The sequence below is a fragment of the Micropterus salmoides genome, unplaced genomic scaffold (genome assembly GCF_014851395.1).
Source record: "Micropterus salmoides isolate LMB-PRFRI ecotype aquatic unplaced genomic scaffold, ASM1485139v1 Ms_hic_scaffold_9, whole genome shotgun sequence".
Taxonomy (NCBI): Eukaryota; Metazoa; Chordata; class Actinopteri; order Centrarchiformes; family Centrarchidae; genus Micropterus; species Micropterus salmoides.
In genome coordinates this window covers 25282908-25354996 of record NW_024044681.1, presented here as the reverse complement: position 1 = coordinate 25354996, position 72089 = coordinate 25282908, and the positions used below count along the sequence as shown (strand labels likewise).

General features: G+C 39.1%; 3 protein-coding genes across 4 annotated transcripts; 2 read left to right on the top strand and 1 right to left on the bottom strand.

Moving 5' to 3' along the window:
- Positions 1-4270: 4270 nt before the first annotated feature.
- zbtb20 (zinc finger and BTB domain containing 20) lies at positions 4271-37109 on the top strand. 2 transcript variants are annotated; one of them, XM_038707987.1, is made up of 4 exons: positions 4271-4485; positions 19709-19848; positions 21215-22741; positions 25008-37109. In XM_038707987.1, exons 3-4 carry the CDS (start codon positions 21235-21237, stop codon positions 25541-25543), a joined length of 2043 nt encoding a protein of 680 aa, XP_038563915.1. In that variant the 5' UTR covers positions 4271-4485; positions 19709-19848; positions 21215-21234; the 3' UTR covers positions 25544-37109. The 2 variants fall into 2 exon arrangements, with proteins under 2 accessions (XP_038563915.1, XP_038563914.1); XM_038707986.1 differs by having other exon boundaries at positions 19704-19848.
- A 2012-nt stretch (positions 37110-39121) lies between these two features.
- On the bottom strand, positions 39122-41982 carry si:dkey-251i10.1 (uncharacterized protein LOC100038774 homolog). Its single transcript, XM_038707989.1, has 4 exons — positions 41775-41982; positions 40407-40893; positions 40177-40317; positions 39122-40008 (listed from the first exon to the last, which is right to left on the bottom strand). Exons 1-4 carry the CDS (start codon positions 41883-41885, stop codon positions 39851-39853), a joined length of 897 nt encoding a protein of 298 aa, XP_038563917.1. The 5' UTR covers positions 41886-41982; the 3' UTR covers positions 39122-39850.
- Positions 41983-45632: 3650 nt separating this feature from the next.
- On the top strand, positions 45633-69878 carry LOC119895119 (GDNF family receptor alpha-4-like). The gene is made up of 8 exons (XM_038707988.1): positions 45633-46445; positions 57614-57880; positions 57981-58073; positions 58182-58551; positions 61468-61577; positions 62099-62233; positions 64869-65005; positions 67200-69878. Exons 1-8 carry the CDS (start codon positions 46391-46393, stop codon positions 67401-67403), a joined length of 1371 nt encoding a protein of 456 aa, XP_038563916.1. The 5' UTR covers positions 45633-46390; the 3' UTR covers positions 67404-69878.
- The last annotated feature ends 2211 nt before the right edge of the window (positions 69879-72089 follow it).

The window sequence follows — 72089 nt, the reverse complement described above, 5'->3', positions numbered from 1 at the left end:
TGTCTCGTTTTTAGCCCCAAATTGTAGCTTGCAAACTTCCAATTCAGTGACTTTAGAACAGGCCTATTCTTCTCTCGGCCCGCAGGCCAACTCTGCCCCACCAATCTGGTCACACCAGCCGCAGATCAGTTCTATTTACAAATACATACAATTTAAAACCTGAAGAAAAAAACTGCATGAAAAACAGACATTTTTTCCACAATAAATCCTTCAAACCAGTAGAGCACTCCTGTGCTGTCAGTAATCGCCAATCACAAACATGCATTATTGATGATGAAATCTCTCCTTTGCAGGCTGCTGTTGTGGCGTGCGACTCCAGCTTCTCTCACATGAACGTCATAAAAACGAATGACTTGTGCCTCTTTGACAAATGAGCATTTGCATCACTGTATGCAGATTGCCACACTTCATATGAAGCGGCCTTCCCTGTCATTGCCCAGTCAATGTGGTGTGATGTGGTGCAGGCCAACTGATGTAGAAGTAGAGGGGAAGCAAGAAAGGAAATGCTGAGATAGCTTTGAGTAGCTTTGTTAGAGATTACATGCCCAACATGACATCTAACCCTGATATCATTTACTTTTGGGATATATCACAGCAAACAAAATAAAATTAAGCACTTGACCTAATTAGCTAAGATTTCCTATTTTATATTATTATTTGGCTACTTTTGCAATGGAGCAAAGTTTTGAGAAAGAATAATATCTCAGGGAAATGTCTGGCCCCCCGGCCCTAGTTTTCTGAAAATGCCCCCCCAAACAAGATAGTAGAACAGCCGGGCTTTAGAGTAAAACCTGTTTGTTTGTGTGTTGATAAATTTGGCTTAGGAACCAATGTTTACAATTACATTAGCATCTAACTACATTTTATTATGAAATACTAGACACCTCCGTACCACCAGAGGTCATTGATGAATGAGGAAAAGTCTAAAGCTGTATTTAGAAAGGGGAGCACTGCACAGAAGCAGAATAAATGAATGAATGAATAGATAAGCAAATAAATAAATAAACGTACATAAAGAGAAGTCCTATTGCTGCCCTCTGTTGGTTACATTTAAAGCTGAGTGAAACATGACTGGACCTGCCAATGTGAAATTACATTATGTTCCTGTTTTACAACAGAAAAATAAACTGTCTTTTACATGCAATGTCAAGGGTTTGCAAAAGGTAAAGTTGAGGTTTAGTCAAATCAAAACTGAATTTGTATTGTATTTGTATTACTTCCTTTATGCAGCTTTTTACTGTATAAATTATTACTATTGTATTTATTAGTGGGGGAAATTAATGATGAATTCAATTGTAATGAAGACACAAAATAAAAGCTGTATGTGTGTGTATATATATGTATATATACACGTGTGTATATATATATGTGTGTGTGTGTATACATATATATATACATATGTATGTATATACACGTTTATATAAATATGTGTGTGTGTGTGTGTGTGTGTGTATATACATACATGTACATATATGTATATATATGTGTGTATATATGTGTATATATGTATATGTGTATATGTATGTATGTATGTATATATATGTATGTATAAATATACATACATGTATATATGTATATGTATATATGTATGTATATATATGTATGTATATATGTATATGTATGTGTGTATATATATGTTTGTATATGTATGTATATATATATACTTCACAGATCCAGCAGCAGGTTTTCTTTAAGCTGACATTTTGTGCTCGACTTAACTGATGAAGAGAAAAAAAATGTAAGGATTTCAAATACAAATACGTTACAGTTTTTTGTTACAGGATGACTGCTGTCCAGGTTTATAATTGAGAATTTGATTATCTGTTGGTCCTTTACCTTTATGAGCCTCTGATTCATACTTGACTAAGACCTTCACTGTTGTGCTGTTGAGACCTTTTTTTTTTCATTTAAAAACATCTTTTTATTTTTATTAAATCAGTTTTATCATCTTGAAAATGAGAAATTGCGGCACAATTCCAAGCTGGTGATAATCCTCAGGGAGGCCTTCCCAACGAAAGCCCCCCCCCTTCCAATTATTATTATATATTATTATTGTTAATTTATTATCTGTCATAGAGGTTCTAAGATATGGAAGCTACCTGAGGAGCTTAAAGGTTTAAATTGATTAATATGAAGCACATCAGGTATATTTTCAGTCACTTTTTTAATAACCTTTTTTTTTTGTTGCTACATTTTTTCATATTATTTCATTTGTTATTAATATGGTACAGTTAGGGGAAATTGGTGTATAATTTTATTGCCATTTGTATTTTATGTTTATTTTTATTGCACTACATTTTTAAATAAAAAAACATGTAGTAACATAAGCAAAATAATTGGTGTACCATTACTCTATCCAGTGAATATCTCATATTTTTGTAGGCCTATCTGTTCTGCAAAAATAAAATTAAACATATTTTAGATTACATTTTTTTTCTCATGGTGGCAACAATAAAGGGCAAGTCCAGTTAAACATGCAGGGCACTTAGTGCCTCCGCTAAAACAAAATGTTCTCTACGTTGAATCCTCCCTGCACGTGCTACCGGTTGAGCCATGTTAATCAAGCCAGATATCTAAAACACTGTTCCGGGAAGGCGTGCGCCACACGGATCTGCTCGTTCAGCATATGATCCTAAAGTGACATAATTCTGACTTTTAATGAATATTAAAAGCATTTCTGAGGCGTGCTTCATTGTCGGATTGCAAAGCAACGCATTAAGGCCGGTGGCGGTGTCCCTACGGTGTTCCTGGTTAATGTAGGTCAAAGCAGTGACGGAAGGGTGTCCTCCGTTGAACCCTCGGTATTAATCCACATCCCAGTCCTGCAGATGGCGCGCACAGTCAACTGAGTGCCCTGGGTGCTCACCACGGTGCTCACACAACAATATCCGTATGGAGCCTACCCAGCTTGAGAGATGGCGATTGTCTGAAGTGACACCTCTGTCTCCCATGTACAGCTGGAGGGCTGTGAAAGCAAAGTTCAAGAGTGCAGCTTTTCAAAAAAAAAAAAAAAAACAGAAGTTTTTTCTTCGCACCCTTGAGGCGCAGCAGCTCAGGAGGCAGGACAGTTTATGAGACGGGCTGATCGAGCATAACCTTAGTTGACCTCTTTGTCAGTAAAAGCTTGTCTTTCAAGATGCAGAGAAGCTTACACTGAACACCCTCCTCCCTGTATACTACACATGAATCACACACATAAATAATATATTGAAAGTATCTATTAGACAGTAGCCTCAGCATGGTTCATTATTCTGATCTGAACTACAGACAAGCGTGTACGCACACACGCACACCTGTCACTGTCTAGACAGGGAGGGGGCATGAAGGCGGTGGGTGCGGGGGGATCCCACATGACCCATTACTGCTTTATTCTATGCCAGCTAGAATACATCTCAAGGCGTTGGATAATGACACAAAAAAATCAACAACAACAAGAGAAAAAAGCAATCACTCTACTAAATCTGATTGGCCAGCTGAACCGACACGATTTTTTCCCCCTGCTCGCTAACTCGAGGTCAGCTCGGGACGTTAAAAAATAAATAAATGAGAAAATAGAAATGCGTAGAAAGTAGAAGACACGGCAGACAATCTAGCTTGTTGGTACCGGAGATGATCGACGGCGACGCTGTCCAATGAGAGGCGGCGGCGCAGCTGGCTCACTGTACTGGCAGAGGCGGCGTCCAATGCAAAGTTCAGACGCATGATGGACACATAACTGACAATTCCCCAGTCCTTTTGATCCAGACTGGGGATAGATTTGAGTTCATTCACAATTGTGAACGCTGGAATTTTGAACAACAGACATTGGAGCCCGCACAATAAGAGCAAAGTATAAATTAAATAAAAAAACAAAAAGGTGGGATTTATGGGTAAAGTGGACGCTCTTGCTGGGGTGCAGCACCACAGCGAACCTGTTTTAAACCTCAACCTTTTACAGGTTTCGTTACGCACCATGGCTTCCATTTATAAAACTGCCGTGATGCTGCTCAGGCAGGGGCAAACTTAAACACCTCGAGTAGGAGGAACACTACTACTACAACTACTATTACTATAACTCCCACCACTTCCAGAGAGCCATAATGGAGCCTGTTTCACCGTCCCACTGTGCTCCCTGCGATTGGGGCACAACAATGTTGACAGATTTCTGATCCAACCCAAGACAGTGCACCGTTCTTCCAATAGCAGCTTTAAGTGAAAAGGCGTGCCTGCCTGCCTGCTTGCCCCCCTCCCCCCACCCCCCTCCACCACCCTTCAAAGTGCTCGATGTATAGTTAAAAAATGGGAGGGCACACTTGAACCGAGCTGCTCTATGAAGGTAGGCTGCAGCGTGTGTTTATTGATGAGATGAAAAGAAGATGGAAGTGAGAAATGAAACAAAGTAAAGGAACATATTAAAAAAAGCAAACTATACGCGCTTCATCGGGGGAAAACAGGGGGAGCCGTGGAAACGCTATCGCCACTTTTTGAACGAGCTTCGAAGTGCAGGTAAGAAATTGAGAAAAGTAGGAAAAGGGATGGGTCTTTACAATATGTATACCACTATTATTACAGGGGAGAAATAAGAGGAATTTCCTATACAAGAGATTAAAACATGCTCGTTGTCTGTAGGGTGATATGCATGAAATAGCCTACCACTGACTTCCACGTAGTTGTGGCTGGCTTTACCAACCAAATATTACGCTCTACATAATCGGAAACTTCATTCTTTAGAGGATCACAGACATCTAATAAATGTGACGGCAGCGTACAAGATGAAGTGCAACGAGCCCCTCATGTTAGGGAGCTCAGTTTTGGCAGCCAGGGGGGTTTTGTTGTCCGTTTATATTCGACTAGAAAAACGCGCTGCCCTGGCATGACGCAAGTTTCCCATCTGTCATTATTCTCAGCATGCCCCCTTTACCTTTAGCCCTTCTCTTTCGGATTTGCCCCTGAGCCGGGAAGGGGACACTTAAGTACAATACTTTGGCTCAAACTGTGTTCACAGGTCTGTTTCTCACAGTCAGCCAAAGCCTCCGCGATCCTCGCAGGCTGCTTGTTCACATTTTACACACTGTGAGCCCGGAACAACTGTGGCAGCCGACGTGCGCATTTGGCTTTTAGGTCAGTCATTTGAATCAGAGGAAACGCGTTTCCTTATTAACCACTAAAATATAGCCTCACTAGAAATGTATGCCTTAAATACGTTTCAATTTGTTTAACTTGCCGGGAAAATGGTTCCGATGTCTGAATAACACCATTATAGCAGCGGCTCATATGGCGCTTATACTCAGACAGATGTCTAGCCTACATTTTTTATGAATTAATATCAATACGGCGTGGCGTTTATGAGATGGGGTTACATTAAAATATGTTAAGCGGGCGGAGGGAGGCTGGCTAATATTGTGTGAAAGTAAAACAATAGTGCAGGTTCAGTTTCTGACATAAATCAGAACTAGATCCAGTGGGACTCTGGATCTGGATTTTGTGTTTCTCTAAAAAATGAATGGTCACTTTAATTGTCGCAATCCGCTTTACTCGCAGCCTACAGTGTCTGAAAATGTTTGCGATGTGAGGATGTTTTTTGGCAAAGGCTGGCCTAGATCTGGGGCCATGCTCTGGTGTAATTAAAGTTGCAAGAGACGCTTCCTGCGTGCCGTTTGAGACATTTTGTTGCAAAATATTCATGGACAACTCGTGATTCCTTTGCTCTTGCTTATCGGATGGCAGCACAGAGGCACTTCACCTCTTGGAGAAAGTTAAAAATCTGTGTATATGCTCAGTATTGGCGTAATGTAAAAATACATGGAGCGACAACTCTCCCAAATTCAGTGAAAGGGCCATGGGGAGTTGAGCCGGAGCAACATGTCAGTCTTATTCGTCGGAGCTCCATCTATTTGTGCGCGATCATGTGCGCGCGCGCGCGCGTGTTGTCCCAAAGCGCTGGGCTGTCAGATAAAGAGAGTAATACATTACGTTCTTGTGTCTGTCAGAAGCGCCACTGTTAGTTTCTACAGTACAACACGTTCTGTGTCGGATGAATAGGCACAGGCTCGCCTATAGCACAGAAGTTGTGCGCAGGTATACAGCTTTGCGTCAGCACATTAGTCATGTCAGAGGTGGGTTCTGGTGTGGTCACTAAGGCTGTTTGCCGTGTGAAGATGCGAGTAGACACAAACAAGAGGGCCAGTCCCGGGTTTGACACAGAGGAGGCTCCACAAGAGCGCTGCTGCGTCCAGCTTCCTCCAGCGCAGACACGGTCTGTGGATGTGTGCACCTGGCTGTGTGTGTGGTTTTTTTTTTAACCACATAACTGTGCATCCCTTTGCACTTCTGTTGTGATCACTTCCTCTCCCCCGCTTTCATTCAGAATATGTTTCCACACAACGTAAAATGGGCTGCAATCCTATAGGCTTGGTTATGTAATTGATGGCTGCACTGGATGATTTGTTTTCTGAATGGACACATTTGGAGACCAGAGAGCTGAGCGTGCAGCCCGGTGTAGCAGAAATGCAACATTTCACTCTGATGTAAGATTTCAGCTGGGCATAATTATATATCTGTCCAATGAACTGGAATATATTGATTGACAGGCTGCTTGTGGGTGAGTAAAGTGAAATTTATATTGTCACTAGGAGTACAGTGGATGGAATGCTCTCCATCTGACCAGAAACTCTACATAAACTTAATACCGTGGATTTTTGGACATTTTATTGTTTGATGAACTGGAGGGTACTTGTCTTGTGTGTAAGTGAGCTCTCACCACGGCTTGATGTCAGAAACTCTCATTTTATCAGCACAGAGGTGTACAGTAGCTGCTGAAAGAGAGACAGCCATTATGTGCCTTGAGAGTGTTTGTAGTCCAGAGTATCAGGTGCCCAGTTTCATCTCAGTTAAGTCACTAATGACTATTTATATGTATATATTCCACATGTACATTAATATTCACAGTGTTTGAGCCATTGCCATTTGCCCGCTTTCTGTGTCACGGCTAAAACCCACCCATGACTAATGAATATTTAAGAGCATGTCTGCAGACCAAGGAAACTCATTATTATATGAAGGAGACCCAGCAGATTAACTGTAGACCTTCTCAGAAGAAGGCAAAGCGGCGAGAGAGGTGTTCAGCTTATCCACACTTAGCAATCAATCCCAATTTTCTTTTGGCTTCACCATCCTTCACTCGTCCTCTGCAGCTTGTCACCCTCTCTTCACATTCAGCTAGTTATTATTGACCAACAAACTGATTGCTGATATCTTTCGCACATTTTCTCCCACCTGATTATTTGGGTTTACTCAAGTGAAAACGTGTAAGGATACCATGCTGTACTAATGTAATGAGTGATTCTTTTGGAAGAGACATATAACAAGAAAAACAATCATCTTGTACTGTACATGCACACAGATGGCAGGTCAGTATTCCAAATAATTTTTAAGCACAGCAAAGGCACTGCTGGCCAAACAGACAAGATAGAGATATCTCTCTGAAGCCTCCGCAATGCCACATTTCTGGTTGTTATTCCCACACCATCCAGCCATCTTCTCCAGGCTTTTACCAGGTAATCCTGGTGGCCCATAACCTACATAACTAAATGTATAAATATATGTTCAATATTCTGTATAAATATATTTTGTTGAAAAGATTTTTAGTCTTTGGTGGTTTGTTGGCCAATATGTAGTGGAAAGGACGGGAGAGGTGGGGAGAGGATGTAATATTGGTGATGGGTGGAATTCACCTCAGTCCACTGAATCATGCTGTTTATTTTCCAATGTATGTTGCTTAGTAAAATATTTATTTTATTTTAACGTAAAATTAAAATGTAGAACGTGTAAATTTGGTCGCAAATTTAAACAAATGCACTTTTGGCATTTTCATTATAAAATCATCTATCTTATAATAAATCTTTGCATTGAGCAAGATGAAGTAAAATTAGTATTATGATATATAATTCCAAGTAGGGCATTTTACCATAGACAATTGACTTAAAAATATGCACTTGAGTCCATCCTGGCACTTTGTCTACCCCAGTTGAACATATTTGGCAGCCATTTTGGGAATGCAGTAGAGATCCATCGATATAACGAGGCACTTTGTGGATTGCATCCAGAATGTCACAGTGCTTGTTAACTGCTTGGCCTTTTTGTCTCAGACAGTGTTTATCCTTTCCCCCCCTTTTTGTTCCTGTATAATACTCGTTAGAAGAATATTCCCTCATGGAGCAAAACTAATCTTTGATGTGATTGCCAACTGAGACTGTTTTCAGGTGCACATCTTAAAGTTAATGGTAAGTCTTATAATTAACTACAGAATAGCCTTTAAGCCTTTAATAGACTTTAAGCTGAATGATTTGGTTTTGTGTAGGACTAACACATAAAGTTGCTCACCAACACTGCTGTTTTACAGCAATCGCAAATTTAATACTGCATTTGAGTCCCCAGTTACCATGGCAACCTTAAAAACTGAGACACCTCTAGGAACTCTCACATTATATCAAACATGTCATACTTATTTATTTTCTTCATATCTATCGATCATAGTAAAATATCACCAAATTAGTGACTCCTGGCTAACTCTACCTGGGTGGATTGTTAGCATAAATGGATTTGTTGCAAACTAGGAATTATTGGCAGGTTAGCTGCCTCCTGGCTAACTGGCTTGGATCCTTCTACCCACAAAGCACCTTTTTCACACATAACATGCTTCTCTTCACATGATATTATTATTCTTTTTACTCTTGAAAATCCTAATAACATAATTGCAAAACCTATTGAGAATCTGTACAGTTTGCCTTTTTAATTAAGGAGAGAATTTCCATTTAAGCTGTATTATGCAACACAGAATGCTGTTACGATGAGGTAAGGTGATTTCCTTCCAGCTATAAGGAAAGGATGGAAAATAATATGCCTTGTTTAAGGGGGAGGCAACACATATCTTGTTTATTGTTGAGGTGACCATTTTGCCAGGATAAAAATATTAAAATATTATGGAACAAACTAGGTTTATATTTTGCAACAACACATTATAGCGCTTAAAGAAGACTTTCATGACAGGTATACTTCACATTTGTGTAGACTGGTTCAATTTATCAATTGATTGAGCAGGAATTTTTGAGATACTCCCCCTGTTATTACATTGCAGAATCTAAAAGACTGAGCATGAAAAAGACTTCTATAAAACTGAATTTCACTAAAAACCCCAATGACTTTCAGAGCATGCAGCATGTAGAAAACTTTTAAGGCATGTTTTTCAGTTTTCAAAGGACTTTTGTTTTGGAATCTCCCCTCCCTGCAAGTATCACAGGAATGCGTAATGAAAGCACACATTGAGAGTGAATAAGTATTTGCGAATGTGCCATGCTGTTGTCAGGAAGCTTTTGTTCCGTTCTAAAAATGTATAAAGTTTTCGAAACGCAGTTAATATCCTCAGTTCTCAGATAGCTTAATGGTAATTTCGGCATTGTTTTAGGATGGTGTGTTTCATATTTCATATTTCGAAAATATATAAATGAATATAAAATGAATATAAGTGTTGCCCCCAGGATAAGCCTGTTGTGACTTTAATGTTTACAAATACACTCTATACAGCACAAGAACAAATAGACTGTATAGTATTGTTATTATAATGGTTGAAAATGTTTTCATGATGTTAAAGATCTGTTTTATTTAAATTAAAATCCATCCATTTTCAACTGTCAGTTTTTTAAAATGATCTCTCTATATATACTGTTGTTGTTTTATACATACAGTATATACAGTACAAACACAATACAGTTTTGGATGGGACTGTGTGTTTCCCTTACCTTTGCAAAAATTACTAACAGACTCTTGATTCATGCTTCTTTACGTTTGCACTGCTGGTTTGAAGCTTTCAAAGTCAGCTGTTTGTCATTTTACAACAAGTACAAAAGATTTGTGCTGGTAAAAATCTAAATGAAAACTGCAACTTGTTTTTATATGTATGCTGGAATCCTATATAACCCTGACAGCATGACAGAAACAAGCATTTAAACGTGTCTGTAAACACACGGCAGGCCCAGGCATTCAACTCATGTGAAAAATGTATCCTGGATTCTAATAGCAAAGTTGTATGTTTGCCAGGTGCATGTGTGTCCTCAGTTCACCCTGCTACCCATATGGTTTTCTACAAGTCATGGTGAGATCACAGCCTAGTTGAAGGGCAAAGGTATCTAAAGAGGTTTTAACACAATAAAAAAGTAACAGAGTCCTCAGTAACTTTTTAAACTATTTTACAGAGAATGAGTTCTGTGTATTCTCTGCTTCTATCTTGGCTACAGAAAGACTTTTTAAGCCTCGTGCCAGTAAACAGCACTCACAGCAGCCAAAATGTTGTGCACAGTCTTTCTCAAGGTACATCGGTATGCACTGTGCAATGGGTAAACTTAGGGGGAATTATTTACACAATAGTATTTGTGTTTCGGTTTTATCACAAAATGAAGATTGTTGGAAAGGTAAAGTATTTCCACAGAATCTAAAGCTGTAATTTATTTTATTTTTTTTATTGAGTGAGTCTTTTTTTCTGATATGCAGCTGCAGGAAATCACTGTCAGACATTTTGTCTTTTGAAAGAAAATTCCTTGTCAAAGAATTTTCTTTCTGAATTTTAATTTTTTATCATGAAAATGAAAGGAATACCTGCTCTGATACTGTCTACATTGTTTATTGCCCTGAAAATGACCTTGATAGAGACAGATTTCAAAATAGACTCCTTCAAGAAGCTTGAAATCATTATTAATTTGGATTTGGCTAACAACTAGGAAATGAATGTTTTATCTTCTTACACTGGTTTACAGCAGTTGGTCCACGTGATAAAGTAAAAGCATGTGTAACCTGTTCAACAACAAACAAATGCCAGAACAAATTTCTAGTTTAATCAAAGTTGCTGGGCTTGTTTGACATTTATAAATGATAAAGAAAAAGCTCAGTGTGATCATTCTGGTAGCATCAACTCTTGTAACACCTGCATTACATTTTCAGAACAGATGCAGTCCATGTGTCAGGCTCCATGAGATGTTTCTGCGGTTCGAACACCAGTGTAATAGTTGTCAGCAGTGGCAGAGTGTTTTTTACTTAATAGAGAAGTTAGAATAAAATACATCGCAGCAGCTGCTATGTAAACTAACATTAAGCTTGGTTTTCTTTTACAATTTCTATGAATAGGTGAACCGACATGAATGCAGCTTAGACAAAATGTCTTTCATGGCCTTTGACTGCAGTAGGCTCTGCTGCTGGCTAGTATGTCAACATTATTTCATTCACTCAGTCCTTTGCCATTCTTACGCCTGTTCAGGGTCAGTTCAGCGTATCCCAACATGCATTTAGAGCAAGGTAGGGCAACACCCTGGGTAGGTCACTGGGCTAACACACATACAAACACATTCACAGAGGTAACAGGACCTAGTCATTAAAGGTATGCTATTAGATTTACTTATCATAAAACCCTCTGTTGCATAAAGATGAGTGCAAAATCTTCATCAAAAGAAAGCGTAAACCATCCTCTCTGTCTACCCATGACACTACAAATGACTTAGAAGTAGCACATTTATAATAGGACCTGAAAATACTCACAGCAATGTGGCATGATTTTTATAGTAATGTTACCAGAAACAGCTGATGAGCTTAGATTACACCCTAGAGCTTATGAGCTATAGATTGTTACCATCAAAGATAATAATTCTGCGACATTTAAACAGAACACACTGACCAACAACTCGTGTGCATTAGTGAGGCCAAGAGGCCAGATGATTATCATAAGGGGGTCATGTTATCTCTAAGCTTTGTGCTGTGAGAGACTCTGCTTTCTGTACATAGAACAGATCAGAGAAGACTACCTAAATAGGGAGTGTATGAATTGCTAAAAATGCATGTAGAGCATGTAGTAGCTTCCTCTGTTCCATCTTTGCAACAGAGAAAGGTATAATATGTGATCAGTGATAATACGTGGTTATGTGAACTAATGTGCTATACAACTAGTATAGCCACACCAACTGGTGGCTGTAACATAGACTTTCCCTGCAGTCATTCCTAAGCTTGGTGGTTGATAAAAAGAGGTTACAAGAAAACGTGCTTGCAAAACTAATTTACAACAGAATTTCACACAACGAAGCACAAAGCACAGCCTCAAATAAAAATTTAAAAAAAGTAATTTACCGGAGTGTCATGTTGAAAATGTTGGTTAACATTTTGACATACCATTCTACTGTTTTTCTGATGCAAGTATTACACCAACGCATAATGAACGCTCTGGCTGATTCAGTATTGATGAATGTGGCTCACATGAAGCTCAAATGCAGTGTTACATATTATAAGTTGGAGTTTACATAAATGATTGTAACTTTATATATGTCCACCTCTTGTTATCAGTTTTTAGGTCCGGTGTTGGTTAGAGTTAGTAAATGTATAGTTTTCTCTAAAGATGTGTGTAAACAGTGGCAGTTTAGATAGAGTTGGTTTTGCGAAATGACTCCACCTGTTAATACATGTTAGCTGATACTATCTATAGATGACTTCTTATTAAAACAGCTTCGTCATTCAGCTCAAATTTCTTCATACTTCTTTTTGAGTTTGTCTTTAATAGAATGCCATTGACATTTGTTTCTGAAAGGGGGCGAATCTTGAGATTTCTCTCATTTCTTGTGAAATTCTGTAGTTGGCTTTCATAACAAATGTGTCTTGCAACACAGTATTTTATGGATAAAGTTCCCTAATGTGGTTAGATTACACTCCCTCCCCAATGGATTAACAGAAAATCTTATCACTGTGCCAACCTTTGTTAATTTCAAACTATACTGTGGTATGTTTAAGTCATAATATGTAACTATCTCACCTAGCCTGTAGACTACTGGACCAGAGGTGCCAGTACTTGGTGAAAGTGTGTATAGGGCACTCGTGGTTGACTGTGTTTCAGTGTGTCAGCATTACACTTTTAGATGGGTCATATGTCAAATGAGCTGATGAGACATATATAATCTGTAATTACAGCACAACAGCTTGCCAAACTATAAATACACTAAAAAGTGCTAACATGGATAAGGCTCCAAATAAGCACAGAATATTTTTATTAAGTCATCTGAATTTAATATCTAATTCAGTGAACTAAATCTGTAGTTGAAGACAGATATCGTTAGTTTACCTGAATAATGACTCAGTTTTAGCTCAGCCCGAAGGTTGAAGAAATATGTAACATCATAAAACATTTCTGCAAAGTCCATTTTCACCGTTTCCTTTGTGTCCATGTTGTTAATATGCAGCATGTTAACAGTTTTGCAGCGCGTCATTTTAATAAACTGGTGAACACTTTTAAATGGCAAGTGTTGAGCTTGCCAGATTCTTGGAGAGAGGCTAGCTTGCTGACCCTTGAAGCACAGGCCAGCTAGCAGAAAGTGCAGGGTTGTGCTGAACTGCTTAAAGCACCCTCATGCATTTGTGAAAGTTCAGCTTTGTGCTGGACCACCTCGGCACTGGCTCGTGCACCCTCGTGCAGCTGTTGGTGAAACACATGGTACAGAACTTCTGAGGTCACTAGTCATTCACATTGAAATATGGCGAAATGATTAAGGAAATGGTTCGTTGTTAAATCTTTTTTTTTTAAATAACTCAAAATATCACATTTGAATGTAATTAAGATCCCAAGTATCATCACCTACAGTGTATAACCATTACATCTGAATGAATATCATAACCACCTTACCACAATTCAGTAATTTGAGACACTATGCTGTTTGACCACATTTGTGTGTAAGAGCACCCTTATTTTTACCCAGGGAGAGTTGTATATGAAACCTTATGCAAGAGCACCATTTCTGGTTTTGTTTCCTGAACTACCTCTAAATACTGTATGTGTAAGAGTGTGGCTTCATTCTGTTTGGTCTCTCTAGTGACAAACATAGTATACACAGGCAGAGCTCCTTACAGTGTAGGAGCTGCATGCTTGTTAACAGAGGTCTTACACTATCCTCTCATAATTCAGCACAAAGCATCTTTTTCCTGGTTTATCTCCCAAGGACATAAAATCAAGAGATACTTTGTTTTCTTTCAGAGATATAAAGGTGCTACAGGCCCTCTATACTACGCAGTCCACTTGTTGAGATCTTGCTTGCTTACGTACCATCCAGGCATAGAGACATATGAGTAGTTTGTATGATATTTCTTGCCAAAGAGAATTAATTAGCTACCCTTTATCATGATACTCTGGTAATAGACAGAGAAGTCCTATATGAGCATCTTTGTGGGTTCATGAAGATCTCTTAATGGCCCGTGAGGCCCTTTTTTTGGAGAGGCAAAATGTCCTCGACGTGTGTAGTAGCTGTAGAGAGGCAGTTGCTGTGGACACTTGTGCCTAAATGATAACTCTTGAATTTAGCATTATCTGCTTCGGGGGTTAAAGGTGTTTTGGAGACTATCATATGAGTAGTCAGATGGTTCTTTTTGGTCAAATGCTCATTAACAAAAGCACAGCCATTTGCCAAGTCTGAGAGATTTCTTTAAAGCGTCCTTTCCACCACCAAAATGAGAGAGATACTGTCTTCATAATTGTAATGGCCATAAGCCAACAGTGGCTTTTCTCCCTCTGTGCTCTTTTAGGAAAGTTCATAAAACACAGCATGGGATGTTTACTGATAGCATGAATTTGTGAACGTTTTTGTAGATATTGTGTTGAAAAAAAGTATATTAGAATTAGATTATCCTCCCATCTGTAAGTGGACAAAGGATCTGCTATGGATAACGGGTGGTAGTGGGTGTGTTTTTGACAGAAAATGACGAAGTTGAACAAGCTGTCCTGTCAAAAAAAGACTTTAACTGTCCTTTACACTACTTGTAGTGCGTGTTGTTATTTGCTTGCTTGAGTAATTTATTTGAAAGCCGCACATCCTGTCACATTTGAATGGCTTGTTGGACTGAATGTTTTATCACATTGATCTGCTGTGCTATTTGAGACATTTTAGTGGAACTAACGAACACAACGAACGAGTTAAATTCAGGGGTCCATTAAGAGTATGATGCACATAAACTCATGACCATAATACAGTTACTCAATTGAGCAGTGGCCATAACATTACACTGGCACTCTGTCATTACTTAGATTGAGCTTGAAATCGAAACTGTGGTTGTGAAAGAAGTATCACCAGTCCTAAATCTATGTTGTAGGTGAACAGCAAGTTCAAAGTTCAGGAAGACGTTTCATGTTATAATTGTCGGTTCAAAATGTAATTCATACATGTTGTAATTATCATCAGACATTTAGATAAATATCTCATTGGTGATGTTATGTTACACCGTGCAATTTCAGTCAAGGGAGAAGGAGAAATAAAAAAAAAATGTTGGCTCAACTTGTCAACAGCCTACGTGTGCTTGTTGATGATTTTCAGTTATTGCTATAAAGGCAAATCAATTAAATCTTGAGACTTGTGAGGTGTTTTTCTGCCGCTTCTCCTGAAGTGTGTGTGATTTAGGTGCATTAGTTACCTTACCTGTTAATGGCTTCACAACGTCATAGACGAACACTCAAATGTAATAAGAGACCCGGCACTCTAAATTACTCCGATTTAATCAGCCAACACAACATTGTTGGGCGTAGATGAATATTCAGTTACCTAAAAGAATAATTTTTAATTGTGCTGATCAAAGGGAGCCAAGACACAATAGCATTAGCTGAGGTTTGATTTAATTTCTTTTTCTTTTTCAGAATAGTTTGAGATGTTGACTGATTACAGTTACAGCTGTATATTGTTTTGTCAGAGGAGTGAAATGAACACACTGTTTCTTTATCGAACACACCTTCAATTATCATCACATCAACACTTCATCACAAGGTTATTTGCTTAAAATTTCCCAGTGTGCTCGCTACACGTTTACATTGTGTACTAAATTATATTAGATCACACATCCAAACCATACTATTAGAGCATGCTTTCTGGTAGTTTATATGCTAATGCACTTGGCCTAAATGGATGATTGAAATTAATAATTACAATGTTGGACAGTGATTGTTACGCAGTAGAGGTTTCAAACAAACTCATAAATTACTATTAATTAGGTGTAACACAAAACACTCTTGATAAGTGCAAATCTGCATCAGATTCATGGAGATGTTGTATGCCCATGGACATGAGCTTTTCACAATGCCTGTGACCCTTTTGTCTCTGGATTTAAATGTATCAAGGGCCTTGAATGTATGCTTGTAGTGTGTGTTGTAAGCAGTATTTGCATATTCTGGATGTATGTTATTCACATGGCTGATACTGCTCCTTTCATAAGCACGCCTCTTATGTCTGTTCTCAACCCCATCCCCCATCCTCACCATTTTACCCCCCCCCACACTCCTCCTCCTCACACACACCACCACAGAGCACCCCCTTGATTAACTAATGTCCAATTCGATGCAGTGTATTTCATGAGCTTGCCACCTAATACAGGCAGCTGATTAACCTGGAGTCTGGCTGGTGAAGTTGCAGCCCTCATCTCCCTGTCTTAATTCTTTTTTTCATCCCCCCCACCCCCCTTCTCTCTCTCCCCCACTCTCCTCCCCTCCTCAGTCTTTGTTGTGGCGGCAGCAGCAGAGCATGCATTGCATTGGCGGTCTGAAGCATTGTGTCTGATTTCCAGCAGACAAACTGACCTCTGGGGATTTATTGACAGCAAACTCCACAGAGGCAGACACAGAGCTGGGAGCATGGAGGCAGCCAGAGAGAGGCGGAGGGTGTTGGGGAAGGTTCGTAGGGAGGGAGGAAGAGGAGGGGGAACAGACAGACAGACAGAGAGACAGACAGATGGAAGAAAAGACAGCGAGAGAGTTTCAGCGTGATGAAACAGGAAACAGGTAGAGACGCACAGAGAAAGAGATGTGAAGAGGGAAAACACACACCCCAAATTTAGTTTAATTCAAAAATTTGCTTTTTGTTGGAGCTTTAGGAAGTGAAAGAAAATGGCCGCCTCCTACAAGGATCTAATTAATTTTGAAGGATCATCAGCCCCTTTAGTCCAAGGCAGGGTACAGGAGGGAGGGAGGGAGGGAGACAGACCCCTGGGCTGATTAGAATTCACTGCAGGTAGGCAGTGGCTGCTGCTCACCCACTGTGTCACGGCTAAAATGGAATCACTGTTGTGAGTGGCAGTCTGGGCAACTGAAGCCTGCTTCCCTTGGCCTGCTCCTTTGTTGCCAGCATTCACCTCACTTTACCCCTTAGGCAGGTGGATTTACATGTCTGGATGGGTGAGGGAAGCCGGCGAGGGAACATATATGTTTGCATTGTCTAAAAGTAGCCATGAAAAAATAAGGCCCGTGGCGTCAGAATACAGTTACATCTGAAGCTAAGCTAACCCCTGCTGGAAAAGAAAAAAAAAGTCAAATATTTGCCACTGTAATGGATTCACGCCTTTTGGCACGTGTGTGTGTGTGCGTGTGTGTGTAGTACGTTAAAGAGAAGGCTATAAATGATGACTTTTTGCTTTCACTTTGACTATGTCAATTCTGAATAATTCCAGTGACAGCGGTTAGGTTACACCTACAGTTGGGTTTATGGTTTAGATTAGATCTGGTTTTGAAGTTAGGTGTTAAAACATAATAATAATAATTTCATTTATATAGTGCCTTCAAAAATAGAAAGTTACGAAGTGCTGCACATATAGGTGAGGACACATATGTGCAAATGCACATATACATGCATACATACATACATACATACATACATGAATACATATACATACATACATACATACATACATACATACATACATACATACATACATACATACATACATACGTGAATACATATACATACATACATACATACATACGTGAATACATATACATACATACATACATACATACACATACATTATGCATGATACATAGATGTAGATTAACGCATACTACCAAAATAACAACCCTACCAAAAACTCAAGGCTGACCTGTAGAAATGGCAGATTTTAGGGATTCAGTCTTATATTGACATCCATAATGAAAGGTCTGAAGAGATTATTTGGTGGGGGGGTTAGGTCACTGTCAGAGTTATGTTTACAGCTAAGGTTAGAGAAAATGGTTCAAGTTTAATTGTAGATATAGCGGTTAAGGATTTAATTGTAAAATATATTTTCTGTCCGGATCAAGGCGGAGGAACAAACCAGTGTGTGTGTGCACATTTTAGTGCCAAAGAATGATCCGTCTCAGTATCGAGTGATCACCCTCAGCTGCTAAACACGCTTTCACTTGTCTATATCAAATCAGCTAATTTGTTAGTTGACAAGGACATTTCAAGAAAACAAGCACATGTCTCGCTGCCCGCAGTCCTTCCTAAAGTGAGGCCTGTGGACACAAAGCAGTCTGTGAACACAACTATTTCCGTTATTACACTTTAACCCCTCAACTCTGGTTTTCTCCCAGATATTCTGCTTTTCCATACTAAACTACACATAAAATCCTAATCTTATTTGACCATTTTGGAGGCTTATTTATGGTCTCATATCTTTCTGTTACCTTGGTACAGCAGATGACCCTTCTTCTTCCACCAGAGTATGTGGAAAAAATACAGAGGTTACTTGCTTAAAATCGATTTTTAATTACCTCAAAGTCTCAAAGCCGTAACCATGTTCTTTGAAAGCACTTGAGATTTGTAAAAGAATAATACGAATCAAAATTAACGTGCAGGTCTGGTCAAATCCCAGCCCCGTTCTATTCATTCAGCAACACACTGTAGTTGCTGGCGTTTTACAGAGAACACTTGGTGTTCGTGTTGTAGCCAGTGTGACAGCTACTAGACGTTTTACAAAAAAAATGTTTAAGAGTGTCAAATCACACTTGTAATTATGATCCATAATGAAAAATATTCATATCTCAACAGGAACAGGCATTTCCAAGATACTTTTAAAGCTTTATTGGGTGAAGTATTTGAAGGCACTTTGACCAGTGTGGTGGTAATAAAGAGAGAAACTGTAACGGCATTTTGCATTGGTTCAATGCATTTTTTCAGTCTGTCTGACCTTAAATATACCAGGAGTATGTGACTATAATGTGGTTGGATTTATGTCATTTTATGTCCAGTTTGCAAACTTTTGTATACTAATGTGTGTGTGTACAGTATAAGAGCAATTGTGTCTTTTTTTGCATCACCAAACCAGCTCATCACATGCTTAATGTTGTTGAATGCCTTTCTTGTGTTTTTCAATGAATGCCTTGTGTGTTTAATATTGGACTCTTTTCTATTATTAACCTCTAATGTTCGCTCTATGTCTGTATTAGATATTGTCTTCGGTTGGATATTTGTCTTTGAAAATGAAAAGGGCACAAGCATGTATACACACACACACACACACACACACACACACACACACACACACACACACACTTTTTGATGAGTATGACTGAGAGCTTTTCAAAAATATTTAATCTGCAGAAATTTACAAGGAATTTTGATTTTTTTTTTGGGATGGGTGTGGTTTTGTTGGCCATCAGCTCAGATAACTGCTGAGAGAAGAAGTGGCTCTAATACAAATATTATTTTCAACCTTGATTTGTAATTGGTGGTCATGCGCGCAAAGGAACGTCCATTCGTCTTCCTTTGAAAACTCTTCACACATCTGTTGCAGCGTGTCAGATTCTTGTGTTCCTGTGGCTCCGGGTTCATTAAGGGAGTGGCAATATCGACGAGGCAGTATGTGGCATTAAGATTTGTCTTTGTCTTTTTTTTCTCCCCCTCCAAACGCTGTGGCAGAGCAGCACATGATTTGGACAGAGAGGACTGACAGCCTTGCCTAGCACCTGGCCTCTGATCAGCCATCTCCACCAGCAAACTGAAGCTTGACCCGCACTTCATCACCAGCCACACAAGCATCTTCGGAACAAAACGTCATCTAACTGTGAGTACTGGACTGCTACTACGTTTTTTAATGTTTTTTCTTTTTACATTTGAGTTAGAAATAACTTTGCTGGAAATAAGTATTAATACTTTGTGCTAACACTGTTGCACTGCTTCTGCTGTGCATTTTAGCTCAATTGTGCTTCACTTGGATAATCAAATCAAATATGGTTTTATTGCTATTACCACTGTTCATCCAAATTATAAAGCATTTCTCCACATGGTCAAGGTTTTTTATATAAATACAGTAGTTAAGTAAGGTGTGTTTTCTGACATTTAATCAGAATATATATATATATATATATATATATATATATATATATATATATTCTGATTTGTTATTCATTGACAGACAGTGTAAACAATTATCAAAAAAAAATTTGACATGGATTTTTACAGTTTCCAATATCAAAATGAGAACAGTTTCTTTGTGAGAATAGTGCTGTGTTTAATAAGCATTCAAACAAGGTCGACTGCCTTACTTAAATTATGCTCAAGCATGTTTATATGCAAAAGAAATTCAGTTTACAGCAATTACAAAAACAACCATAATTTGCATAATTCTTACACTTGCTACATATCTTAGTTAGATTTCGATTTTCATTTCTTTTAACACCTAACTGAGGAGAAAAGCATCTTAAGTTATCTTGCACACTGATCAGCCGGGTCACATCGAGTATATTCCAAGGATAGTTAGGAGGCGCCATCAAAGTGAACACATGGCTAACAAAAGAGGCCTGTTGTCCTCTAAGCCCAGTGCACCACCTAATGGTGGTTGGTGGAATTTCAGAAATACACACTGTAAGAGGGAAACTTGTACAGTAATAATAAGTAGATGGGAACCATCTTAATTGTCTTTCACCATGGCAATGTGGAATTTTCAAACCACGATGATTCAGCCTGATTTGAGACAAATTTTGCTCCTATGCTGAAATTATTTGATTCTCATCCTTGAGAGAGAAAAAAATATTCAAATGACCATATCTGTATTAGCATTTTAGGAATCCTCCAATCACCATTCTTATGTCTTTTTATAATAAGAATCAACATTATTAAGCATATATGTATAAATTGATTGTAGTACTGTGACATGGTTGTGTTTTCTAACATGAGGCAAAAGGCAATTTCCTTGCACACAAGAGAACTTCTTTTTGTGATGCATTCACCTATGGCTATTCTATAACAGTTTATATTTAATTATTCAATTACACTGTTAAATTACTCCTAATATATCAAACCAAAAATGGAAATATGTTGTTGTTGTTGAAAAGAAATCATAAAAAAGTCACTTTAGGCATACCAGTTAATATTGTGGTGACTGTGTGTGTCAGAGTTTTTGAATCAGGTGTGTTGCCGTCTACTTGCAGGTGACATCAGTTGCAAGGGGATGACCGAGCGCATTCATAACATCAATCTCCACAACTTCAGCAATTCTGTACTTGAGACCCTCAATGAGCAGCGCAACCGTGGGCACTTCTGTGACGTGACTGTTCGGATCCATGGAAGTATGCTGCGAGCTCACCGGTGCGTGCTGGCTGCTGGAAGCCCCTTCTTTCAGGACAAGCTGCTCTTGGGCTACAGCGACATTGAGATCCCTTCTGTGGTCTCAGTGCAATCCATCCAAAAGCTGATTGACTTTATGTACAGTGGGATTCTGCGGGTATCTCAGTCAGAGGCCCTGCAGATCCTTACTGCGGCTAGCATCCTACAGATCAAGACCGTCATTGATGAGTGTACCCGCATTGTGTCCCAGAATGTGGGCCTGGCAGGGCCGGGGGGGTTCCCTGTTATACCAGGAGACTCTGGTCAGGAAACACCCCGTGGCACGCCAGAGTCTGGCACCTCTGGGCCCAGCAGCGACGCAGAGTCAGGTTATATGCAAGCAACATCACAGCAAAGCATGGATCGTGCATACACATCACTGTACTCCTACTCTGGCATCTCTCTGCAGAACGGCACCCGCGAGCGCCCCCTGTACATTAACCCTCTGACGTCAAACTACGATCCCACTCTCAGCACTCAGAAGGACCAGCAGTCTCAAGATCCACCCTGGATGAACCGCATTCAGGAGAGAAACCAACAGGTCGATCGCTTCATCTCCACAGCAGAGTCCACTCACTGCCGTAAGCAACCCCGACCGGTACGCATACAAACAGGAGGGATGCACATAAAGCAGGAGGCCGAAGATGAGTACAGCTGCTACGATAATTTGGGGGACTGTCCTATTGACACTGACCATACTGAAGGTGTAGAGAGTGAATCCAAGGTTGAAAGTTTTGACTCAGGGGTGAGCTCCTCCATCAGTACTGAGCCAGATGCTATGGAGCAGCAACCGTTCCTGACGGGCTTTAGAGACGGGGGCGGGGACGGAGGTGAAGGAGGTCCAGTGCATATAGAGGTCAATGACTCGTCCCCAGAGCAAGTGCAAGAGACAGAGGACGGGGACATATCCCACAGCACTAGTGACAGTAGCATGATGCAGCCCCTGCCAAACTCAGTCATGTCCCAGTCCCTGCCAAGTGCCCTGCACTACATGCGCCAGGCAGAATCACACACCAGCAATCTGAGGATGCCGCTCACCGTGACCAGCAATTCCCAAGTGATGGGCACAGCTGGAAGCACCTTCCTGCCCACACTCTTTCCTACACAGCCGGCTAGAGACAACAAGCCTTTCCTTTACCTTCCTGGCCAGCAGCAACCCCAGTTTGTGGCAGTGCCGCCCCCTGCAATGCCATCATTCCCGAACCCCATGTCGGTACAGCAAGCGCCAGCTATGAAGCAAGAGGTTACAGGAGGACTTGGTGCAGGGGAAAAGAAGCCCTATGAATGCACTCTCTGCAGTAAAACCTTTACTGCTAAACAGAACTACGTCAAACACATGTTTGTCCATACTGGTAAGTCAAAATGTAAAATTTTATTTTATATTGTAAGCTCAATTAAATGATTGCCTTATCCATAGTTTATGTAGGTAGTAGCTGTACTTATCATATGTAATACTATAGAAATATTTTTGGTTAGCGGTATAGTCTAACATAAAAAATGTGTTATTATGATGTGAAAACTTTTTTTTTTAAATAGGAACATTAAAATGATCTAATGTTTCTTTGTTTCTCATAATACAAAAACAATATTAGACAAAAGGTTATTTTATTTTCCTTAATGTTATTATTTCATAATAATGTATCAATATAGAGCTGTGTCCCTTTAACATACTACATAGCATATGTACCCACAGTCACACTGAGAAAGTGACAAAATTTAAGACAAAATTAAGTATACACATTGATGTCACTGTTCCAGTCTCATGTCGAGGTCCCGCTCCCCTTCAAGTAGCGTTTTTAAAAAAGGCCTGTCCTCCGGGGTTAGATTAGGTTATGGTTAGGTGCCACGAGGTTAAGGTTGGCTTTAGGGTAAGGTAAGAGAAAACACAAATCAGTGAGGAAGCAGAGTTTGACACAACACCAAGAACATCTCAGATATTTGAACAATCATTTATCTTTTTCTTTTGTTAAATTAAATTAAATTTAACATCCATCTGTGCCCATCTTTATCCTTTCCTTCTAGTACAAGTTAGTATGTAAATGAACACTATCTGTAAAGCAGTATAGTATGAAGATTAGTACATAAAATATAGAGTGTATAGTATTAGTCTGTTAGCTGTGTTACATTATTATACTGTGCATTGCTTTCTTCTAGCCCTGACAGCCTTGTCAATCTGTTCAAATCATCATCACAGAAAGAAAGAATTAGATATCATATAATTAGATGATCTCATAAAACGTGCCCACTCAAATAGGCAGAACCTCCTTTGAAAGCTATTTCAAACCAAATTTCCTAATTTACTCGCACAATTGTACAGAGCAGAGGGATGACATATTGAGAAGGGAAGTCACGGATCGATCAGACCCATGGACGAGATCTGAACGTCCCACGGCAGCCAATGATGGATTACCTTTACTCAAAAAATATTAGTCAAGAACTAACAGGATGTCAGTGTGATTTAGCATAATATTGTATTGCTCTCCACATGTGATTACCATACATCTAATACATATACAGCATAAACTGTTTTTTCAGTAAAAAAAAAAAGGTAATCAAGACATACTTTGGCAAGTATAATAGATTATATCTTCACACCTCGATGAAAGATGAGGGTGAGAAAAATCTCAACAGTCATTATGAAAGACTGAAAATTCCTAAAAATGTGGATCTGTAAAATATCCACCCAGTACTATTGCATGATAGACATGTGCTATGAGGTGGCTATGATCAAAAATCAGTCAGAGACAAAAGAGACAGGTTTGCATTTGTATGAGTCACTGTATTTCAAATTTGCGGCCCTGAAGAAGAGCAAGACAGTAGATATACCTGATATGTGTGCTAGCTCAGTGCTCCTGATCTGTAACTGGCTCTGACTTCCGACCCTCTCGTTGGAGCAAGTCAAGCAAAAAGAAAACAAAAAACAAAACAGATGAAGTAAAAGTATAAATTATTGGCTTCATTAAATCAAAGCAGGTAGAGACACATTAATTCAGTCACTGCAGCAGCAAGCTGCAGATAGACAGGACTTCATTAACTTGCATAAATCAACTTGCCTATTCGCAGTGTTGTCAGTTTCTTCCTCTACCTGTTAGTTTTATGTAATTATTAATATGTTAATGTTTTACACCCCATAATGTCCGCAGAGACAATGATTTAAAATGAGCTTATATCTCACGAAACTGACAAAAATACCAAAGAGAAGCATAAAGGATTTAGTTTGTGATCGTTTGGGAATTAACATTGGTGTGTGTGGTTTTTTTATGTCCTTGTAGCTCCACCTGTCTGTGTCTGTGAAGTTATTACAGTAGTTGTGAATTTTCAGAAAACAGAAATTGTACAGTTATATTACAGTTTTGTAATAACTGCATCAGAGCTACATTATAGGAACCCGTTGCTCACAGAGCTGTAGCATACAGAGTCTAGTGAAACCATCATAACACAGCTAACACAGGTTTAAGAAATTCTAGCCTGAGGTATGTTCCTGTACTGGAAAAGTAACACTGCTGGCTTCAGGCGTCAAATGTTGCTGCACAGATTCTTCCATACTGTGTAAATGTAATCCTCAAAAATATATCTCTTTTTTTCCCCTTAATGCTTTTGTCTTGCATGTACATCCAGGTGAGAAGCCTCATCAGTGCAGCATCTGCTGGCGCTCGTTCTCCCTGAAGGATTACTTAATCAAACACATGGTGACACACACAGGGGTGCGGGCCTACCAGTGCAGCATCTGCAACAAGCGTTTCACCCAGAAGAGCTCTCTCAACGTCCACATGCGGCTGCACCGTGGAGAGAAGTCCTATGAGTGCTACATCTGCAAGAAAAAGTTCTCACACAAGACCCTGCTGGAGAGGCACATGGCCCTGCACAGCACAGGCAACACCATCACAGGGCTGTCGGGGAGCGCAGGTACCCCAGGCCCGGTCTCCATTCCCATCCCAATGGCTGTCCCTGAGCCTGGAGCTGGAGTGGTGGCCCTCGCCATGCCAGTGAGCGGAGGTGCTGGAGTAGGGGCTGGGGTTGGAACAGGAGTGGGTGTAGCTGCAGAAGCGAGCTGCCAAGAAGGGACCACCTACGTGTGCTCCGTCTGCCCTGCCAAGTTCGACCAAATGGAGCACTTCAATGACCACATGCGAATGCATGTCTCCGATGGATAAGTACTAATAGATAAACTTCTTTCAAAAAGAATGACAAATAAAATGGCACTAGATTTTCCTTTTCTTGTTTTGAGGTATGAAGAGTAATGAGTATAGACACTGGCACATTAAGTTTCCCAAAAAAGATTTTTTTTTTTTTCTGTTATTCTAAAAGAAAAAAAAGATGGTGGCCTTAAGGCTTAGTAGTTTGATATTGATCTACTGGATGGATCCTAACTACAGGCCTCTAAATGTATGCTTTCCTAAAATACTGATTTATGTGTTGAACACTACCGAAAGGCCTACGAAAGAAACACATACACACAAACACACCTTTAGTGTAGATATGTCTGAATGAATATACATGTGCATATATGTTTGAGCGTTTGTGTGTATTTGCATGTGTCCGTCTGGTTGTCTAAGTGTGTGTGTGTGTGTGTTTGTGTGTGTGTGTGTGTGTGTGTGTGTGTGTGTGTGTGTGTGTGTGTGTGTGTGTGTGTGTGTGTGTGTGTGTGTGTGTGTGTGTGTGTGTACATTGCCATGAAATATAAATCATGGTAGTTGTGAACCCATACTGACCAGTTTGGAAACTATAGATGTCCAAGCTTACTGTGGTATAATTTACAACAACAATAACAAGAAATCTTCTGGGGTTGGGCTACATATTCCCTCTAAAAATACTGATGGTCACAAGATTGCCTTCTTATGTAAAATAAAAAAGGAGAGTAGTTAATTTGACAGTGGGTTTTATTTATTCCTATGGTATTAAGGGATTATAATGCAGCTGTTGTCAAGGTACCAATTTCAATCATTTTACTGAAATGTAACTTCCTGTCAGTGGTGACGGGGACAAATATTTCTCATCTGTTTTGTAATTGTTGTCCATGCATTTTAATGGTTAAGATTGCGTTTACTAAATTAGGGTGTGTTGATGAGACAGTATTTGAGCAAAAATTTGTTTCTTTTTTTCTGAAGTTTGGAGTTTAACTCATTTGCATACACTGCCACTAATATCTTAAAAGACTGTTAAGGCTAATAGACCTCTTCCATTTCAAAACATAAGAAAAAAAGAAAGATTCTTTTGCTGATTGGTTTTTTTAGCCTTTCACATTCACAGTTATGGCAGGCTGGCATATGCGACTAAACTCTCTCCTTCATAATTGCTGCTCCTCAACTTGCACCTGACTGTTATGGGATGTAGATTAAAAAAATATTTGTCACTTTCTATTGTTGTTATTCAGTAGCCGACATGGTTTTAATTTGATAATGGAATTATGATATTGGGGGGGAGGGGTTAGGCTAGTTGTTGATTGGAACAGTGTTGAAGAGGGAGGGATTTAATTTGAATCAAATTTGAATTGGAAACAAATGCCATCCTGATCCTAGAACCCTGTATAACCTGTTCATTACTATTGCAAAGCCATTTAAGCTAGTGGGAGCTAAATGCATTAATCTTTGTGTTATTGCTCTCCCTGAAGGCTCAAATGGCATGCAACGTTTTGAAAGGATATGCAGTCTCAGAGCAAAACAAGTAGCTCCATTGATATCACAGTTTCACGATATACCACATGTTGGAGATGGACTTTCTAGACAATAGTATACATTCCTGATTTTTCTAAAAACCTAGACACAGCATGTACAGAATAGATTTGGAAGCTAGTGTGCGCAAGTTGTCATCCATAAATCACATCACTTAAGGCTCATTTCTGATATTTGAATTGTTTTGTATTGCTTTTTACTCAAAATAGGACACACACACACACACATGCAACAGCCTGCAACTGCAATCTGAAGGATTTGCTCATTTGTGAGCAAACACTTTAGTAGTTGTATTGTTAAAAGAATAACTGCGTACAGTGGTCTTAAGAAGACCCGCTGTACATTCAAAAAAAAAAAAAAAACAGTGCTACTTTGCACATTTCTTAAATGCCTGTGCTTAATATTTAATCATTTTCGTCAAATGAACTTCTATAATTTTCTTTTATTCAATTTCAAAGGAAAAAAAAAACATTTTTTTTTTTAAATCTTGATAAGTGGACTGCATTATTTTCTTGCATATATGTTGCACTGCTTAAACCAATAAGTGCACTACTGTTAACAGAGATATTATAGTTTTAGAAAAGAGGATTTTTTTTAAATCTAACATTTGGTTGTAGAGTTCACATGTAATAGAATAGCTTTGTTTCAATTTATTCATTAAGTAATTCAGCGGTTCTTGGCTTTCGTTATTGCTTGCAGTTACCTACAGTATATACTCGTGCCGTGTTAATGCAAGCATTTATTTTTATTTAAATATGTACCATTACGTGTGCTCATCTATGTTTTAACCTTTGAATTCATTCTTTTATGGAGTCAGTTCCCTATAACAGTTATTCAATTGCATTTCTTTAGAAACAGACAGAATTTTCTTACGAGAACATCCAAGCCAAACAACATTAACAGTGAAACAACAACAGTAATAATAAACACAACTCCCGTCCAACTCCGTTGGCAGAGGTAATAATAATAACTATTATTATATTATTAATAATAATACATTTATAATGTGTGTGTGTGTAACATAAATTATATGTGTGTCCTAGAACAACTTTCCGTGGGTTTAAAGGTGTGGGGAGGTGATGGAATGCAGCTTTTTGATATCTGTCTGTCGGTTGTACACAGTTGTGTCCCTTCCTTAGTGTTTGTATGTCTGTGAGACTCTGTGTGTGGTATATAGCCTAATCAAACTGTTGATAAGTGGTATATCTGAACTGTAGGGCTTCCTTAGCAATATGCAACGCAGGTACTATGAGAAGCAGTTCTCCAAACCTTTTGGGCTAATACGGCACCTGTAACGTTTGTTCTGAGATTTGAGTGAGGCCTAGGTAGGTCAAACACTGTTTACTTCGTTGTACCTGTTTGGAGAAGTTATGTCCAGCATTTTGATGCTAAATTTTATATAATTGCTACTAGATTTCAGATCCCTGTGGAGTCAGTTGAAGTGAAGTCAAGTGATGAACATGAGAGACCTGGATAGATTCTGGTTTCTCCTCAGCTAAAAGAAATTATTGACTGCAGATAAGAAATAAACCGAAAAACAAATGTGAGGTTAGTCCGCAGTAAAAGTAGCACATTATTTAACATTTGATTGGGCCTGTCTCCTATGGTGTGCATATAAGCCTAAATTGTATGGTTCCTGTTTGTAGCTGTTGTTGCCAGGATGGCAATATTGCTGCATGCTAGTGCTATATTTGTCTCTACACAGCACGTGGAGGGTAATCTCATGCCTTAACAGACAATGCACTAAATAGAATATGTTAGCAACTGCCGAGATCTCTTTCCAACAGTACTGCCACATGTATGGCACACAGCTCATGATGTTGGTGTTTGTTGTCTGTTCAGTACCAAGTTAAACACTGCCAAACTAACATCATCACTTTTTTGAAAGCATAGGCAGATACATTAATTGAATTGTTTCAGTGTGATGTATGTATTCAGTAATCTAGCATTCCTTCATGGCACCTAAATTTTACATATTTTGTGTAAACACATATATCAAATGCACTATTGACTGTAGCTAGATGAGTACAACCAGCTTTGTGGTATCATTGGTCTAAATAGTAGGTTAAGTAGCTCGATGTTGGTTTTTGAAATATTTGATTTCACAATTACACTATCAATTGTTTCTCTATCTTTTTCTTTTTTGGAATAACAAAAGTAGCCAATCTCAACGTTATCTGGATGAGGGCTAATAACTCATCCCACTGTCAGTTGACTAACTTCTTGTATCATAAGGTGTTTGATAGCAGACCAGGCTCGGAAGGGGAAAGAACCTTCTCTCCAGTGTGTCATAACGTGCTATAACATACCTAGCCCCCCCCCCCCCCCTCTCCTGTTGCATTAGCATCACATGCTCTTCACTGTCCATAGTTATATATTCCTTATACTGCTTCAGCTACTCGTGGTGGTGCTTAATTCTCTTTTCTCAGTGTTGCAAAAAAAATCGGTTAAAAATTGTTGAAAAGTTGCAACATTATCCAGAAAATAAGTCCTTATCTCAATCGTGCTTCTTCTAGTTGTTAGTTTGAAAAAAAAGTCTAGACTTTATGTTTGCATATTTTCAGAACAAAACATATTGAAAAGTAGATAATAGCCTTGAGCCTGCAGCTGTTTGTATTGTGTTTCAAATATATTACTGTTCATGTTTTGTTTATCTTAGTGTAGAGACACAGGGTCTACAGTACATTGTTGTCCTTCTTGCAGTATGTTTAATTCATCGTTATACTTCTTTATTTCAGGCTTCTTCCTGCTTTTTTTTATGGTGATCATAGTGATGTTGTTTATACATACATAGCTTCACGCAACTGGATAAAGGATAGTCAGTTATTGAGTCATATTTCACAGTACTATATATGCTTATATGCTTATTTGCTTTGCATTGAGATGAAAACAAGGAAATGGAAGATAGTAATGGTGAGGGTCATATCGGGGCGAGGAACAGCTTCATTTTATTCTGATAAGCATGTGTCTGTCTTCCTGTTTGTCTTTCAGTCCGTCTCCACACATTTTAAGTCAGATTTTTTATTTAAGCTTGACTAAAAGTCACAAAGTTAAGAGTAGAATACAGAAAACACGTGAAACCAACTGCATTTTTGGCCTTCTACAGTACACATAAGAGTGAAATAGATAACTTCTTACAAATATACTATATATATTTAAGTATCACCATCTCCACACAGCTGGAGAATACATTTTCAGATAGTTTGATAAAGACATAATTGCAGCTAGAGTATACAGTATCTTGTGGGATATAGGGAATATGCCTATCAAGTGCCTATCAGTACATACAGCAACTATACAGAATATTCATAGTTTTTCTCTCCTACATTGCACAGATACAGTATATACACAATGGTCTAATATAAATATATTATTTATACTATTACTGCTAAGACCTGGTGGTTATGAGTGCATCCTAAGAGAACCCTTTAAAATACCTGAAATGTTCTATTCATATACAGTAAAGGCTACATCTGCAAGTTTTATTTTTTATCTAACATTAATACAGTTTGGAGGATTCAAAGATATAAAACGCAATCCCGTTTTAATGTCTAAATGAAACATTACAAGTAGGTTGAGTGGGTCCGCATAGTACCTGAGAAAACAAATATGAAAAATTGAATGACCGTTTTTTGTTCTTTCACGTTGCTCTCTCTCTCTCTTTGCTGTTTGGCATTTTATACATGCCATTTTTTATTTTCGGTTTTTGCCATTTGCAAACAAGCCATATCCTGTAATGTATGTTTTGGGGGAAAGGCCAGTGGCACTTTGTGAACAGCAGAGGGGGCCACACATTAATAGGGAGAGGTGAAGTTAACGTGCTGCCTGCCACAGTGAACGGAAATCCAAGCAGAATATTTGGATTTAAAAAAAAATCTTATTGTGGGTAAATATTGCCTTTCATCAGATTGTAATAACGTCTATAAGCATGGCAGTAAGTTACCCCATACTGGCACTTACTGTAAACAACTAAAAAGCGGTTTGCAGGCCATATGACCTGGCAGCTGCTATAGTAGTTTTACTATGTGTCCTTTGACCTTGATGACAGGCCCTTCCACATGCAAGCCAGTGCCCAATTTCCCCACAACGATCATTAACATCTCCTCTTATCTGACAGCCTTGTTGTTTACATACAGCTTGAAACTGTAAAGGGCAAGCAACGTGAAGAAACAAACTGGCCGTTAAACATTAGACTGACAGTAGATATTTATAACCACTTCTTGGAGGCAAAATGAGATTACAAATTGAAAGTTTTGGCAAAAGAGAACACACACACACACACACACAGCATTCAAATGTCGTTGAAAGTGTTTGGTTTAACAATATGAAAACAAAAGTAAAAGAAAATATAGTAGAATGAAAATCATAAATGAAGTTTCAGGAATGAGTGGCTGCGAGATAAAAAGGTTTTGGGATGGCTTATTATTCTGTCCCCTGTGGACTAATTACCACAGTTTTCTCTATAACCTTCTCCAGCCTAGTTACTGTGCCAAATTTAGGGGGAAAAAAGACACGTTTTTAATTATACCGCTATTGTTAAATTAGGCGTCAGAACCAAGGAGAAAAACGAAAAATAAAAGAATCTTTTCAAGAAATTTCTGTAAAACTTATAACATAAACATAATATATTACATCAAAAACATGCATCATACCAAAAGCAGGTGATTGCCTTTATTTTGACTCTTTAAACCCTCCATTATACATAGTTTTCAAGTAAATAGGAGAAAACAGCTATGATTAACAAATGCACATTTTGAAGGCTTAGTTTCATATACATTTAATGTTAAAATAAAGCATTACTAATATAGGCAATGTGATAAAGCTAGTCCCTGTCATCCAACCGTCACACTATGACACACACAAACAGCATCTGTTCACATTTTACAGTCAGACATCCAGATTCTGTTTTGATTTTTAGCTTTACGCACATACAGTGAAGCAGCTGTTTTATTTAATTTTAAAGTACAACACAGCCAAACTAAGCTATAATATCATCTAGATTATATTATTAATTTCTCCGAACATGCAGTTATTACACTACCCTGATGAGGTTTTTAATAAAACATCATCAGGTAACTACCATCCATCGGTCCGAATGAAGCATGCAGTCCTGTCTACACAGCCTTTTCCTGTAGGGGGGTACTTTGTTTTTAATCGACCACAAACTATATTTTGAGTGTCCCGCCATAACAGGATTTCTGTATCTTTTTAAAAAATCACAATGGTGAGGAAACTTATATGCGATTTAGCCTCTAATCAAGACTAAACGTTGATCCTCTTTGTGTTCTTACTCGCTGCAGTCTTTTCGGCTTAGTCCAGCTCAATTAGTTTTAAAGTGTGCAGCAGTGCAACTAAAAACATGCATTCCTGTTCAAGTCCAGAACATTCCAACTCCTAGTCTGGCATTCATTTTCCACACTTAACTAACCTAATATTAAGGAGGATTTCCAGCACTTAATCGTTTTACAGATCTGTGGGATATTTGATTATGTAGTAGCAACATTGCCCATTACATCAGAGTTTAGTAAAAATGTATATTTCCCTAAAATAGATTGGGTTTTTTTTTATCTCATCTTGCTGTTTATTTAAATTTTGCCAGAAGATCACAACTCCCAGCTTTGAGCACAGCTTATGCTTGTGTGTACTGGTTCTATAGACAACATGCACTATGCTATCACTCAGTTTCTCTATGTAGGTCTCTCTTTTATAGTGCAGAGACGTAAAATAACATTTTTAAAAAACTGCAAAAAGAGAGAAGTCAAGGCTCTTCACCACAATGTTGGTCACTGTCTCAGCCAGCACGCAGTCTGCAGACAGAGATTAAAGATTTGAGCACTGTAATAATGTCCCCAAAGTGGCTGGTGGTGGTCATTTGTAAAACGGGGCCATGCTAATCATTAGAAGTCAAATTGAGAAAAAAAAAACTGTACTAGACAATGTTTGTTTTCACAAACCAAAGAAGGGTTAAGATAATTTAAGTTTTATGGAGAAAATAGCGTTTCTTTTCTATGTGTGTGGGGTTCCAATGGTTGGGCTAGATTGCTACAGTTGTTTGTTTTTTGGGTTTTCTTTGTTTTTCTTCTCACTGCAGGGTGCTTGTGAAAATGCATCTATGTTTTGTGGTTGTGTTAATTTGCCTATTGTAGACCAAAATAGATTTTTTTTTATAAGAAATGCAACAAAACATAAAAATGAATCTGACACAGTAGCTGTGATGTAAACTATCGCATGTTAAAACATGTATAAGATTGTAAATGTTGCATTGTTCCTCTTGACAAAACATAATACTCAATAATCATTGGTTATGTCTTCTATACACACATTTAGCAAATCAGTGTAGACCTGTTCACCTTCACATTGGATTAAATCCAAAAAATCTTTATGTTAGCAGTTTTCATCAAATATTGGCACCGTCTAATATTTTCAGGCTGTCCCTAAATTACTAATTTGACATTGTGACATAGAGTACATTTAGCCATTTATACTTGAGATGGACCAAGATGTTAAGTTTGCACATATTTGTAGCTTGTTTATTAAGCCAAAAAAAGGATAGAGAATAATGATACACAACTTTAAGTCTCAGCAAAACAAGTTAAATCTCACTCATGATCTCTAAGCAAATATTACAGTATTTCATGTTCACTGAAAAGAAAAACGTCAGAGCCAGCCATTGCTACATTATTAAAATTAATGAGTCAAACCAAACTGTAACATGAATTTAAGTATCATAATGTGGTCCAAATATGTATTAAAGTGATTACAAGATGATATATTTTTGTAATGACAAGGCATCATCTGCGAGCAGAATGTAAATCATTAGGCAAAATTTGACAATATTTTATTACTGTAAGGTTGAATTCTAGGTGAATCTGCTGTATATTTTTCATCCTGTGTGTTCAAAATAGGAAATTGAATTACTGTAATTCGGGCGATGTTTTGTACCCAGGTTGGAGACAGAATTTCCCAAATATTGACAGTACAAATCAGAAATGACGTGTCCTAATCAAAGCAGCTTAGGTTATTTTTCATCTGGCTTTTCAGGCTTTTTGCTGCCATATCTTGTATGTAGATGCTTTTGTAAACATGCACTTGAGTGAACTATGAGATGTGCTTATAAATATGTGTATATTTTGTTAGGCTCTTTTTGCCTACGTTAGCTTGATATTTTATTATTTCCCTAAAAGTACTTCTCCTATATAGTTATGAACTTGGCACAAGTGGAGCTGTTGTAGTAAAGGTAGTTAACATCACAACTAAGCAACCCTGAAATATATGCTGCAGTAATGTGTTTTCAGTTTGTTTTTGATAATTTATGCTCCAAGTTGGTTTGTATTTTATTATTATTGTTGTTATGAAACAAGCTTGTTTGAAATGTATTGACTGCTGTTTTGAAATAGGGGATAAAGTTTTTTTTTTCTTTCTTTTTTTTTTTAAATGTATGTGCAAGGACGTTTTTTATAATATGATTTGTCAAACACTGGACTGGAGTGAGTTTTCCAACATTTCCAAGTTGAGAGATGTATTTGACAGACATAACTGCACAGACGACACCCTGACAGACAAAGCACATCCTCCCAGCTGTACAGGGGAGGGTGACTAACATGGCCGCCATCCTCCTGCTCAAAATAGGAGTCATTTAGATGTAAGAAGTTAAGATATTTCCTTTGTGCTGGTTAATTGCATTCATTGGGTGATGGTTTATTTATAATAGGAAACATTTATTAGGGGTTTTCCTTCCAAATTGTAACATTTTTTTGAGTGCTATCTTAAATATTCAGAAAAATCCTAAAGGGATACCACTTGACAGCTATCCAGTTTTCTAAATCACCTGGTATGTCCGCGTTATGGTAGAGCAGATATGACAGTTGAGTCATTACACCAACCACCACTTCTCAAACCAGAAAAGAGATTTGCACTAGACTTATTTTGGTCTCCTTCTATCAAAAGCAATATAATTCACTCAACACATTTTTGAACCATAATATGTGACGGTTGTCGCCCACAGTGGCAATGCTGAGTAAATGGTGATATTTGACAAGTCTTGATTTGTTTTTGTATTCAAAGGTACAGAATCAGTCACCTTTTTAAATGCACATGACATCCACGTGTAATTGTTGTTCGTAGCAGGTTTTTTTTTACCCAGCCGTACCCCCCGAGTATTAGTGTCCAGATTTGAGGGGCATTAAAACTGTTGTTTCCTCCTGTGATTGTTTTGGACAAATCAAGCAGCTTGGAAGTAAGTGAAGGGACGTGTGAGGGAAGGAATCATTTCCCATGAGTCAAACATCAGTTGTCTTCATCACACATCAGACTAAACACATTTAAAGATAAACACAAATACCAAAAGATATACCCAGCTGTCCTCTGTCTTGGATACCTTTCCCCTTAAAAACAATCATCTTCTCTGCATATTTGGTCGCTTTGAGTGCTTTTCGCTGGGATGTCACAAAAGAGAGAAAAAAAAAGTGAGATAATAATGAAATAGTAAGAAAGAAAATCTCAAATGCACCTCACGTCATATAAACATAGCACCATTGGCCACTTGAGAATCTGTGTCCACCAAAATGTATCATACTTCATCCTTTTTCAACGAGGTCACTCACAACAGCAGTAATTATTGACCTTAACGTTGGTATTTTGTTGATGGATAAGTGTAAATTTTTCAATAATTCACAAACAGCAAAACTTCACCATTTTATCTGGATGTAGTAGCTTTCCTGTTTTCACCGCTTTGTGGTGTTGTTGAAAGATGTTGCGGTTTGTCTAAATATGTTGCGTGTTAGAGGAAGCATAAGTATGTGCCTTCTTGTAATCTCCTTGGTGAGCTTGTTATTATTGAGAAGCTGAAGCCAGCCAATTGTGTTTGCACTAAAACCAAATTGCTTTTGTGATGTAGACTATTTAAGCAAGCTTGTTGCGTCACTTTAACCGTACAGTATGCATGAGGGTGAAATTGGTAAGTCTAGGGCTAGAGCTCTCATCTGTTGACCTGTAAACCAGTGCAGCTTAGAGGATCTTGTGAATATATCTTGGCTTAGTTTTGCATTCAGTTTTCAATTCCATCTACTTAATCATCAAGTTTGTCACAATTTCAACAGTTCAAAAAATAATAAAAAATTAAATTAAATTAAAATAGGGGGAAAAAAGCAAATAACACATACCATGAATACCATACAGCTTTTACTTTCACATGCCACAGTTAGAGAGTTACACAACTGCAGTAGAGATATTAATTTCTCTGAATCCATGGGAATGCATGAGTATACGAGGTCGCCTCAAGACTATTGGTCAAATGAATTTAGGTTGTTTTTGAAAAACATGTATTTATTACATATTTTGTTGACATCTAAGAAAGGCCTACATGCTTTGAGTCTTACGAATGCACCTTATTCATGTCAGTCCACGTGGGGGAAAAAGGCTGGCAATGTAATATCTCTGATTTAGCACCTTACTACACAGCATGTTTTCACTTTATGCCAGTTTAGCTATTCTTCCATATGTATGATTTCAAAAATAAATCTCATATTTTGTGAAATTGTTTCATGGGATGTGCCAAAGTTTGGAGGCGATCTCCCAAGTGTTTATGCTTATCATTTTCTTTTCCTCCTCCTTCAGTTATAGCAACGGTATGTCAAAACTTTCCTATAACAGTGTGTGGAATCAATTTATCTCAGCAAACAGTATCATTACTTGCCATTTTACAATAAGCCCTGTATTTCACATATATTTACCAGTGATGTGTATTTGTTATTATAAAGAAAATAGCCGTAAAAGCTTCATTATGTTACATAATATTGTGACTTTTTTCGAAAAACTGTGAAGACTTATCTTGCATATACTTTATACAGAAGTATTAAGCCTTAATACAAAAGACTAAAAAAAGTGTGGAAGAATAAACTGATTGTTGCTAAGTAAGGATGATTTTTGTAAATGTTACCAGCACTTTTTTTGTAATTTTCACTCTCTGAGGTATTGTACAAGTTCAAGCTGTTTGTGAAGTTTGATTATGAAGGAATAAAAACTAGTACTTTCCTGTACTTCACAGAAAGTCTTGTTGCCGTTTTATTTTCCTGCTACAGACTGACATCCAATGAATGCATAAAACCAGATAGATAGATAGATAGATATTATTCTTTAGAGTCAGTATAATCAAATGAATGAGCTGAGTTAGCTAAAAGTAAGCCCATAAATACTATTAGCCTGCTGATGTGTGTGAGTCCAAATACAGTTGGAAGTGACGAGATCCTAAACAACAGGTTGGACTGTATCCCAGAATGCACTGGGCAGAAGGCAGGAAACACCCTGGACAAGCTGCCAGTCCACTACAAATCTAACAATGGTTAATAAACAATGACAGTCATATGCTTTACACCTACTGTACAGGAAATTCAAGTCCAGTCCACTTCACTCACAAGCATGTGGACTGTTGGAGGAGACTGCAGCCAACTGTAAGCTCTACACAGTTGAGTGTGCTGCGAGGTGTCTGTGTTGTGTGGCTGCTGTACAGCACAGTAATTTAGGCTGACACTTTGATTAACATACTGCATGTTAACTGCATCAGATCTATGCCATAAATATTAGCTGTTACTGATACTCAGTTTGAGTCTGTATGCAGCAAGATTAACCAACCAGTGAGGTTTATACTGTACTGTCACTCCTACAAATTAAAAAAAATCTCCATCATCACAAAATGAGATCAAATGAGAATGCACTTCAATAAAATGTATCATGCAGCTTTAACAGATGTTACCACAGTCCATTTTTATTTGACTTTTGATATTAAATTGTTTTACACTCTGTGTTAACAGTGATGGATTCTTATACTTATATTGTAATCTGGTAAGACACATCCAAGAGCTAAAAGGGGACAGGAAGCAAATATAGAAGATGCTCTGTATTGTATTGTAATACTGGATTCAGGTTGTAGACTTGAAAGAAGCATTTGGTGGAATAAATCATAAGTGCTTATGAATTCAGAATGAACTTGTCTGAGGAAAAAGATGGTTGCTTCGCACTGGCTGGCTTCTTAATTTTTCTTAGCTTTCAGGTTCATATATTATGGCTAAACCACATTGTTTACATAAATGAAAAACACAGTGGCAACCTAATTTACAAAATGATTTGTGATTTTTTTAAATCCATATTTTTCATTGTATATTATCAGTCTTTGTTCCTGATTATAAATTGCAGCCATACTGTCAAAATATATGCTCTTTAATTAATGTCTGACACAAATATACAAAGTCCGGGGTGAATTAATTTAGGACACATTGCAAAATGATTTTTAATTAGCTACTTTAATGACCCCACAGTGGTTTGTTTATTTATTTACACTGGTAATAATTATTCTTCCTTTACTTTGTAATAGTGATATACTGCATTATATTGTACGGTTTCCTTCTAGTAACACACCAACACCTTATAATGTACCAACACGTCTAAAAGTTAATTAACCATTCATAAAGGCAGCAGTACCTACAATATTTGTGTACTGCGTAGTATACTACACAGGTGTTATGGCGGAACAGCGTCCACCTTCGTACACGCTGTCACTTTGTCACAAAATCCTGATAAGCAGATAAATCTGATTCATCTTTACACGCCCCGCCTTCAAACCTCAATGCTTCAGGCATGCGCATAGGGTACGGGAAGGCCTCGTGAGTGTCACTTCTTTTCAGCGCGCGCCCCCTGCTGTCAAGTCTTCAGTCTTTCAGGCGAATTATTGAAAGCACAGACAGTGTACCTTAAAACTACCAGGTCTGTATGCGGTCACTCCTAAAATGTGTAGCCGGTGTCTATCTAAATGACATAAGATAAGGTCTACTTACAGGCGCCTTGGTTTTCAGATCATCCACCAGCACCAGATCTACTCTAGTACCAAGCACAAATCTGTCTGGATTGTGAGAGAAGGTATGAACAGTGAAGTATTTCTGTCACATCTCTTAATCGCACGTTCCAACACGTTTGAAGTAGATGAGCACACACAACTTAGTTCGTTCATGCAATGCGGTGGAAAATTTCATACTGCATTTTAATATTGAACACTGACTCAAAATAAAATCTGCATTGAAGGGTTTAGTACACTTAAAACATGACATAAGCTTTTATAATGTTCCTACAGCTTATCAAATACATACAAACATCTTCTGAATTTCACAAGAGCTTGCATTTCCCTGCTGTTTGTGAAAGTAATTTAAGTTAGCGGTGAAAGATATCCTATAAACAACCAAAACCTAGAGGGTCAGGCAACCTGTATCACCACAAAAGTGAGCATAAATGAATGGTGTGGACTTTATCATCAGGAACCTTTCTGGGCCATATTCAAATGGAGCCAATGCTCAGGTGATCTACTCTACAGTCCTAGTAGAGACCACGGTCAAAAAAAGGAAGGCTCAGGAAGAGATAAGCGCGAGTAAATATAGCAGTTGGGAGTAATCCACTTCGTGCGTTTCATTATCCAGTGAGTGCTCATCTCATGCAGCAACAGTGGAGACAGTTGACATCAAGGTTTTAATTTGTTCCCCAGAATAAATTTATTCAAGTTGGGACCATACAAACCTAGTGAATGACATGAGGAGGTATCAGATATCTTTAACAGGAATGACATTGGTATAGAGGGTGTGGAACGTTTTAAAAATCATAAAGATGCACAACGTACAGCCATGGCCCACAGCTAGCGGTGAGACACACTATAGTTTGTTCCCATAAATAAGGCAGAATGCAGAGTCCATAAAAATGGAAAGTTATTACATTTAGCCAAATTGGACAGTGATGTGACAACATGAGGAATTACATGACTTTCTTCAGCTCATCGTACAACACCAGCACGAAGGCGCCGCCCATGCCTCTGAGCACATTGGACCAGGCTCCCTTGAAGAAAGCCTTGCCTCCCTCATCACGTGCGATCTTACGCCAGCAGTCGATGGTTCCGCTGTACATAATATCAGCTGATGAAGGCAAGAAGAGAGCAGAAATTAGAATATGCAGGGAGCATCAGAAAAATGATGCAGTTCTATGTTGCATTTAGCTTATCAAGTGATAATACACAAAACAGTGTCTTTTACAGCCAAGTGTCAGTTTGACTGCAAAAAACACATTAACACAAATCAGCTCACCTCCTTTACGTCCAGACTGCATCATCATACGTCTACGCACAGTGTCGAAGGGGTATGAGGTCAGGCCAGCAACAGCTGTCACACTCTGCGCAATCATCCAGCTCACCAATATGTGAGTGTTCTTGGGGTCTGGAAGCATACCTGTAAACAAAGAGGGGGAAATATTACAGATTAAGAAGACGCAGGTATCCTCCGACGTTTGAGTGTATGTCGATGTTAAGTCAACATACCCTTAGCTGTGTCATAGATGCCAAAGTATGCAGCCCTGTAGATGATAATGCCCTGCACAGACACATTGAAGCCCTGGTACAAGCCTTTCAGGCCATCAGACTTGAAGATCTTAACCAGGCAGTCTCCAAGACCATTGAACTCTCTTGTGGCTCCAGCCTTTCCCACATCAGCGGCTAGACGGGTACGGGCGAAGTCGAGGGGGTAAACGAAACAGAGAGAGGTAGCTCCAGCCGCGCCACCAGAGGCCAAGTTACCGGCGAAGTACCTCCAGAACTGGGTGCGCTTGTCGACACCATCAAGGAAGATCTTCTTGTACTTGTCCTTGAAGGCGAAGTTGAGGGCCTGGGTGGGGAAATATCTGATGACATTGGCAAGGTTACCTCTCCAGAAGGAAAGGAATCCCTGCTCCTTGGGGATACGGACAACACAGTCCATGATACCCTTGTACTGCTTATCCACGGTGATCTGCTTGCTGGCATGCTGGACCTGGAATAAACAAAAAGATACCAGTGAGTTTGAAACAGGTAAACCAGGTAAATGTTACACATGGTTCAATCAGAAAGTCTCCTTGTTGTGACCTTGGTACATGTAAAGCCTGTAAAAGTTGCCGCTAATTCTCCAGGCAAGTGCAATTTCATAGAGCTATCAGTGTTGAGTAGCAATCAAATGATAATAGCTGAGTTGTTGAGTCTTGATCTACCAAACATTTGTTCATTCCGAGGAACCCCCCCCCCCCCCACCAATATTATGTTAATGTTAACTTTAAGTATGGGAAGAGTCAGCATCGGGAGCTTTAGAAACCATGTGGTAGTGCAGGTTTTACTTAAAAGGGTTTAAAAGTTGTGGAACCAGCTGTGAATGCCTGTCGCCGGGCCTTACAACCATCGCACTGTACCTTAGCTAACATCAAGACGTACATTAGCCACCATCAATATCTCCTGATCAATTACAGTTAAAATTTAACCGACATTCAGTCTCGTGTTAACAGTCAATGAAATAGTAACGTGGTAGTTGAATCAAATGTGTTGCCGTCTGTGTGTACACAGTGTCCCAATTATCACTACAAGGGTTTGTCCTTTGTTAGCTACGCCGGCTAAGGTTAATGTGTGAAGCTAACGTTAGCAGCCGGGCTCGTGTAGGTCATTTCCCATCCCGTGATGACCTCAAATCCTCCAACTCACCAGTCTTAAAACTTTCATTTATTTAATATGAATACATGCTCCTGAGCTATGTGAACCTCCGAGCTTGCGGATACGTGATGAACACCGGCACAGATAAGTTACGCATTTGACGCGTTTTGTCCAATGGCAGCTAGCAAGATGACACCAGCTACCCGGCTAACAGTGAGCCTTCCGGAAGAGTTTTACCTGAAGGAGAAGCTTCACTCTCTCGATTGGGGCGACGGCTGTTTTGGAGATAGCAGCGGAGATGCCACCGGCCAAGAAATCCTTGGCAAAGGAAATAGCTGTCTCATTCATGGTGCGATGTTCTTGGTGTGTCTTTCAGTTAACCAGTACGTAAGATAACGCCCCACTGCCCTCTGAGACTGACGGCCCTGCACAGACGAAATGGCCGATTGAGAAGCCGCGTTGAGGATTTATATAACACAATGGATCGCGATACAACACGGGAACTGTGATTCGACAGTATTGGCCAATCCTTCAACGTCACGCGGTTCTCCGCCAATTAAACCGCCTATATAGTGATGTCGTCACGCTGCGTAATTTTCTATACCCTAGGAAAGTAAATTACAAAATAGACGCGAAGAAACTAAATTTAGACATAAAACCAAACGAGTTACAGCATGGACTTGCTCTTATTTGGTTTCCTTTTCAGAGTTACGCCCATAGACCAATGGAGACAGCGGCCTGGCCGTTACAGATTTGTGCTGTAAATAATACTGGAGGAAAGTCATAGGGTCATACAGACCCTGGTCTCTCAAGGTCTCCAGAGGGGCATATAGGCCCAGGCCAGCGCCATAATTACAAACAACATGTTAATTTAAATGAAATAACTTTCAGTGAAGGTGACGGCTGTTAGAAACAAATAGGCCTACTGTATGGTTGCCTTTCAGTTTGGCGCATTCTATTGAATTAATATGTTTTATGTAACCTAGTCTAGGCCTATAGCCTATTACGTTTTAAATACGAACAGTTGAAGTGTTGTTCCACAGCTGTGGATGTTTTTCAAGGGACACTTGTGTCTGTTTTACGCGTGTGCTGTTTGCAAACCCTTAATGTTGTTGAATGTCAGATGTTTCATTTCGTCCTCAGACATGTTCTTGAGCAACATACCGTCACGTGTCCACGGCCTGCTCTGCTGGCACCACAAGTTAATGAGTCCACTTGTTGAAATGTTCGAGCTAGGTTTTGAGAGCTTAATTGTGTTACTGCGTATCTTGGATGACGACAAGTGCTGCATAACCGTCTAAATTCCAAAAATAAGTTTCATTCATCCAGTGCTGGCTCGATCAAGGTTGTCCACTAGAGGGCGACAAGAGACTTACAATTTGCTTACACACGTTTTCAAAACGACCTTTTTTAAAAACTACACACAAAACTGCTCGTACAAAATGCTTCATATCTCCTTAAAAATGAAACACTGTAATTAAAATGCCACAAACACATCCCAAAATGAAGCATTTGCATCAGATGGCAAACACTTTTTTCATAATAGTAAATTATTGGATATACCATTTACACACTGTTGTTCTAAATCTAAAACTCTTTTGTCTTTCACAGCCTTATGTGTACACTTCCATATAATGTTCTAGAGTGAAAGTAATCTGCTGAGAGGTGCTGAAAAGTACACTGTAAAACCCAATGCAGTGTTAAAACAGGAAATATTTATTTGGCAAAACATTACTGTTGTAACAGTATAGCACAGTGTTGAATACAGCAGCATACAAGAAAAGGAAAATATAACTTTTACTACTTAAAATTAATACATATTTTACAATACTGTACTGCTGAAATAACCATTAGATTGTTGCAACTTGTTCTAATTTCTGAAGGTTCAAGTTATGGATCCCAATGTAAAGCGACTCAAGTCTCTCATTGTCAACCTGTGGCTGATCACATGATCACTTGTGGCCCTGATCTCATCAGTGATGGCTCTCCTTCCTTCTCTTCTTTGCCCTCGTCCTCTTCCAAGTCCTCCTCCTCCTCCTCCTCTTTCAACTATTCCTCCTTGAACTTGTCTTCGTTGTCATCCCCTGCCTCTCCCTCCTACTCTCCTTGCTCTCTGTCCATTGTTGGCATCCATTGGTCAAAACAGGTAATCTGACCTTTGACCTATGTATAGGTCTACTGTATACTAAAGCAGTGGTTACTGATCAATTAAGCAGTTAGTATTTGAACATGTGAGGAGTGGGTATGTGACCTGGTGAATAAGCGTAGCATTTTGATTGGTTGTGTTTTGGAAAGGAAAGCAAGTTCCTATTAGATTTTTGTGTCTTAGGTAGAGAATTGTGTGTAGTGTTTTGAAGTATTGAAGTGTTTTATGTAGTTGAAAACTGATAAATAACAAATCTATCTATCTATCTATCTATCTATCTATCTATCTATCTATCTATCTATCTATCTATCTATCTATCTATCTATCTGTCTATCTATCTATCTATCTATCTATCTATCTATCTATCTATCTATCTATCTATCTATATTTAAAATTCTTTAATTACTTTATGTCCATGATCCAAAAGGCTGATATGACAACTTATTGACTATCCTATGTTCCTGTGATAGTTTATGAAACTGCTTGTGTTTTATTTCAAGCCTTATCGAACAACAGAACTGGAAGCAAAATATGTTTCTCATTAAGATGATGCCAGCTGTTGAAAATAGTTGTCTCCAGGGTCTTGTTGATAGCTTATTATGCCAAACCACGTTTAGTGTGGCCACATAAACCTCAGATAAGACTGTTCTGATTAAGCTGGGTTTTACAGTCAACACCATTATCTCAGTAATAAGCCAAGGCTCACATTATTGAATCTTTGTAATTTACACATGTGCATGTGTTATGTAATGCACCGGGTTGACCAAAGGGAGGAGCTGCTGTGATGCCATGAAGTCAGCGTCAAACCTCCTCTGAGGAATCCATACAGCCGCCTCTGAAGCGGAAGTAGAAGAAGACCAAGATCACAGTGAATAAAACCTGACTTAGCTGGGAGCACACTGGGAAACAAGTTGTAAAAGACAATCAACTCACTCATTCTGCAATATTTTGTTTGATGTTAGAAGCAACTTCAGCAACAGCAGATTGATTTGTCTGTGTGTGATGCAAGGTCTCCATGTGCTGCCATGGTTGCTGTTGATAACAGAGTTTTATTAGGCTACACGCTTTGTTTGTTGTTCTTGTTTGATGGATATGCATTTTAATGACAGTCACTGCCCAACTGCATTTCTTACTGGCACTTGAGCATCCAGTTGAACAGGATGTGTAAATTAATCCACTAATCCCTCTGCTGTCTTTTAATTACAGTGAGGACAACAGGTCAATGGCATGCACTTTGCAATTTTAAATTGCTTTTGTTCTCTTTTTGTGAGAGGCGGCGGTGAGTTTATTTAATCATATTGCTAGTGCAGTATTTTTACTCCTTTGGGTAATAATAATAATTGTAATAATAATAAATAAAATTGGGTAATTTTGTAACTGTTTCAAGACATCTTTTAAACCAACATCTTAAAATTGCCTTAAAGTGAAAAAGAAATCAGCATTCAGTGACTTTTTAAAAAAGTAAATCCAATCTGCAATTAATCTGTTGATTTGTTTTTTAACCAAAACATTCAAGGAGGCTTTGTGACTTCTTGTTTCCTGCAGCAACTGTGTGATGAAACTTACAAATTTAGTTTTGTGGTTATATTCCAGGAAGGAATAATATAGACAATGGAATGGAGTATCTGCACATGCACAGACACAAACCGCTCAATGAAACTGTTTGTTCAGGTAAACAACAGGGGGGAAAGGATACCTCAATGTTACAGGTGAGTACCACAGCTTTTAGTATTTCTCACTTCATGTCATCCCCTCTGGACAAACCCTTTCCACCCACAGGTCAGATGCAGTCGTGGAACAAGATTTCACAGTCCCCGTCCAACTGGAAGCTGAAGTCTGTGGGGCTGCAGACTGGTCTCTGGGAACATATTAATTCTAACATTAGCTCACTTCTGCAGACACATAAAGGCACCTGTGGGGAGAAAGACAAACCAATATTTACAACCAAAAAGATGGACCAATCAGATAACAGAATACAGTGTTACATTGCTTGGTACAAAAACCATTACCATTCAGTGTCAAGGTCAAAGCCATTAATGTTCTTTCAGTGGAGATTTGCTAAAACCATTTAAACCAAATCAAACACAGTTCGGTTCATTAAGTGGATTAGTGGATTAGTGGATTAGTGATTGATCGTTGTTGAAATGCTACAAATATGTAACCATCTAAACAAAATTGACTTTTTAATGAAATCTGTAGGCTAGCCTTGTTTATACCTTGTGTCATGACGCCTGAACTTGGCTCCTACTGCCCAGCTGTTCTCCCACAGGAAACATTTTAACATCTCACGGGCATGTTCAGTCTTTTCAGGGGCCAATCACATTGCGCCTTTAACAGAGATGCGCCATGCAGTCTCAGCGCTGCTCTCAACTCTGGCTGGACAACTGTGGAGCTGCGACGCAGCGACGCATCTCGCACTTGGAAGACTGTATTCTTACTGACTGGAAGTGACGGGTGATCAGCTACAGAGGAACTTTTTGGATACATGTTTTTGAAATAACTGGGATCGGAAAAATAAATGGGACAACAGAAATCGCGAGAACTTGAATCGCTCCAGTGGTGTGCACGGTTCAGCTTTGCCAACTTTGTGCACTAGCACCATCCGATCTCCCTCAGTCCGTGCAGGAGCAGCAGCAGAGGAGGAGGCTGGATGTGGCAGGAGACGGGTCACTGAGCTGCAGTGAGTTTCCCAGTCCCCAACTCTCCAATGTCACCGGACAGGATGATGATCATTGGACTCCTGCTCAATGTCTTCTCTCATGGTAGGCTAAACAGCGCATTTCTCTTTTTTAACAGCATGCATTTTATTTTAGATGCAGAATATATTCCCCACCGTTGAGATAACTATGTCATTCATTTACTCTGCGAAATGTGGTAGGGCTCATGGAAATCCCTTCCCTTTAGGAAGATAGCTAAATTGTCTTCTACACAGAACTTGAACAAGAATAAATGTATGTAGGCTACATATTATTATTAGTATTACCTATTTTAACAATTATACCCCATGTCTGACGCACATGAGGCCACTGAATATTAGTTTATATTGCTGGTGATAATGTCATAAAGCGGTAACTTTTTGTAAATGCTCTATGCGTGATGTAGCTCATGTGTGTAACATTACAGAAGACCGTCGACTCATTATTTAAAAAGAAAAAAAGGAAAGGAAAGTGGGAAAGACTGAATGTTTAAGCATAAACAGATATTTAGCCTAGTTAAAATGTAGGGATAAATTTCACACACTATTCCAGGTTTGAGTGAAACTTTTGATGTGCACCCCCCCACCCACCCAGTAATTTAGCAGAATCCTTAGATTTTACATCTGTATGACATCAGGGGTAAGGTAATTTCTGCCTTGGACTCCTTCCAAAAAGGGCTGTTCATCATCTCCCAAATATTGATTGGACTGTCCTAGATCATGGAGATATCACACATGAATTGTTGAACTAAGTGATGTTCTCCTTCACATGAAAGCCTTTTGGCTACCACATCATGTAAATCATTGATATTTTACACAAGTTGCGCATTAGAAGTTGATAGGAGGAAAGATTAAATATGAAAGCGAAAATTCACAACTTCATGGCTTCAAGTCTTTGTCTTTGCGGATGATCAAATGGTTAAAGATGATGCCTGTGATATTTGACACAGTACATTAATTTGGATCCCTGTGCTACCACACACACACTCAAGCTACTACAAATTAGTTATAGTCATTAAAGTCAAAACTGTGACTGTGCCTGGATAAGAAATCTCCTGGTGGAGCATAAAGCTTGATCTGTGGTTATTGAATTATGTCATTTTGGATCATAAGATCATAATATGAAACACAACCCCCCCACCCACCCCAGTGCTCCTCAATGCAGACATACATGCGCATACTGATTATGTCAGTAGTACAGGTGGTGTGTGCTTCACTGCATCCAGGAAAATTCAGATAATGTCAGGTGAGGCTGCTCATTAGAGATTAGTATCATAAAATGATGAATGCTTTCTTGTGAATGTCAAACCTTTCAGGCACCCAATATATCATCTGGCGTGTCAAACCCACCTGCCAGGCACTTAGGTGGAATCACACCAAGAGAAGCATTTATTTCCAAGCTCTAGTTAATCTGAGATCTGAGTCATTGCAGATACAAATCAGACAAGACTGTTGTGATGGTAAATTCTATTATTATTGCTAAATCAATTATTGGATTTAAATTTTGCTTATTGACATCACATTGATCATTAAAGAAAAGTGAAATCTATGCAGAACTCCCTAAACTTTAATATGGTTTTGGAGAAATCTGTTGCAGAGCTGCAGTTTTCCAGCCTAAATGCAGACGGTTTAGTGTGTCAGTCTAATGGGCATTGCCTCTGTGGGTCTAAAGGTATTATAAAAATAGCACCTCTTAACAGTATTCCATTTCATACAATGTTATTTGTACCTTGTAATATATCTGGCCTTGTACAACTCTACAGCTTTCCCAAAATGTCTATCACCGTTGATGCTCCACAGAGCTCAGGGCTAACCAGTGCTGTCATGAATATGTCTTCACAAAATTGAACCACCCAAAATAGGAGTAGAACTGTTTCGTTTAGGACGACAGCACACAAAGATTAAATTGGCAACCTGCCCGAGGAACATTACTTAGATAAAAAAAAAACTTTAAATGAATATGCAATTATTTCACATATTTGAAGTTTTACTTTAAAGAAATCATTTTAATTAAAATGCTCACATCAAGGGTAGCTTTAACATCAAAATGTGAGTTTCTGAATGACACCTGATTTCCATTCAACTCACTGTTAAGCTCCTTGCATAAAAGTAGAACATTTCATGAATGTTAATTTTTGTCGTTTATGTGTCGTTGCCTGGTATATACTCTTTTATTATTTCATGTGTGCTCTTCATCTTGATTGTCACTTGCACACACTGGATGGTACCAACCAAAACCCACCGCCCGCTGGAAACCGTCGATATGCGTGTTGCTGTCTGGCCAAGAAATTATTTGGCACATCGTAATTTAGGACTGCACCAGGCAGCAGAAGGCAGACGCCTGAAATATTCACACAGCTTCACTCATCCTGACTGGCTGATGCGGCACCTGATGCAAGTATGTATTTTACCTGGAGTACAGAGTACAGAGGAGGGATTTTGCCTGCGTGATGTGGCTGCACAATCCAGAGGCACAGCTCATTAAATGAGCAGGGCAGCTGTTTGTTCAGACCATGAAATGACAATTCTCGTACACATTTGTAGAGTTGTCTCCTTTAGATGCTTGGACCCTCACCACATGCTGGTGGAACACCAAGATTATACTAAACAGGCATAATCAAGTAATTTTATAATTTATTAATTTTTTATTTTTTGGAACAGGCTTTCATTACGAACACCCTCTGTGTTATGTGGTCATAAACTTTGGTTGAACTGTTCCTATCTCTACTGTATGCCATAATAATGAGACGGGTCACACCTCAAGTCACTTGTTCCTCATTGCAATTGTGCAGCTTGTCGAAGGCTGCAGAGCACTGCACATAACTCCAGCGCTGGAGTTGTCTCTGTGGGCTGTGCTTATAAAAAAACGATTAAGGCAAGTGCAACTGTGCTGCACTTTTTAAAATCTCAGTCACACAGAGAGCCAGTCTTGTTAGCTTGCACAAATTGAGGAGCAAACAAAGGTGTTATTTGCCCGTTGCATGCAAGGCAAGTTTTTGTCGATTTTGGGATAAAGGCATGTGAAATCTTTAATTTTTTGGAAAGAAGCTATCAAGGCGCCTGTCTCAGCCGGTGGAGATGATAAAATGAAATTACAGCTTTGTGTGAAGACTGGGTGTTGTTGGGGGGAGGTTGGAGGGAGCAAAGAAATCATGTTATTCTTTGAAGTGGACTTTCTACAAAAGATGCATTTATATTGTGCTGGTTTGTGAGACTTGTGAGACTGGACAGTGTGTGTTTTCCTCATTTAGACGTGACATGTTATTGCTGCCATCAGTGTGGTCCTGAAGTGGCCACGTAAAGAAAGCTCGAGGGATCCGCTGGTGGAAATGATGACTCGTGGAGAGATTTTTGATGATGACTTTGCCAAAAAATTGGAGGCAGAGTGTTTTAAGAAAATAATGAAATCTTGCATGTGCAGCATCATGGAGGCATAGGTGCCATTTACACTGGGGACGCTGGGGACATGTCCCCACCAGTTTTTGAAATGGCTGATTTTGTCCCCACCACTTTTTTAAAGCAACATTTGTTAAAAAAAACACTTAAAGAACAAATGAAAATGCTTTTAGAAAGGTTTATTTCCACATTAAGAAAAAATGCAATGCAATTAAAATATAGAAGAAACAAATGTACATTGTTCAAAAAAAGTAACTCAAGCTAAAAAAAACAAGCTGATTATAAAATGACCCCAAGATGTGCAGCACCAATCAATAACTTTAACAACTTCTTGACACAGTTTTGTTTCAGCTAGGTTTTCCGTTCTCTCCCTGTGAACATGACAAAAGAGGAGTGAAAACTAAATCATGCCTGCATAGGTGTTGCCTCGGCAGGGATGATATTACATGAGAAAAGTTGATCTACAGGAGAAACAGATCTGAAAGCAGCACAGAATGACTGAGAGCTGCACTGACATAGATTCCGTTATATTAATATATTGTATTTTGAAATGTCACATGCCACCTGAATTTTGTGTTTCCTTTTGCATAAATAAAAACATGTCCACCATAAATTGGTGTAGAAACGTTGACCAGAATGCAGGAAATTAAGTGTTTAATGATCAAACTCCCCACTCATATATCTTGGCATTGAGGATATCATTAAGACATTGTTAAAGGATCTTTTTGTCTCGTTCTTATGAACCTAATATTGCATATCATGATGTTTCATGAGCTAAGTGTCTCTTCACACCCCAAATCTGAGCCCCTATGTCCCCACCACTTTTCAACACAAAGTGACACCCTTGCGTGGAAGGCTCGAAGAAGGAGGAGATTCAAAAGTGAGAGTAACAGGGGAAGAGGTCCTAGGTAAGCTGAAGTAAGGAAGAAAGTCGAGGGTTCAGTGAAAATATCTGAGAGGGAAAAAAGGGTTGACAAGTTCCTTTGTTTAATAACAGTGGTTAATATGTATAACAGATTGTTTGACAGCTGAGGTATTTGGAAGGTGTTTTGCAGAATAATTTGCTGCTATGTAGGTTTTCTGTTCATGTGAAAATTCACTCTGGGCATTTGGAAATCCACAAATCCTAAAGCATCTGAAGAAAATTAGGTTGCCCACGGCGGTGCCTTTTCCTCATATCAAAGACAAACTGCGCAAACTTTTAAGTATATGTTTAATGTTAATAGAAAGTTTAATGTTAAAAGACGATGAGCTGATTGGTGGAAAGTGCAGAATTCAGAGCTCAGCAGAAATGACTGTGTTGATAAAAGTCCACAGAAGCTTTAATCAGCACTGATTAACCAGCCGGATGTCCGTCCACTGGTACACAAATACAGGACAGGCCAACAAAAATATGAAGTTTGCTCCAATACATATTATGATTCAATCAATACCAGAGTGCTCAACAAACAGCTAGAAACTGAATGTCATTGCAAACACTGAAAAAGTGCAGGGACCCTTGATAAACCTTAATGGCACAAGATATTTTTTTGAATGCAGTAGCTTAAATCAAAATTAAAATAAGCATTTTGGGAGGAAAATCATTGTTTAGACTTACAAACATGTGTTCTATTGTCCCGCAGCTTACTTGCTGCATTTATTAGTCCCATGTCAATTAGTGTGTTTACTTGCGCATTAACATTCCATTAACTACACAGTATATTGGGGATATTCATATATTTAGATCATGAGAAAGCACATATAAATACTATGTTGCATTTACACTATCCAGGATAAGATTATATCCAGTAAAGCTCAAATATGCTGGTTACAGGTCAGTTCTGCAAACAGCATATCTCATACTGATGTCGTCACAGCATCAAAATAATCTGCCACTTCTGAACTCAGTAGTGCAGCTGTACAAAATTAGAAAGGAGCATCAAAGTTCAAAAAGTTTGTCATTCTAGCTATAAATATACAGTTGCATTTGGGGGTACAACTAACGTGTATTTTCCTTATGAACTAATCTGTATATTATTTTCTTGATTAATCGATGTATTGTTGGGCAATTGTTGAAATTTTCAATCAGCTTGTTCTGTTTCACTAAAGTCTGATATGAGTCCAAAAATATTACAACAAAATATTTGGGAGGCTGGAACAAGTGAACTTTGCTTAAAATTGACTTTAGCAATTATCAACAAACGGTGTTGAATAATTAAATGAAAAAAAATCACAGATACAAAATTATAGTCAGCATATTCCAAATGAAACCATAGCAGGCCTTCATGTGGAACATGTGGATGTCAGCACAGTTCTGTACAGTTCACTCAGGAATCCCATCATTTTGACTGCAGGTGAGGTTAATGAATGCAAGTAGTAACACGTAGTGGCAGTCATGGGCACGTTTCTCCATTCTCACTTTTGCTCCATCTTGTCGCCTTACTGCCATTTCCTCCTTGAGCCTGTGACTTCCTTCCAAGAAGTCCTCTCTGTCACAATCCTTGAACACATTTCACATCAGAGTCGCACTCTCCCGCCACGGTCGCCTCTCAATTCAAATTACTGCCCAACAATCTGGATACTCTGCTACCCATCCGACGCGTTTGAAAGGACGGAAGAAAAATTTGCCAAACCAGTTGACTCCCTGTGAATGTCGGTGTGTGTGGTTTGTCATTTATGGCGTCAGCCTTCATCAGCTTTGCCTCACAAATTCTATTAATCACCCCAGTGAGAAATCAATAGGGTGTATTATGGCTCACATATCACAGTAATTCATCTCCCGTTTGCTTTTCCCTTCCTTTCCTTTCAAACACACTCCATGCTCAGACCAACAATTCCCTTAACGCAGACTTTTACTTTAGCAATTTGTTGCATCTAAAACAGCATAATATGAGCGCAGTGCTTCTTTATTGTCATGACACTGAATAATGTTAAAGTTATTACAATAATTATGACCTGTCTACCGAACAAGATTTCACAGAGCTGCCCTGTACTTTATAAAGGTTTATTGTTATCCCTCTCTCTCTCTCTCTCTTTCTCTCAGTGTGTGTGTGTGTGTGTGTGTGTGTGTGTGTGTGTGTGTGTGTGTGTGTGTGTGTGTGTGTGTGTGTGTGTGTGTGTGTGTGCTTGCACAAAGAAAGACTCTAAGAAACTAAAATTGCTGATAGTCTTTCTTTATCAATGGTAAGCCTGAGGGAGCAAACACTGAGAAGGAATAATGAATACACTGTCCACTGCCCAAACAGGAGATTACATGAAGCCTGTTTAAATTGCAGCTAAACATGGCGGAATTTAATACTTTAGTATACTTATCAGTGTATCGTGATACATAGATAGGCAGACAGGTAATCATCACCTTCACATACCTTGCAGAGCTGTGACTCATTGCCTTGTGTGTTACTAGTTTTTTCCCCACCTCACCCTGTGGAGTCTCTGCAGTAGCCTTGGCAGGTTTCCTGCAGTGGCGATGAAGCGGAGTCTCTGTTTATGATATGTCTCATGCCAAAGTGAGACGTGGACCTCATGTGGCGCCTGAGATTGCAAAACATGCAGTAGCAGAATTGGATTGCAGACGTGCTTTGTGCCGCCAGTCAGCAAGAGCTTAATCGAAGTGTGTGACCGATCTAACACAGTGCTGTGTGTGTGTTTGTATATAAACTTGTGGGATGTATGTTAATGTACTGAAGCTTAAGTATATGTGAGGATAAAATCAGTACAGATATTGTAGTAATCTTAACAGGGATAAAGTTCAAACATGAACATTTACTGCATTTATTTCTAGTTGCACAACACATTTTTTTTTTTTACGTGTGCCCAGTCTATTCCCTATGTGCAGTTAAAAAGTGACAGGATAGAGCAAATTAAAGAGATTAAGCAGGAGAAAGTGTGTGCATATTGCCTACCCATGCTATTTTCTTTCTCTGGAATCACTGTGTATAAAATGTAATTTGTGGAGACAATTATGTGTCACATTTGAGAAAATTAATTTCCTGAAATGCTCCATCACAATGCATTTTTATGAAGAGGCCTTTCTTTTTTCCCTACTCGTCTCACTCATGCTGCCCCTGGCCTTCCTGCATTGTGTTTTTCATGGAGCAACAATTATTTTGAAACGAATTGTTGTTTTTCCACTTGCTGTCTATACAGAACACTGCCAATCAAAACACTCTTAATGCTTAATGACTGGGGACCAACATGACTGTTTTCCCACTGAATTATGTTGGAAACACTTTTGTACTCAATGACCCTCACAACTTAAGGGACAAATCATTTAAAATAACTATACAGCTGATGTAATTCTTCCATATCTTCAAGCACCATATTTTGTAGGTGCAACGCATACTGATGCATCTGTCAGTTGAAAAGTGTTTGCCTCAGACTATTTGTCTGGAGGAACTTCGGGTGTGTGTGTGTGTGGGGGGGGGGGGGGGGGGGGGGGGGGGAACTGGACTTTTGATATGAGTCACTGTCTGAATGTGATATCCAGGGTGAGTCTCCTGGACCTGAAAGCAAAATTGGAAGCAACTATATATTGGTTTGGTGGGGGAAAAACTGTGCTGAATAAATTGGTTGTAGCATTACATGTGGAGACAGTGTCTAACACTGGTGAAAAGCCTATTCCAAGTGGAAGGGACCCTGCTGCAAAAGGTTTGGCCCCCAGCTGTTCGTGTGTCCTTTTACAATACTAACAGCAGTGCTTTTGTACAAGACATCCATGGGTATATGTCTCTGAAGATACTAAATATGTTCCATGTAAAATGTTCAAGCGCCACATCAGTGTTTTGACATATTTTAGCCATTTTATCCTGTTTATTTTACATTTTTACCAATGATTTTCAATAGCATATCAAGGGTTTTAGATAGATGAATGATGAATGCATGCATTGTTTTCCAGACAGCTATTACTTTGTATTTAAACAAGTATGGCAAAGTAAGATAACTTCTCACATACCTGAAGAAGGTAATCCTTCACAGTGAGCATTATATACTTTTTAAGCCAAAACAGATTGATACATACTTTATTATTGTCATGCAACAGTGTTGGTGGTAATTGTTTTGCTACAGCATGGTAACTGTCACCATTACAATAAGGCACACAAAAAGGTAACACATGAATGTGAAAATATGTACAATGAAAATATATGATATGTACAGTTCAATTCCCCAGCATATCAAGTAGTCCAACAGGCAGAAAGCACAATGATTGATATACTAGTGCAAACATGTCCAATTCGAGTCCAGTCCAGTGCCTGCTGAGCAATTCAGCTCAGTATATAGGATCTTGTGGCATGAGGAGCTGGCAAGAGGAGTTAAAGGGATAGTTTTGGCTGGATGAGGTTCTTATCTATAGTCAGTGTATTACCTGCTGTAGATGGCAGTTATAGCACAGCAAAAATTATTTTAGCCAACTAAAAGAAGGCCCACAAAAAAAAGCAATATCAAGTAAGTATATATATATATATATATATATACACATACACACACAAAAAATAAAGGGAACACTAAAATAACACATCCTAGATCTGAATGAATGAAATAATCTCATTAAATACTCCTTTCTTTACATAGTTGAATGTGCTGACAACAAAATCACACAAAAATTATCAATGGAAATCAAATTTATCAACCCATGGAGGTCTGGATTTGGAGTCACACTCAAAATCAAAGTGGAAAACCTCTTTGTATGACCTCCCTACAACGCCTGGGCATGCTCCTGATGAGGTGGCGGATGGTCTCCTAAGGGATCTCCTCCCAGACCTGGACTAAAGCATCCGCCAACTCCTGGACAGTCTGTGGTGCAACGTGGCGTTGGTGGATGGAGCGAGACATGATGTCCCAGATGTGCTCAATTGGATTCTGGTCTGGGGAACGGGCGGGTCGGTCCATAGCATCAATGCCTTCCTCTTGCAGGAACTGCTGACACACTCCAGCCACATGAGGTCTAGCATTGTCTTGCATTAGGAGGAACCCAGGGCCAACCGCACCAGCATATGGTCTCACAAGGGGTCTGAGGATCTCATCTCGGTACCTAATGGCAGTCAGGCTACCTCTGGCGAGCACATGGAGGGCTGTGCGGCCCCTAAAGAAATGCCACCCCGCACCATTATTGACCCACCTCCAAACCGGTCATGCTGGAGGATGTTGCAGGCAGCAGAACGTTCTCCACGGCGTCTCCAGACTCTGTCACGTCTGTCACATGTGCTCAGTGTGAACCTGCTTTCATCTGTGAAGGGCACAGGGCGCCAGTGGCGAATTTGCCAATCTTGGTGTTCTCTGGCAAATGCCAAATTTAGCAGTTTTTAGTATTTACATCGGAGATGAGCAGTGCCAAAAACACTCTAAGAAAACCTAAAAAAACTTTCCTAAACCCAAAAGGTAAAGAAAAGACAAAGCTCTAAACTAGGCTTGTCCAAAGACAAGGAGAAAACGGTGCTAACAAAAAGGGCTTCTCAGTCCTACTCACTGCTAGTTGCTGACGCAATATAGCTAAGACAAAGAAAATTGCTTCATAGCAAACAAAAATGGCAAAGCCAACAAAACCAGGTTGTCATAAGACAATCAGAATGGCTACTTACAATCCAAGTCTACTATACTCAGTTCACTACGTACAATGAACACAGACATAACACAGTACTCAGGCAGGTTGGGAATGGCAGAGAGGGGGAAGAGTTCCTGTCAGTGGGGCTTAAGATGGCTGCTGTCATCTAGGTGCCCAATCAGGAGGCTCCAATCAGCTCTACCGGACCACCTGTTCTCCAGTACCTGCATACACTCACACACACTCTAAGGGAGGAGAACAGCTGACAGTGCAGGGAGAGATAAACAAACAACAAAATATGAATAAACAATGATATATATATATATATATATATATGAACATGGTTGTTCTACGGTTGAGAAAATGTAGTTCCAAAGGAAATGGCTGTCTGATATCAAGATAAATATTCTAAATGTAATGTCTTTCTATTTATTCCGGTAGGCTTTCTTTTAGGTGGCTGAACATGATGCCAGAAACGAACAAATTCTCTGTTCGCAGCATACCTCTTTTGTTGTCTTATAGGTTTTATTTTCTGACTAGCTTTTGAATGCACTTAAAAACCCACAGTAAAATGTGAAGTCTTTTTGACCACTCAAAATGCTTTTACATTACATTCACTGAGCCTAAGTGCTCAAGCAGAAACTAACAATCACACACATTCATACACTGGCGGAACAGCCACCAGGGGAAATTCGGGGTTCAGTATCTTCCCTGAGGACACTTCAACATGCAGCCTGAAGGAGCCAGGGATTGAACCGCCGACCTCCCCATTAACATGGAACCTGCTCTACCTCCTGAGCCACAGCCGCCCCCAGTATACCACAATGTGAGGTGACTGGCAGCTTAAGGATTTCCAAAAGCTTGTATGGACATGTAACTCGCATCAGGACAAACATTGAGACACTGTGCTCAAATATGGCGCATTAATAAAAAGGCCAAGGTATACTGTAAGACTGTTTACATAAAAACATCAGGAGGAAAGAAGTCAACTGGGAGCCCCAACGAGAAGATGAATAAATCATTATAAAATGATTATAACCATAACATAACCCTATAGAGTTTCCATGAGGAACACTGAGGTTGTGCCCACATTACTGCTCTATTACATTTGTGTGCTTTCAATTTAATCTGCCTTGTTGGATATTATAGTAACCTCTAGCAGTAGATGGTCTATAGAGTGCACTCACCTCATTCTGTTGTCTTAATTACAACCTATTGTGTAGGGACTAATACTGGATGGTGGGACCATGAACCCAGCTGCTTTGGTGGTAATTCTGGCAACCAGCAGCTTTGTCCACTGACAATATCAACCTCTCCTCTAGGTAGTGCACCAGCATCTGCATCCTTAGACTGTCTGGTGGCGGAGCAGGGTTGCATCCAGGAGCAGTCCTGCATGGTGCTCTATCGACTGCTGGAGTACTGTGCAGCTGAGGAGGCTGTGTCGCCCCTCGGCTCAGACGCCCGCATGGAGTGCCTGGAGGCCCAGAGCTCCTTGCAGCATTACCGCCCCCTTCAAGTTTGCAAGTGTCAGCGTGGCTCTCGCAGGGAGGAACACTGCCTCAGGGTCTATTGGACTGTGAGATTTGCAGGTGGGTTTAAGCATTGGCATCTGTGTGTCTGTGTGTGGGGGGGCTTTTTGAATTCTCAGCTGCACAGTCCATGTGACAATACTCTTCACTGTTGTTTTAGCATATGATGAGTATGAAGTGTCTCCATATGAAGAACTGCAGTTAAATCTAGTGAGAAACATTGAGATGTCACGTATGGCGTCCATCATGGCAGGTACTGCTCTTATCACAGATATTTAAAAGTTTGGCAACCAAATCACTGTATGTCATGATTTTTATTTCCTGATATACATTACGCTCTTTTCTTCCTGACAACCTCCAGTTTCCTCTCTTTCTGTGGATGGCCAAAACCAGTGTCTGAAGGCAGCCCAGGACTGTGGCCTGTATGAGAAATGTGGCTCCCTGCGCTCAGAATATGTTGTGGCCTGCACCAAGCGAGCAACAGTCTCTGACAACAGCTGTAACCGCCAGAAATGCCACAAAGCCCTGCGGCGCTTCCTGGAGCGCGTGCCAGAGGAGTACAGCTTCGCTCTGCTATTCTGTCCCTGCTCTGACACTCTGTGTGGGGAGCGTCGGAGGAAAACCATCGTCCCTTCATGTTCCTATGAGGAGAATGGGAGAGGGGAGGAAAGACTGGGCAAGCCCAATTGCCTCAGCCTGCAGAACTACTGCTCCAGAGACGAGCTGTGTAGGTAAGACGAGTGGGTGTGTGTAATGATACAGTATGTCAAATACCCTTAATAAGGGCACAGCACTGAAGAAGATTGTCAGCAGAAATTCAAATTTCACGATGTGTACTACAAAGCACAAGATATAAAGAATCAGAAAATGTGCCACAAATACCTAAAAGGTAAGCACAAAGACAGTCTACAAAAATGATAACATCAAAGTGAGTTTTTAACCACTAGTGGCAATGTTGAGCGGTATTTTGATGAGTGGGTCGCTCTTTTGTTTGTATCTCATGTAGGGCTGCGACTAACGATAATTTTCTTTCTTTGATTAACCTGATGATGATTTTATCGATTAATCGCTTGGTCTATGCAACTTCAGCAGGGATTTTTCCTGGCTCAGAATGAGGCGGAGGTGCACCCTGCCCTCAGCTAGCTCAAGCAAACAGTTTTTACAAGCAGAGCTTTTGAAGAGTGAGAGAACATGACGTTTATACTGTTAAAGCATATTTTATAAAAAAATAAGTAAAGGTACGCTGTTCAACATTAAATAAAATACAACATAAAAGCTAATGTGTTATTTAAACAGTTAATAAAACAGCAAGTTTAAAATCAAATCAGATATAACATTGTTTTCATTTATAGTTCAGTTCTCTCCCAGTGTAGTTGATGTGAATTCCTGGATATTAAATGTTCTGTACTGGTCCCAGTAGACATGGTTAAGCTCTGCTTGAGACTGAGAACGTGACCACAAGATATACTGAATATCTTGCTAAACAATTTGATCCTGCTGGCAAAATATTGTTTACACATATGTGGATCTCCTCCTGTTTTTCAAGAAGCATCTGTATTTTAAATAAACCACTCACACTTTTAACAGACTATAATTTTTTTTTTTATATAACTTATTTAATTTACTTCCTAATTTAAATGATTTGCTTTTCTCAGTATATGTGGCAGTCATGTTCTCAGATGTAGGTTTTGTAAGGAACTAATATGATTTTCTACAGATGTCTGTTTGAACTTTTGTTTTCGATAAAGTGGGAAAAAAGTTGATTCAAAAACTTTAAACTACTTCATGTCATTACACTTGACCAGTGCAAACAAAAACCAACTGCCATTTGCAACAGCATTTTTAAGTCCCTGCTGGCAATATTAAGTATAATAAAACACTGAACAGCAGGGAAAAGCAGTTTTGTTTTCTTTAGTGATTTTTTTGCTGTGTCGTTACCAGTGGAAACACTGTCGCGCCTCTTTATTTTGAAAGCGCTGCAGTCCAGCCAAACAGACGGCTCTTTTCTTCCTCTCTGAAAGTTTTGGCACCACATCAGCATAATGCCAGAAAAACACAAAGTGCAATGCTTGCAAGAAATTTGTGTTTACCATGAAGACACTGTCAAAGGTTTTGACGAGAACTGTAGGCGGGACCAAATTAGACGGAGGCACTGCCTCGTAATTGTCTTTGCAGAAAAAACCCTGATCAGAAAAAAGTTAAATTTGCCCATCACCATTTGCCAAAGTGACGTTTTCAAACAACTTTTGTTATCTGACCAACACTCTAATTCAGTTTACTGTAATACAAGACAAGGCAAAGTAGCAAATTCTCACATCTCAGAAGTCGTGTTGTGCTTTTGTCGTTTTTGGTTTTTCCAGTGAAATAACCCCAAATATACCATTTGATTAAATTATGTACTAGCAATGTCAACCCACAGGTGATACCTGTCAAATCTGATCAACATTTGTCAATAGATAATTGGATAATTGCTTATGAAGAACATAACCCAAGCAGTGATTTTCGACTAATGCTTCATGTTCTATCTCCAGTGCTGTGCGCTAATAGCGAGTAATAAACATGAATGTGTATTACATTACTGTGTCTTCCAGTAATGGAAATCAGATCAATAGTTCTTGCAAGCTATATAACGTACCTTGGTATCATGCTGTTCCACTGATCAACATTTGATGCAAACAAAGCAAGGGTCAAAATATTTTTTTTGTAAAAGCAGTTTGCTTTTAGTGGCCCAGAATTCATGCTAAGATAAGTAAGTAAGATTATAACTAGGCTAATTTTAGTCTGTACTTTCTCTGCATATTGTTCATGAATGTAGAGGACCTGCTTACATTAATTACAGTCTAGTCTGTGTGTAAATGTTACAGAGGTTATTAAAGAGTTATTTGAAACTGAGAAGGTCATGTAACATTCCCCTCTGTAGTAACAGATTTTAAACAAGAAAAAAAGGGGCCTTTAACTATTGCTGACATGAGGTTGCTTTGTTCCACACGCATGGCTACCACATGTTCCTGCTGCAATGTGCGGGCAAGCACAGAAACATATATTCATATAGTGTCTTCGGTTTTATCTGTTGATATATTATTGTAGATATGGTATTGTAGACCTGCTCTAGATCATTGGTGTTTTAGACTGTGTGTGCATGTTTAAAAGAATAATTGTGAACTTCAGGCATCTACTTCTAATCTATAGCTTGTAAACCTCTGAGAAGAGCCGTCACTGTCCACAGTGCGGATATCAATAATACCAATAATTGTAAACAAGTAAAACTGCTGTGACAAAACTACTGTATAGGTGTACAGTGCAATAAAGTGCAGTATTAGCTTTACTTTTCAGAATTTTTTTTTGATTAGGTCATCCAAGTAGGTGAGGTGGTTGGTGTTAGTGGGCTACTGAAATGTCTATGAATTTTCTACAATAAGACGTTTTTAATGCAACATGTAGTTTTGCGAGTGCACAGCTTTTTCTCTGTTTTGTGTTTTGAGATTGTACACTGTCTTTATTTTAGATCGACCCCGAATCCCAAAATTAAATAGTAAAAATAATTTAAAATGCACACTCTGCTTCTCTGTGCTGACACATAAAAAGCTGTTTTCTCTTCTGTGTTTCTGTCCATGTGTGTTGTATTTGTTTGTGTGTGTGCGTTTCAGATCCCGGTTTGCTGATTTCCAACACAACTGTCAGCCCTCCCCCCTGTCTGCCTCTGGCTGTATGCGAGAGAGCAGAGCCATGTGCCTGAAGGCCTACGCTGGACTCATAGGTGAGTTGGAGGAAAAGAAACTATAGAGGTAGAAGAGGCTGAAAGAGAGAATAGTTTAGAAAAAAAAAAACAGACAGCTGCTCAAAGGACTCGTTATTGTAAATCATGAGTAGGTGTCTAACAGTGATATTTAGCTTTCATTTTCTTGCGCAAAATAACTCTACAGGGATTCATAAATGGTCACCGGCCAAAAGCTGCTGCTCTGGGGATCCAATCAGCATCACTTTAAAAAACTTGATTTAAAAATTGCCCTTCCAGCAGCTCTACAAAATGATCCAGGTAATATTATTTCCTTCTGTTTCCCACACTGTATTTTTCAAAAAGTAATTTCATGAACCTGCAATTATCAATATCGAGAGGTGGAAAACTGGTAACACCGGATCCCCAGGGCACCAATATTGTTGGTAGACTGTGGCTTACCTTCCATAGAAGTGTGTGCTGAAAATGAAAATCTTCTGCCTAAGGGAAATATTCCTTTAAAAGTTTGTAAAGTTGAGCATACGACTTCTTTCTACTACCAGGTACGATCATGACTCCCAACTATGTGAGCAACAGCAGCACCGAAGTGTCCCAGTGGTGCACATGTGACGGCAGCGGGAACGAATGGCAGGGCTGTCAGCGCATCTTGAATTTGTTCAGCAACAACATATGTCTGCGTGAGTAAAATGTCATGAGGTTACAGCATGCAACAGAATATATCTTCAGGGCTGCACGTCCATAGCAAGTAATAACAAAATAATAATACAGATTGGAAGTTTCCTGCATGAAATATTTGCAGCTTCCTGGCAATATACACAGTGACGTTTCAAGCTAAAAATAATTAATTTCAACCATGATAATAATGTTTATGTCACACACAAATACACAACTATTTTAATTAAAAATGAGAGATTTCTATTTATGATTTAATATCATATTTCTCACATGAATGTTGGTCGTGTCAGGAATATTCATGACTTTTTATTCTAACTTTAAGAATCCGTTCACCTACTTGGCCATTTTCTGTATGTTGATCACATGTTGTTCATACTTCAGGGTTTTGTTGCAATTTCTCAGCTCATGTCAGTAAATTGGACTATTACTGTTACACTTTGTGGTATTGAAACAAGTTCCTTAGAGTTTTGAGTGGAAGCATGAAGCTTGATTATTCTTGCAAAGCCAGAAATTTGAGTGACAAATGTCTTTGAATTTCAGAGACTGTTCATTTTCAAGGATCTCATGTGAAATAACTGTCAGTTCTTCCTGTGTCAAGATAATGAAAGAGGAAATGTAACATTTTAGCTGTCAAATCGGAGGATAGACTAAATAAATTGATAGCGATATTTTATAATGGGCATCAATACAGAATTCAGATGAGTTGGGTTATAATTGATAATTGAGAGGGCAAACCATTGAACCGTAATGTTTTCTTATAAATAAATAAATGGCAAGTCAGAGACTGTCTCGTGTCTGGTTGGCTGCCAAATGAGGATGTGATTTCCAAGTACTGTGGCGTCAATTATTCATTTCTCCAAATTTGATAAACATAAAGTGGCTTCTTGTTGAATCGTTGCCAAACCAGCAGGGTGGAAAGAGCATTAAGTGTAGACCGACAAACAATCCAGTAGATGAGGCAGTAGATGTTAATTTTACTCAAGGTTTGATTTTCATCACATTATTTCTCCTAGTCATCCAAAATTACTGTTTAGGGTAAAATTAATTGTGACTGCACAGTACTGCAAACAGAAGATAGAAGAACAAAGGGGGCATAGATTGCCCTTTTTCAAGTAACCTCTACTTTCATATTTATTTGCCTTATCCTACCTTTTTGCTAATGTTAGATAAGCTAAAACTACAATGGATCAAAACGTAAATTTTCTATGCAGTCTTAATCTGGATACTGTGTGCAGTTGGGCAGTTTTGTCATATAGGGTAAAAGCAAGCTCCTATGAGGATATAGCAGTGCTTTCAGCTAAATGCTGACATGCTCAACAAGCCCTCAGGAACGAAATGGCTGCACATGGTATTGATATTTCCGGTATCGTCAGGTGATGCACACTGGCCCAAAAAGCTCCCCCCCACCCACCCAAACACACAATAATTGGAAAAGGAGTGGCTGTAAAAGGGTTTTCTGGGTATCACAGTCTCTTTGTGATCAGAAAAGTCCAGAAAAGTCAATTATTTTATCCCATTCATGAGTGTGGAGCCCACAGGAAGTCAGCCAGCTTATGCACATGCTCTATAGGCCAAAAAAAGGATTTTTATTGGGATATGTGCCGAGTGAGCAATTTTCATTGGAATGAACAGTGGTGGAAGAGGTAACACCAATCTTTTACTGAAGTAAAAGTAGCAGTACCACTGTGTAGATATAATAATTAATAATTAGTAAAAAGTACCGAAGTATTAGTATTGAAACATACTGAAAGTACCAAAAGCAAAGTACTCATTAGTAATGGGTTATAAGTATTGATGCATTAATGTGCAACATGTTCTCATCTCAGGGCGTCAAATACTGACACTTTGAGAAAGCCTGACAAAGCTTCAGTATTTTATGCATAAGGTATCCTGGGATGAGACCGGACTCTAATGTGTCACTTGATCACTTTAATGTTGCAGCTGTTAAAGGTGGAGCTTATTTTAACTACTTTATTTACTGCTAGGCAGCTTAATCTATAATAATAATACATCATAAATTATTAGTTGATTCATATTTTGTATTAATAGAGTATAGGTATAAAGTAGCATAATTACTCAAGTAAAGTAAAAGTACCTCATAATTGTACTGAAGTACAGTACTCAAGTAATGTACTTCGTTACATTACACCACTGCAAATGAATGGGGTGCCATATTTGAACTTTATATTAATTCTCCTTAATACATCCATGGCTCATAATGACAACCCTATCATGCTAATGTTTACCATGGTTACCATCGTAATTTAAAATGTTGGCATACTAACAATTGCTAATTAGCACTAAACAAAAAGTACTACAAAGGCTGATGGGATTTTCAGGTATTTAATCAAAATGTACGACGTGTGAACCAGTTTTAACGGAAATCCATCCAGTAGTTGTAAAGTGTTGGACTGAGTGATATACTGGCATCTCTAGAGCCATGAAACTAATGTGGCTTAAAAGTACAAGTCATTTTCCAACCAACGTATTTAAATGTATTTGCCCAATAACGCACAGTATTTAGAGTTGGTAGCTTTAACTATTCTTTTAAAAGTCACTGATAATATTTTGGTGATGCTTCAAGGATAAATAACGATGTGAACCTAATGAAGACGGACCCTGCTGGTTCTGTTTCAGGCAATGCCATCAGCTCCATGGGAATCTCCGCACCTCCTCCTGTGGAAAACACTCCCGTGCCAGCTTCTCAGCCCCCCCCAAGAATCTACCTGGAGAGGGTCCACGTCAGCGTTAACACTCTTCCTGAATTCAACAGTGTAAGCGCTATCTTCTGCCTCACTGTCTCACCATATGCTAGTGTTAGACACTTGCTAGAAGCTGAATTGAAGAACAGGTTGACTAGATATCAGGTGGTAACACCTAAGTGTCACCAGGGACTGTAGGAGTGAGTTGGCCCAGCAGCTCCCTCCTCTACCCCTACCTCTCATTGTGGCTGAGGATTAGCTGTAGTTGTTTGCAGCATTACTCAACCCTTACTGTTAATATTCATGTATGCACACCCTTCTGCTCCATATTCCCCATTTTCTCACCATTTTAATTCCTTCTTCCTCCTACCCCATCCCACAAGCCCTTACAGCACTGAAACCCTGCACTGCTGGGCTGCATATTGGACACCAACATATACAGTTTTTTTTTAAAGATGATGCATCAGCATTTCCTAATTATTGTGTAGAATTGAATTTGAGATGATGCCTTCTCAAGGAATAAAACGGTTTCCTGTGATGTTATTAAGCTCTAAATTTGATTTAAGAAAAATCTCAAACTCAATTGCCTATTTACATTTTCAAATGCAGACTGAAAAATAGAACAGCAAGTGATCTCTAGTTTTGATTCCATGACACGTCAAGGGCATTTTGAATGAAGTTTACAAAATAAAACTGATTTGAGATATTGGGTTGTTTCAGCCAGTACACCCCCACAGCATCCTCTCTGTCTTTGTTCAAGTGGAGGCCTTACCGTATTGAGGGCCTTTTCAAAGCAGTTAGTGGGAAGAATATGTGAACTATAAAACCCTTCAACAGTGAGAGGCTGCTGAATTATGATACTATCCCTAATTCAAAGTGCAAACGCCAGTGAAAGAAGCAAACACTATATAAATTTAAGTTCGGTAAAAAGTGTGCTATTTTTCTGTATTTACTTTCCTTTCCTTAGTACCTTTTAGACAAAACTAGGGCTGTCCCTGACTAAGGATTTACATAGTCGAATCAGAATCGTCAAGTCCTGCCTATAGTCGACTGGTAGTCGAATCATACGTGTTTTTGTGCACGGTGATTGTGAGCTGAAGCTAAACTGAGGCTTATTGAGGATGACCATTTTCTCTCTCTCTCTCTCTTTCTCTTGCCCCTGCCATTCCCCGGTCTTGTGCAGAGTTTTTGCCGTGCTGCAACTGCATGCACATGGTGTCGCGGTTCCTCGCGGGTCTATTTCAAGTAGCGGCTGTTTAAAAAACGATATAATATTCTTTGTGTTGTTCATCAGCGGTGATGAATTATCCGAGGTGTGGACAACTCTGCACAACACTGGTGAAGCTGCGGCTCCATCTCTTCAGCAAGTGTTCCTGCTGCCACTACATACACTACACATTCACGCTACGCCTACACATGCGCATTGACGACCCAGGGTTAGGGTTACAATTTTGGATTTATTTATGCACTTTAAAAACATTTATTGGAAATTTTTCTTTTTATATGTTTATTTACAGCATTAAATGTTGAAATGAATATTGTAATAGGCTGTATATTAACTTACTGGGAGAAGACTGGTAGTTCTATGTAAAATCAGACATTGAGCACCCCCATATCGCCAAAATGGCACGATCCTTGTGTCGTTGCGAAGCTTCGACTGTGAGATTGACAGCTGAATCAGGCTCCACCCATCGAAGCAAATCCAACAGCCACCCCTGTTTGATGCACACTGGAAATGTCTCTGTACTATGTTTATATTTGTATTCCTGTTAGCACCAAACCCCAGTCAATTATTTTGGTGGACAGATTGGTTTTGAGCCAAGTAACTATCAAATAGATATATTGTTTAATAGTTATTGTTTTCTTAGCCACTGTGAGACTTTTTTTTTTTTAATAGATACCGCCAAATACAGATTCATTTTAAGTGTGGTAGCAAGTGCCTTGTTGCAAAGTTATCAATTATGAACATATAGTATGCTTCTATTCTCCAACACAGAGAATAAGAGCGTGGACACAATTAAGGTAACGATTGAGAAACATGATTCACAACAAGCTTTCAAAAGTTACCAAAGAAATGTAATTCTCTTATGGCATGTTGCGTTCAAATTCGTGAGCTTCTTGGCTGTTTGGGCAGCAGCTTCAGAATATTTTCAGTATCAAATTCTGTGTTGATGTGGACTTTCTCTTGAAGTTTACATCCTGAACTTCCCTCCATGCTTCACCACTCCTGTTAATTGGAAGAATCACTCTTTCCCCGCTTTTACAGATGGAAGACAGCGAGGAAGAGGAGCAGGAGGAGGAGGAAGAAAGTGAGGAATTCAATGTCATCCCACCGTATTCTGAGAAGGACTCTAACATTGAATCGGGGGCTAGAGGGAGTAAACGGGGAGCAGCTAGCCGAGCGGTACCTGTGTTACTATTACTGCTGCTGCCTACACTCATCCTGGACTGGGAGAGTGGGAGCTACTGAGGCCTCCATTTCATTCACCACTCATCTTTTACACTCGCTACCGCATCACAGCACTCAGAATGAACCACGGAGGACATATGTGAGGAATAAATGCTCTATTTCTTTTTCTTTCTTTTTTTTTGCATTTTTAAACCCCCCTTTATTTTACAATTCAGTTTCTCCTATTACTGCCTCCTCAAGAGCCAAAAGATATCAGTAGTCCCGCAGTATCAGCCATGGCTTTGCTCGAGTCCTCTCCTATAGAAACGAACTGAACAATGTGAGCAGATATGTGAGTGCATGGGTGAATTTAGAAATGCTGTCTGGGCAAATACTCTATCTAGAGCCTGCTTCAAACTCAAAGTACATCCCCTCTTTTAACAAGAAGCACATTGCCCAAGGCCACATTCACTATACACACTCCACAACCAGTCTACTCCACTCCAACCAGGCCCAAGCACTGCTTTTGATTTCTATTTCATGACTCATGTCACAACCGTTTCTCTGTTGTCCCTTTGGCTCTTCCGCTCCCTCCTTCATACTATGGTTGAGTAAGATAATCCACTTCAGAACAAGCTAATACGAAACTGTACTACACTTAAACCGCTTTGTACCATTTAAAAGAACTTTTAAAACTGCTTCATCTAAAATTCTTAAGACACAAAACAATGTGTTGTCACATTATGTTTGATCTCATGCCTTTTCAACCTTTGCTCCTTTGTGCACCATAAAGCAGAGTGCAACAGTCAATCTGCGCTGCTTCTTTTGTTAACACGCCACTTAGTATTATTCCTACCAGGGTGAGTGGCTAAGAATTCAACCACTGGCAAAAGTAATGAGATCAAATTCTATTGTAGAAATGACGAGCAGAGAAAAAGCAACATGAGCAATTACAGCACAATTCAAATTGCTCAGCACGCAGTGGAAGTCTGGAATAAGGCTCAGGGGAGGAAATAGCCAATTTACTGCTGTCATACCCTCTCACTTTTTTTTACCCCTAGGAGGTGTATTTTTAGTGTTCCTTCCCCATCATGTGCTTTAGATGTTGTGAGAGCGAGATGCGGAGATAGGGATGGACACAGGAGGCTGGAAAGCCTGCTGGCTGCTCTGATCATTGAGCAGCACATTGAGCCATTCTCTCTGCCTGAAATAGCTTTTGCTGATGTTAATGATTTTTTCTCGTATGGCTCATTTTCTTGTGAAATTATGCAGCTGTGGGGATGTAGGTAAAGAGAAGTATAGAGAAGTTTTTGTAGAGGGATAGTTTGCGAGAAAAAAACCTGTCTGAGCTCTGCGAGGATTTTATATTGTGGTTATACATTCGTTTTTACCTAAATTAACTGTTGTATGTAATGTTGTAATTGCAGTAATACATTGATGGGTGACTTCAAAGAGCTGTCCCCTGACCTCACCATCTTCAAACAGATCAGTACTGAACATTTCCAAAGACAAATCACCAAAAAACGAATTCTTAGATGTTTGAATATCACTTGAGGAGGCAGAATGGCCCCACCTTTTTTTACATGATGGTTTATTGACATAAAGACTGAACCTTTGATAAGGGCAGACAGTATAAAGGCAGAAACGCACTGGAAGCATATGAGCTATGTGATTGCAAATGCAAGTCCATCACTACTTCAAACTTGGGTTTGATTTTCACAAGTCAAAGTAGGACTTATATGGATGTTGTAAGGTTAGTAGAGCTGTAGTGATGGTTACCCACCTCAGGGCAAAATGACATCATGCCGATTTTTGACCACTTTCTTGTTGAGAGTTTGGCTACAGGGAGCTAAGAAGTGGGTGAGGAAAAGGCCAGTTAACAAAGCTCTGAAGTGTGACTGCAAGCTTAGTGGGTACAAGAAAATGACATACAGTATTTGGACAAAATATTTCAAATAAAAAGTCTGGCTGGACAACCAGCTGGTATCCAAATATATGAACCAGAACCAGGCCATAGAAGAGATGTGTTGATGAATAAACTAAATATTCTAAAGAAATACCCATCACAGTGTCACTGTACAGTATCAGTGACGACGCTTATTCCAATCTCTCAGCTGCAGTTATTCATAAAGTATCAAAGGAACAGCATCCTGCGCCAAGTGTCAATAACTGCATCCAGTGCGCTCTGGCCTTAATGACTGAATGTTACATGTGTTTTCAGATTTCAATAAGTTTGTTTATACTTGTAAAGTATGTAAAGTAAACATTTACATTAAACATGGCTTGTATTTTTTTGACGAGTTATGGAGTTTCAAAGAAAAATAGCTTATTCTCCATCCATAAGATAAAATATGTGAATATTCCCCAAATTAGACCATTTTTAGTTTGTATCTTGACTATGTACAGTACTTTGTTTCACACGCTAACCTTCTTTTAAAGACATATCAAACATGCCAAATAATTCTGACTGTAATGTGTAATAACTGTGTAATTTTGTGACAGAACAGAACAGTGTGCCGATTTGTTAAAAGAAGAATAAAAGTCACAATCGAAATTTCCACGTCTAACAGAACAAAAGTGCCTTTGAATGACCAAGAAATGACTGCTGTGTATGAACATTTTTTTCTTCTGATTATTTTTTTATTTTTTTTACGTTGCACAAATTGCACAGGAAAAAAACCTCATACATCCTGGTGGGATTGGGAGTGCTGACTGTCAATGTCAGTGTAAGTTGGTGAGTTAATCACCGTAGTCGAATTTACCTACTAATAATAATACTTTAATTCATTTCATTAAAAACTGAATGGTTTAGAAACTGTAAATAAAGATAAAGAAGTCGCTGGTTTTCTCTGGCCTACGGACACTTTTGGACAAACTCAGCCAGGACTCTCTTTATATATTACTTATAAAAGTGATTACAGGGTCTTGGGGCCTCTACATCCACAATGACACCACGGTGGCAGGAACAAGCTACAGTGGAATGATTTTGAGAAAAAAAAAGAGAGGCTATAATGTAAACTGGCATCGGCCTGCACTTTAATTATAGAAAGTACAGCATGAGGGCTCTGGGTCTTTGTTTTTTATGTCCAAATTCAGCCAGCCATCTACAAAGTTAAGTTATGCTTTATTAATCCCCATGAGGAAAATTTATCTTTTGCATTTTAACCATCCTAACTATTTAGGAGCAATGAGTTGCCACCAAAATCCCGAGTCCACGAGTGGTTGGGCTTTTTAATACAAATCATATATATTTTAAATCCCAGCTTAACATTTTGCAAACAGGTGTTGCTGGTTTCTATTCCTTTCTGTGTGAAAATCAACTCACAGACTCTTGAAACATGTTTTTTAAAAGTCCATTTTTGTGAAGTTTCATCATTGTTATGAAGTAATGCAGTGCAGACTTTTCAAATCAATCTGCACACACACTACATTGCCGTACAGTGATTTAAAAATATATTTTTAGATGTAAGGTGTGTAGGTGTGTGCTCACAAAAATTAAGGGAACACTTAAATCACTCATCAGATCTCAATGAACGAATTGGCGGACCTGCAACTTCTTCCGTGTTGTGACTATTTGGTCAGAAACATGTAGACCAGTAGCCTGCTGGAGGTCATTTTGTTGGGCTCTGGCAGTGCTCATCCTGTTCCTTCTCGCACAAAGGAGCGGTTACCGGTCCTGCTGCTAGGTTCTTTGGCCCTGTCGCCTGGTATCTCCTACATGATCTTGAGACTGTGCTGGGAGACACAGCAAACTTTCTTGCTACATATATGGATGTGTCGTTCAGGAGGAGCTGGACTACCTGTCCAACCTGAAAGCGCTGCAGGTACCACTTCATGCTACCAGTAGTGACAAGGACACTAGCAAAATGCATAACAAGAGAACAATCAGTCAGGAAGGATAAGGAGAGAGCAATTGTCTGTGCCCACAACCTGCTGTCTTGTTGTTGGCTCTCCAATGCACCATGGCCCCTTCATTTTCACCACACCAGGTGACATTGATTCACAATCGCTTATACTTCCTAACTGGACAGCTTGATATCCCTGAAGATTAACTGACTTGATGTTATACTGTGATGATTAAGTGTTCCCGTAATGTTTTTTGGGCAGTGTATTTTAGCACCATTGCTGCATTTGCCAGTTTTTGCTACAGATGATGCATTCAGGTGTGGGACAGTGAACTTTCCCTCTCCATGAAACCATAAAGCCAAGAAGGAGTGAACACAGCAGAGAACAACCACAACTCTCACAGCACAGCTCTATTTGGGTTCAAACTCAGGGCCTTCTTTCTGTGGGGCGACAGTAATCACAACTGAGCCACTGTGCCACCCCAGGAGGCACTAGAGCTGCCTAATATCTGAGCACTGTCCTGGTAATATCTATAAAAGATAAGCAGTTATGTTAATGTGGTTATTAATTAAGTAAATCAGTGCATTCCTTTGCAGATAATCCAACGTCAACATACAGTACTTGTCTTCACATATTACATGGAATGTACTAATATGAACTCAACCATGAACTCAGAATCCTAAATCATTGAGGAAAATTAGGTTTTCTTGTTAATATGATAATTTGTGCAGCAAGAAACTCCACTGTCTAATCACATCACCCACTTTGTTTCTCTCCAGTTTGTTAATACTGTGTGCTGGTTTTGTGTTTTCCCAAGAATTTGATACACAGGCATAGATTAAACATAAACAAGATTTACTTAAAATGTTAACACTAGCACAATTTGGTAAATAATAATTCTAGTAATGTAAACCTGCTTGC

Coding starts and splice junctions, on each gene's coding strand:
- zbtb20 (XM_038707987.1), top strand. CDS start 21,235: ATGACCGAGCGCATTCATAACATCAATCTCCACAACTTCAGCAATTCT. Junction 22,742..25,007: donor ACACATGTTTGTCCATACTG/GTAAGTCAAAAT, acceptor ATGTACATCCAG/GTGAGAAGCCTCATCAGTGC.
- si:dkey-251i10.1 (XM_038707989.1), bottom strand. CDS start 41,885: ATGAATGAGACAGCTATTTCCTTTGCCAAGGATTTCTTGGCCGGTGGC. Junction 40,894..41,774: donor GAGTGAAGCTTCTCCTTCAG/GTAAAACTCTTC, acceptor TGTTTATTCCAG/GTCCAGCATGCCAGCAAGCA. Junction 40,009..40,176: donor GCAGTCTGGACGTAAAGGAG/GTGAGCTGATTT, acceptor TGCCTTCATCAG/CTGATATTATGTACAGCGGA.
- LOC119895119 (XM_038707988.1), top strand. CDS start 46,391: ATGTCACCGGACAGGATGATGATCATTGGACTCCTGCTCAATGTCTTC. Junction 58,552..61,467: donor TCCAGAGACGAGCTGTGTAG/GTAAGACGAGTG, acceptor TGTGCGTTTCAG/ATCCCGGTTTGCTGATTTCC. Junction 61,578..62,098: donor GGCCTACGCTGGACTCATAG/GTGAGTTGGAGG, acceptor TTCTACTACCAG/GTACGATCATGACTCCCAAC.